The following is a 72,089-nucleotide window of genomic DNA, read 5'->3' on the forward strand; positions in this document are numbered from 1 at the left end:
TTCAATGATACACAAAAGTGAAAGTAATGATGCAAAATGATACACCATGCAAGCAAAACTTCAAAAGGGCTAGAGTGACTACATTAATATCAGAAAATCTACATTTTAGGGTCGAAGAAAATATAGAAAATATAGAAAGATTTATTAATAGGAAAACTGAGATATTTAAAACAGAAGTTTATACACTGTATATAAGAAATATAAAAAATATGTACCAAAGAACAAGTCCCAAAGTATATTAAGCAAAAATTGACAAATTTGAAAAGAGAAATAGACAATTGAACAACTGTTGGAGATTTCATTATTCCCGTCAGTGATTTAGAGAACAACTAGAAAGAAAATCAGTAATAAAGAAGTTTCAAACCATCAATTTATATTAAGTGAAATACTTCACCCAATAACAACAAAATATACATTCTTTTAAAAAGCATACATACATACTATTCTCCAGATTAGACCATATGCCAGATATAAAACAAGCCAAAATACATTTTAAGTGATTTTTTAAAAAATCAACAAATACCAATAAATAATACCAAAGAAACCAAAAATTGGTTCTTTGAAAATATAAGCAAAATTCAAATTTACCTAGACTCTCTAGAATATATATATATCTAGAATATCTATATCTATATATCTATATAGATATATATGTATGGAGAGACAGAGAGAGAGAAAGAGAGATTGAGATTAGAACTGGAATGGAAGTGAATGGAACATCACTACTGATATTGGAGAAATCAAAAGGATTATTAGAGACTAGCAGAAACAATTTTATACCAAAAAGTAGACAACCTCAACTAAATAGACAAATATCTGGAAAAGTCAAAATCCTGCAGTTTATTCAAGAAGTAAAAACATCAACAGACTTACAAGTAAAGACATTGGATTGGTAAATAAAATGTTTCCACAAAAAGCCCAGGCTTTGATGTTTCACTGGTGATTTTTACTCAATATTTAAAGAAGTGACAAAGTCTACATATACTTTTAGCAAAATATAGAAGAAGGAAACAATTATAAAATCATTCTACAAAGTCAGTATTGCACTGACTGTAAAGCCAGACAAATAAAAATAGAGAATGATATACCTAATGAATAAAGATATAAACATCCTCAGTAAATATCATCAAACTAATCCAGAAACATATAAAATCAATCATACACCATCACCAAGTGAATTTATAAAATGGGCAATTTGAATAGACAGTTTATAAAATTTTAGCATTCAGCATGATTCATCATTTGAGTAAAACAAATTAAAACCACAATAAGCATTATTCATAATTGCCAAAACTCTGAGGCAACCAAGATGTCCATCAATAAGTGAATAAACTGGTATATCCAGACATATTATGGAATATTATTATGAAATATTATGCAATATTTAGCACTTAAAAAGTGAGCTATCAAGCTATGAACAGACATGGAAGGATCCTAAATGTATATCATTTAGTGAAATAAGCCAATCTGAGCTAGTTGGTATTCTAGAAAAGAATGTGCCTGTGTGGCTCCAAAACTATGAAGATAGTAAAAAAATAAAATAAAATAAACATTGATAGCTAGGTCTTGGGAGTAAAGAAAGATTAATAGGTAGAGTACAGAGGAGTTTTAAGGCAGTGAAAATATTTTGTATGATAACATAATGATAGACACGGGTCATTACACATTTGTCTAAAGCCACAGAATGTACAATACCAGGAATGGATCATAAATGTAGGTTATGGGCATTGGGTGATAGTGATGTGTCAAAAAAGTTCATTGACTGAAACAAATGTACAACTTTGTTGGGGAATGTTCACCATGGGGAAGGCTGTGCCTAGGGGAGGGGAAGGAGCATATGTGAATGGTCCGTACTTTCTGCTCAATTTTGTGGTAAATTCAAAACTCCCCAGTTTATGAAAAAAAAAAACCATAAAAACACACACACACACAATAAGGTACCATTACACATATATTAGATTGTCTAAAATTTTAAAGTATGACTATTTGAAATGTTGGTGTAGATACGGAGGCACTGGAATTCTCATATGTTGTTGGCAGAAATATTCAATTATACAAATACTTTGGAAAACAGGTTTGGCATTTTCTTAAAAAAAAGTTAAACAAAAACCTACCACTTGACCCAGACATTCCACTTCTAGATATTTACCTAAGAGAAATGAAAACAAGTGTCCAGACAAAGACTTTTCTTGACAAATGACTTTTCTTTCCTGTGACAAATGTCACAGTAGTCTTAATTTTCATAGCCAAATTTTAGAAACAACTCAAATAAATGTTCATCATCCTCAGATGAATGTATAAACAAATCGTGTTATATCACAATAGGATACACTATTCAGTAACAGAGAAGAACAAAATATTATAACACATAATGATATGGATTACACTTAAAGAATTAAGCAGGGAAATAAAGTATGCTCTATATGGTTGCATTTATAGAAAGTTCTAGAAAAAGGAAACTGTGACAGTGTCATTAAAAAGTATCATAAAGTGACAGTGATAAGTGGTTCTAGAATGGGGGTGTGCATGGAGGGGTGAGAGAGAGGTATTACAAAGAGACAGTTTTAGGAATGTTAGAAATATTAATTATATTGATTGTGATAATAGTATGATTTATGCATATACAAAAAGTTATGACATTGTATACTATAAATAAGTGCAGTTTATTGTGTATCAATCCTAAGAAAAGGTATTACAAGGATACTGAAATGATCTATTTTTATGTCATTCAAGAAATCAATCTTTACTGTTTTTATCATCACCAGCTATGTAATATTAGCCTGCTAATGAAATTTAAAACTCATTTTCTGACATCCAGTTCAGCAAGTCAGGCAGTTGAGAAGGTAATCGTGTAATCTCAGGTAAAGAAATGCAGAAATGGGGGAAGGATGGATTCTGCTGTTTCTGTTCAAAACATTTTCAGGAATTCCATCTAATGTAAAAGCAAAAGCTTTCAATTATAGATGGTTGGCTGCTTCAGAGACTTTTACTCTTAAATGCATGCTGAATTCATGGTTTTATTCAATTTTTCCCCTTAAAATTAGGCCTCCATAAAAAATCTTCTTGGCACTTTTGTCAGTTCTATGTGCTATTTACAGAGAAGCTGGTTTCTGTGGGACTTATAATATGTAGAGGTCATCATATTCAGAGAGAAATGGTATGGTAATGATTCTATTCCAGAGAGATATTCTGATAAAGCATAAGCTTAAGCTTTGTAGGCTCTTTCAACCCTGTTAAGAATAGCTAACATTTAGTGAACGCTTAATATGTGCAATATCTTATCTTATTAAATCTCCCCTACAACCTCTTGAGGTCTGTACTATATATATCCTCAATTTATAGATGAGGACGCAGAAGTTTAGAGGTTAAGTAGCTTTCCCAAGGGAGTAAGTGAGAAGCAAAACTTCCAGCTCAGGTGTGTCTAAGTGCAGAACTGAGCTCTATGTCTCTAAACTTTCCATCTTCTTCTTACTCACAGGAAAAAAGCAGTAGACATAGAGGTGAAAATTAATAAATTATTATTACTTTAAGGCTGTATATGTTCTATGTGAAGATCCCATGATCACATGGTTGATTTCATTCGATCAGTTATGTATCCCTGTATACCTACAAGCAAGGTGTGATTTCATAGCTATACACTATCTGAATGATTATATACAATTTTGGAGATAATTAGGCTCTAGTCAAGGTCACCACAACATAGAAAAATTTATCTCTTCATTCACTGCCTTCTCAGTTCTATGACAAAGGATACTTTTATAATTTAAGGATTAAAAAAATAAGCAACTGTCCAAAGAATCAGCTATCATTGTTTTAAAAGGCAGTAAATAATAACCCTCAGAGGCCCACCACCTCTGAATGGCAACTGCAACTTTCTTCATACATACCTGAGAACTTACTGTTCTATCTGTATGCTTCCCTCCTCTCTTGTTTCTATCTCTGTGTGTGGTTCTTCTTTCTTCCTATGTCTCTACTCTACTGGGTCAGAAGTGAGGTGCCTATCTTTAATATAACTCTGCTAGAGGAATTTTCTGGCTACGGAAATTAAATTAACATCTTTGACTTTTCCCCCTCAACTTTCTACTTGCTACCTAATTTACTATTGCTGGTACCTAAGTAGGTCCTGTCCACAGTGGTAGAGGCATCTCAAGGTTTCCCCATGATGCTGACCATCTCCACATCTGGTCTGACCACTGTAAACTCCACTAAGCTCATCTTCTGTTCCACTTCTACCTCACAGACAGGATCCCTGGCCAATCTACTATTATCATTCATTTTGCATAATACAAAGTTTCATGATAGCCTTCATGATATTTCCCTTCCCTGCCTTTTATCTAGTTTTTACTTTCCTCTATTTTCTTGGCCCTCTACATTTCTTATTTACTCTCATTCCCATTTTCCTTGATTCTAAAATATCATTAAGATTTTTTAAACATTTATTTAAAAATGTTATATCCCATTATTTAAAAATTCTGTGAATCTAATTTTTTTTTTTTGTTGTTCAAACCTGTTTTGTGTTCCTTATTCTTTATTGAAAATTAGGTGATTCTGAATTTGTGTTTTTTTCTCTCAAAGTAAAAAAGGACCTCCTAATTAGTTTATAGATTTGTATATGTTAATATAGCATTTATTCATTTGTGTTGGCCATAGTCCAGGAGTTCTAGAATTCCCTAGTTATCTCATACTAATTATTTATTAGGATCAAAGCTGCTCTATTGTAAAATTACTATTTTGTTAGACTTTATATTTCTTTCTATAACAATCTGCAATCATTTCCTCTCTAAACATATTGTAACTGAATTTCCATAGAGATGCACATTATTATATCACATCAAATATGTGAAAGGATGTATTTAAAAAGAATCATGTTGGCATAGTAATTCTCAAGCTATGTATGTGTGTGTGTGTGTATACACTTTCATATTATTTTGTTACCAGACATCAACGTATATTATGCTAATTATGGTACAGTATATATAGCTTGCTTCATAGATTATATGATGATAATATTTATAGTTCTGAAAGTATATATTTCACAAATAATTAAGTATTTTACTAGAATTATCTTCTTTTTACCCCAATGCCAGACAGAACTACTTAAAACCCAAGGTTTAGCTCTTAATAAATAGTTGAATCAAAACAAAGTAGTTAATTTTAGCTCATATTGAATAAAAAGCGTCAGGCTTCTTTAGGCATCCCCTTAGGGATTGAGTTGGTGTTACAGGTTAGATATCAGACTTGGAGAAGGGCTACCACATCTGTAATCTTGATTCCCTGCTCCCAAGTCTGTATGGTTTTAGGTAAGACATTTAGCTTCTCTTAGATTTTATTTCCTCATATCTAGATGAGAGTAATGAAGACAGTATTATAGAACAGCAGTCCTCAGACTTTGGTGTGTAAAAAAGAAAAAAAAAATCCAGTAAAAGTTAACAAAAATATAAGCAAAACGGGAGGCTGGGTGGCTCAGTCGGGTAAGTGTCCAACTTCAGCTCAGATCATGATCTCATGGATCATGAGTTCAAGCCCCACATGAGGCTTTGCACTGACAGCTTGGAGCCTGGAGTCAGCTTCAGATTCTGTGTCTGTGTCTCTGTCTTCCCCCCACCCCTCCTGCTCGAGCTCTGTTTCTCTCTTCAAAAATAAATAAACATTAAAAAAATTTAAAAAAAAAAAAAAGGTAGATTCCTCCAGCCCAATCCTCAGGTTCTCAGATTCTGATTCAGTGATCCTTGTTGAAACATTTCAGGTGACTCTGACAGAAATGAAATTTGGACTTTGAAGAACAGACTCTTATGAAAGTCAATGAATAAATACAATAATTTGGCACATAATTGGCACTAGCAAAGGAATTATACCTCCAGGTTGTAGACTATGTAATTTAAGGAAACATACTAAAGTAATGAATCAAGGGAAGCCTGAGGGTAGAGTACACAATATTTGTTATTGGGGATTAAAAAGAAAAAAATATTTCACCACTTTAAATATGGAGTTACATGAAATAAATATTAAACAAGGCATTAAAAAATTTCCAAAGTATTAATTTCAAAGGTATTATAGTATTTTATATAGACTAAGGCTATTCTGATGACAAATTAGAAGCAATACAACAATGAAGACAACAAAATTTAGGAGTATTAAAGAAATAAAGAAAATCAACTAATAATTAATAATTATGATTGATATAATTAATAATAAACTAGTAACAATTATTAATAATCAACTAATAATTAAGTTATAATTAATAGAGCCATATATACATAAATCATTCAAACTTTGGCTTAATCACATGTAATCAAGCAATTATAACAATAATGGAAAATATGACACAACTATTCTAAAAATTAGTCAGAATTGATACGTAGACATTTCTAAAAATAAATCACTATGAACAAATTATTACAAAGGACAGAAATAAATTTTATTGTTAAAGAGATATAGAGAAAGAACCTTCTTTACTGATAACAAAAGACATGCATAATAATGCAAGTTAAAAAAATATTAATGATTAATTTTACATCTATTAATCTAATGAAAATCATTAGCTTGGTTTGCCAGGCTATGTAGAGGCACATACATGTTAAATGTTGTTAGTGGGTTATAAATCTTCTCAGTTGTGCCCAGGAATGAAGCTGATAGAAGGCAATATAGCTATTAGAAAAAAAAATGGAGTATATTCTTAGAAAAAATATTCTTAAGAAAGAATAACTGGTATATTTATTTAATATGCCTAAAATAACACCATCTTTTTTAGATCACTGATCATAAAGTCTATGCTTTTTCCATACTTAATATTTAAAATATTTGGCAAACACTTTAAAATGTTTTGGAATTATTTCCTTAAATGATGTATAATGATGTGTAAGATATCCCAAAAAAGTGAGCTCTACTGGTAAAACACTACTTTGGACTTCTCAACTAAAAAATACTGATTGGATTGGTAATATTGGACTGTGGGTTTCCTGGCTTGGTTCATCATTCCTGGAATTAAAGTGAGATTTAGAGCTAAGCAATTGATTGCTTCAAGTGATTTATTAATTTTGGTGAAGCAATTAGCTTGTTGATTGTTTTCACTGAATCAATTAATTGTTGGAAAAATTAACCAAGTTATTTAGTTGTTTGCTGAAATTGCTTTAATCATCTCCACTTTCTTCCTTAGTTTTTTCCAGGTAAGAACTGGATCTTAACCACAGAAATCATGTGAGGATATATAAAGTGGAAAATAAAAGGTACTTTTAGTTCAGTTGATATTTTTTGTTACATATATTTAGAACCTCAGATATAATGGACTGAAAATAATAATTACAAACACTTAACAATGTTCATCATAGTTTTGCTATGAAAAAATTTGGTACTTCTTACTTGGCTTCAAAAGGCAGCATGACTTCAAAGAAAAGAGTAACCAAAACTTAGGAAGTATTGTATTATACACCAGAATCTCTAATTATTCCATTCACAATGTGCAATGAAGTTTTATTCATGATAGCAAATAAAAATTTAGCAAGAAATGATCCAATTATTGGTATCTGAGCATGAGTAATCCTATTTTTATGCCACACATTTTATCTAAAAAAATTTTTTTTGAATTGAAGGAGTATGTCTAGAACAAAATCTTCTACAAGGCTATCAGTGGATTAAGTTCTCTTACAATTGTAGTTACTCCTACAACTGTTACTACAATTGTAACATTCATTTTTGTTCTCAACATTAAAATATATAGGGGAGAAATAGAAGTTACCAGAATGAAGGAAAGATCTATCTTCATATATCTCTATTTCTCTGTAAAAAAATTTCCCTTTTAAAGGTGGTTAGACTTTTCAAATGATGTTGGTTCTATTAGCATTTGATAGATGTTGATGTGAAAATTTGGGAGCCAGAGCTATAGTAACAAATTTCCTAAGGCTATTTATGATATGACTCCCATCATGTGAACCCCAAATTATCAGTGCCATCTAATAAACTCAAGAATATCACTGATGCCAAGGTACAAACTGCTCATTTTTTCTTCTTCAATTCTCAAAGGAGAATATTTTAAGATTCAGAAAGTAGAGTTAAGTAGGAATGGAAATAGGAAGTTCTTTATGTCACTAGGTAACATAACTGTTCGTTGGTACAGTGCAGGATTTGGGAGGGAAAATCTTATTAAGTAGATTTTCCCTAAACTACTAAACCATTACCCTTGCCTGAGAGTAATTATGACAACTGTGATATTTAAAAACCTACACAAAGATGGAATCTACCACACTACCCCAATAATACTGGATATATTCTGATAGAATAAATTCTCTGTATTCTCAGGAATTTTATGATTTTTGAGTCAAAATAGGAATCAATAATAGAAAACCTGTATAGCATTGTAACTAGAAAAAAGAACATGGAAATATTAAGTCTTGATCTGCTTAATCAGAACTGTAAATGGAAAAATATAGTGGGGAAATCACTGAAGTCCTTTCATAATATTATTGATCTCTAATGCTTTTTTTTTTTTTCTAATGCTTTCTAAAGAGACTTAGTTCCAGTTTCAAATAAGAATCAACTACTTAGAGCTGGGGGTGGGGGCAGAGGGCAGTGGTGGTAATAGAGAATAGGACTACATTAGTTTCATTTGACAATGAAGAAAGTGGAATTTCAGGTATGCCTTCTCTAGTTAAGTAACTTTCAAAAACTTTAACGTAAAATACCATAAATACCTCTCATGATATATTTGTATTTTATTGGTTTAAATAAATATACTCTTAATAGCTGCTGATATTTTTAATAACATGCATTTCATTAGCACACATTTGAAAAATCATTCCACATGTATGTTACAAATATTTCAGTACACATATGGAATTCAGAGCACTTTGTATTAACTCTAGTGTTCATAGGTTGGAAGTCACTACTTGCAGGTCTTCAGCAAGGAACTATTTTGCCAAACAAAACTAATCTGAAGTGTCCATTTAACACAAGTTGAGGAGGCATTTTTTAAAATTTGTTTCTTAGCACAAATGAAATAAGTTAGAAGACTTTATTAAATAATGAGCAGGTGCTATTATTCAAGGAAGGAGATAAAAGTTTGAAGAGAGGTATGATGCTTTGTATCATGAATGAATGGAAGAGTGAGAGTCTGGGGGATAACTGGAAAGTAGAAGCAGAAATGTGGGAAGGCTAAATACTACTGCATGGGTGTTGGGAGATCTTATGGATTTGAAGCACAAAAGTACAATTTTGGAAGGAATGCCTAAGGTAGGATTTTGAGCTCAACTATTATAGATAATTTTATAAATTATCTACTTACGTTCTTCTGAAGTCTTCAGTGTACTGATTATAGAAACTCTGAGCAGAGGGGGATTTTCTAATATAAATGTTCCGATTTGGCAAGAGCAAAAATAAGGTTTCTCTGGGAACAGTCTATAAATGATATCAGATGTGACTGAGTAGAGGTATTTCCATATTCTACTACTTGGTTCTGAGAGTGGAGGCAGTGGTTGATATTCATAGACAGCATTGTAACTTGTCACTGATAACTCTCATGGATCTTTTTGCTCTTTTATCAAGGGGATGGGTCAAGTGAAAATAAACATTTCAAAGCCTTAGAGATTCCAAATTAAAGTAGAGGGCTTCATCTCTTTGTTGTACAAAAATTCAACATTTTCATGCCAAGAAAGATAAAAAAATAGAATTCAACAGTCAAAACTTACGAATTTTAATTTAAAGGAAAAGCCTCTGTTGCAATATATAATAATGTATAAATTTTACCTGATACAAATAAAAAATGCATGCATTTGCACATAAATCTGTTATTACCTAAATAAGAGTACATCATTTTGCAGATACCCGTTACCATGGGTAGACATGCAACTCTCCTGTTGTAATCTCAATGTTTCAGGAGAAAAAAAAATGTTCTCTAAAAGGGCGAAGAACATTTTTTTTAAATAAGTGTAGTCCTGTATTAGAGTGTTTTAAGTTACAACATTATTTCAAGTGAACTTTTTTTTGTTTTTTTGACATGTTGTCAAGTTAAAAGATAAAAGATAAACAGAAAGGCTTATATTTACCAGGATGATTTCACCTCACTAAGAAATGTGGATAGATTCTAGAGGTAAATATAAACAGGAATAAGCCATGATGAGTGATAATAAAGATTAAAGTACAAGTTTGCCGAATCCTAATCCAAAGTTTTTTTGTTTTGTTTTGTTCCTTTTGTCCAAACTTTATTTTAAGAAAACCTTAAAGTTTTTACTGTGGAACTGAGAGTGTCCCAGGATTTATAATCACTTCAGGAATCAGATTCTTTGTAAACTTCCCAAAGTTATTAATTAGTATAACAGAATATGGTAGTATAACAGAATACTGTGTCAGTAAATAGCTGAGATTTACACAGTGCTTTTTAGCTATCAAAAAAACCCCAACTTTTACATGCATATTAGTTTGTGGTCACCATTATGCAGAGTGTGTTCAAACTGTAAAACCAAATCATTCAGAAAGACTCTCCCATATATTCTAAAGTTATATGTATCATATACAAAGATTTGCTTTTTGAAATATGTTAGATTTTCACTTAAAAACTTCAGTACCTCTAGAAAATATCAATAGCCTTTTTAAATCCTTCACCATAAATAACAATTTCCAAATAGTGAGGCTAACTTGGCCCAACAGAGAGAGCCCAATTGCCATAAGTTTGGCATCACTCTATTGATCACTTGCATGTTCATATATAACTTTTCAAGTACCTATAATGGGCCAACTACAAGGCTAAATATCCAAAATAAAATAGTGAAAACAACACAGTTTGTATTCCAAAAAACTTACATAATAGAGGAACATATAGACAATTAATAGATAACTCAGTACAGTGCAAATGAAAAAGTGCTCTCATATAGATGAGTAAGGGGTACTTAAGGGGGAACACTGAAAGAGCACTGCTAAGGCAAGTTTACAGGGGCATGGAAGTCTTCTCCAAAGGAAAATATATTTGAACTGAGATCTGAAGAATGAATAGGATAAAGCACAAAAAAGAAAAACATTTCCAGAAGTACAAACAGGAGGTGTAAAAGTATGAAGAAAAGAGGGAAGACGTGACTTGTTCTTGAAAAAAATGCAAGTTGTTTACATGAGACCAGGACAGTAATAAGGTAAGAACGCTAGAAAAGTCAACTGCAGAGATGGGATGGGGTCAGGCCATGAGATGACTGGTAGGCAAAATGAAGACCTTGAACTTCACATACATACATACATACATACACACATACATACATAAAAGACATATCACTGAAGGATGCTATTATGCACTGAATTTCAATGTGACTGTTAGTATTTCAATATATAAATTTTTGGAGGGACACCATTCAACCCACAACAGAGGAACATGATCATCCATAACCTGCTTTACTGAAGTATTCTTTTCACTGAATGTTTCAGATTTACATCTTTAAATAAAGTACTGTAAGCCCCTTGTGTACATTTGTACAAATTCTGTACATGCAAAATTCTGCAAAATTCATAGTACAACATTATAAACTTCTCTTTTACTGGAGGTATGTGCTTTTACTTGATAGTTCATATTGCTTTCTGTGCTTAATTGTCGCTGCAAAAAAACTGTAGCACTCTATAACTTATTAAATCTATGAAGCACTTCCATTAAGGAACTTTAATACAGATTGTGGTAAATGTGTGATATAGGTAAAGCTTTCCCTGACTGTTCATTCAATATTTATAATGACCTTTATTCATCTTTTGAACTATCCTTTTTATAATCAGTAAAGAATATGTATGTATTTCATCATCAGCAGAGTTTGACAAAGAACAAGGAAACTAGAATGAGACTCTTACAGGACCCAGCCAGTGAAGTACAAGCTAAATTTAGTTTTCCCTGTGCATAATCAATTTTTAAAACTTTTAGTTATTGTAATTTTGTGACTTAAGTTTATTAATATGGATTGAATTTCATAGGAAAATGTACAATATACAAAGAAAATAATTCACTTACTTATCTCTATTCAAGATAAACACTAAAATGAACACATCTGTTTATTTTCAGTCTTCTAGTCTTCCTACTTCTCATTCTCCTCTTCTTTATGATCATACCCCTACCACATAATTAGCATATTATTTATATCCATTGTTTCCCCCATATACCATTCATCATGAGCGTATACTGATAGCAAATGAATTATAGGAATTAGGGTTTAGCTGAGAGTAACAACAGCAATAGCAACAAAAAAAGGTCTGTCCCATTAAGATTACAATGTTTTCTTAACTGAAAGAAGTTAGTCTGTAATCTATATATGATTTTCCTAGTGTCAGGGACTAGGATCCTTTTATCTTGTTCTCCAGAGAAAGCTTCCATCACCAAGGTTACTTCACAGTCCTAGATGGCTCTGTATCTCTTACCAGTCTGTTTGTTAACATGGGAGTTGTCCTCTAAAAATATGTAAAATTTCACTCACTCTCCTCAATTTAAAAATTAACACCCATGTTCACTTAAAATTCTTGCCTAAATGCCAGCCTAGTGTCAGCATTTTGTAACTTACTTTATAAACAACCATGTCTATGTAGCATGATACTATCCTACACTGGGTGTCAGTAACTACAACTGTAGGAAGATTCTTCCATTAGTAAGTTTGTGCTAGTAACTGTGAAAGAAATATTCAAAAAATTTCCATATGTAGAATACATACTTTTTTAATTATTAGAGTTTGGACACCAGAATCTGTATCCATCTAAAATGTATTTTTACTGAAATATAATGAACAGCTTATAAAGCACAGTTTTTGAAGGACAATGGCAAAATAACTTTATTAAAGCAGAGGGCCTTTCAATTAGTTTGATACAAAGGCTGTCAAACTTTCACTTTCTCAGTGTTGAAGAACACAGCATTACTAAGGCAAAACTTACTGATTTCTGAAATGGCTAAAATCCTTAGCTATATTATTTCTCCAGAGAAAAATAGTAGTTCAAACCAACCATTTCATTTGCTATAAACAATGAATATATCCATGACTAGTCACATAACCAGTACCCATAGAGTAAATGTAGGGAAAAACATGATGAATTGACATTCAACAAAACTGCTCTAAAAGTAGATATTACACATTCAAATATTTTTCTTTCAAGTTTATTTCTAGCACTAATTTATGTGCTAAAAAAATAAAACACCATAATAGCATATCACTACTATTTCTCTGCCTTATTAGACAAGATAAATTGTGTAATCTTCTTTCATAGCACACAGTGAGGTAGAGAGTCATTTAATTACCTGTGAATCAAAGCAATTTAGGTAACTCTTTCTGATCATTATCAAAGAGACTCAAGGAACTAAAATGCTCAATAATCGATAGCAACTCAACCTCAAAACAAAGTTAAGCCCTTGCAATTTTCCTGGAATAGGGCTCACTGTTTGACCAAGTAGGATTCCACTGACTCTAGAATCCCTGAATCTCCTCCCCTCTGACATGGATCATCACTACCCTAGGTACTGCTTTGTGCCTGTTCCTACTCTTAACACGTATCGCTTCTTAAGCTTTAAAAGTACCAGAGTGATTAACTGATATGTGTATACTCAATACCTAGAACTATATTTGACATATTCTGGGCACCAAATATATTATTTATAGAAAATTAAAATTTAAAGGCAAGCGCTGCCCGGGGTGGGGCGGGTACTGGAGCCAGATCCCAAGCCATGCCAACTCGGCCACCACTGCCATGCGCTGGGTCCCAGTGCTGCTGAAGAATGCTGTCCCTGGCAGGAGCCCCCAAGTACATGGAACACTTCAGCAAGTTCTCCCTGTCCCCTGTCGATGAAGCAGTTTCTGGACTTTGGGTCCAGCAATGCCTGTGAGAAAACCATTCACCTTCCTCAGGCAGGGGAAGCCCCTGTGCCTGGCCATCATGAAGAGATCAACCTGCTTCCTGACAGAGTGCTGAGCACACCCTTGGTGAAGCTGGTCCACAGCTGGTATGTCCAGTCTCCTGGACATCATGGAGTTCCTGGACAAGGACCCCAAGGACAATCGTACCTGCACCAGGTCACTGATGCCCTGATCATCCGGAACCGCTGTGACCAGGTGGTGCTCACCATGGAATATTTACAACTTGTTTTCACAGACCTCCCTTTAGAGCATGCATTAGCTATAGGTGTTTCTTCATGACAGGGTGTCAAAAGACAACTCTATATACTGCTTTAGATAGTGTGCAAATTACACCGCATGGGTTCTAGCTGCAAGAAATAATAATAGGTTCTTCCTCCAAACAACTAATACAAAGCCCACCATGTTAACAATGAAAAGCCCTGTAAAAAATAAAACTATGGAGAAAAAGGCTATTCTGTTGTTTTGATAGTCACATAACATTTTAACATACTGTGGTCCTCAACTTAAGACATAGTTTTGCCTTGTTTAACCCAAAATCTCTTGTTTATTTGTTTATTAAAAACAACTTCTTTCTCATGGAGCCACCCTATTGTTTTGCAAGACAGAACAGACACAAACAGAAATAGGAAAATGAAGCAGAAAATGCATGGCTTCAGCACACCTGATTATTTGAATATATTATTTGAAAGATAGTATTTTATTCTCATGTTCTGAGTTCAGACCCACATTTAAGAATCAATTTGTTCACTGAACTATATAGTCCTTTAGAGTCAATTTCTTATAATTATTTTGAAATAGTCTAATTTGGTAATTTTCAAACTGTTAGGAGGTGTCCTGATACCCTTATGATAGTTGTGTAAAATTTTAAGAATTATAAAACCCCTAAGAATATACCCATATGTACAAAAATCTTATTGGGTTGCAAATTTCGAAAGGCTTTATTTAAGGGATATTTTATCATCTACATCTTCATAGAGGGACATAAAGTTCAAAAAGGCCAAATAACTTATCCATGAATATCAGCTGATAAATGGATGAGTGGAAATTCAAACCCAAGACCTTTAAGCCTTTGTCTAATTAATTTTTCCCCAGACCACAGCTGCATCTTGTCTCACATGCCTGAGATTCAACTTTGGTTTTTGTTAGAATTTTTTTTTTTGCAGTGCTTTCTCAAGTTAACCAAATAAAAACAATTTAGATTAACTTTAATAAAAGCTATATACAAAAAATATTTGGTAGAGAAAATGCTTAAGTAATTCAATGTCTTTAGAATTCACTAATTTGAGCTATACAGGTCTCATAGCACTTCGTTTGTAAGGGCATCATTTTGTTTTTTTTCTGGAGAATTTGTGGAATAATATTTCAACCAACACTTGTCTTACAATACTTAGGTAATGGTTCAGGTTGAATAAATGGCACAGATTATTATTGATATGTTAGTGTTGGCCAGTAAAGTTTATCACTGCTGCCACTGAATCAGATAGTATCTAAATACTTCCTTTGATTTTCTCCAGATACCCTTAACTAAGGCCTTCAAAGACAAAGAAAAAACCATATCAATCTTCGATTGTCTATTAGCCTTACATGACTTTTATTTTCACCTTTTCACTGTTTATCTAAGACGACAGAATTAGAATAAATAAGACTTTTGCTAAGAGATCTGGTATACAGAGTCTTCTGGAACGTTTATAGATTAATGTTCTTTTTGTATTGCTATAAGTAAAAAGGCCACAAGATATGGAGTAAAACCATAGTTCTACCACCACATAATGATTCATGAACTTGTGAACATTCTTTAGCTTCAATGCAGCTTTTTTAAAAAATCTGTATGATAAAGATAACAATGCTTATTTAAAAGGGTTGCAGTGAGGAAAGAAATTAATGAAATCATGGTTTTAGTCTTTATATGCAGGTATGGTGGTTGTGACTAGCATTAGACACTAAATAAGATTTAGTTTCCATGAATGTTTTTAAAGCTATCTTCTCTCAAAGTTCTTTGATTATAGGCCACTATAGAAAAAAGTTTTCACCACAATTTTCTTTATAGGTTTGTTGGCTAAATCTCCTGGAACTCACCATACGCTCAAAGTGAGAGGATTTTGGTTACTGCTGTTTCTATATCCAGTGTTATCAGAACAGGCTCAAACAGCGTGGTTATTTTTAGATTAAAAACATACATACAAACTTCACAATGAGAGAAGAATGTGTTTTATGTTGGATTACACTGGGTTGGTGTTTTTGTTTATAATACCCATCATCTGTGTTTGTTTTGAGGTTAGAGTTAGTCCATGCTGCTGATGATACAGTAATTTGATTACTATTTTATTCAGAAATAACTTGAAACAGTATATTCACTGCCATAAGACTGCTCTATGTTCCACCTATTCATCTGTCTCTCCCAACCCTTAAGAAACTACTGATCTTTTTATTCTCGTAACTTTGTCTCTTCCAGAATGTCATAAAGTTGGAATTGTACAGTATGCAGGCTTTTCAGATTGGCTTTTTTCACTAAGTAATATGCATTTAAGGTTCTTTCATGTCTTTTCATGACATCCATTTACTATTAATCAAGAGGTTTCTTTATATTAATAGTGGGTTTCTTATAGATAACAGTCTTTTAGCTGTTCAATTTTTTCAGGATTCTATTACTATATCCTCTAGTTCAGAGATTCTTTCCTCAGCCATGCAGTCTATTAATAAACCCATCAGAACCATTCTTCACTTCTGTTATAGTGTTTTTGATTACCAAAATCTTTTCTCTTTTATTCTCTCCTAGGATTTCCATCTCTCTGCTTCCTTGCCTGTCTGTTCTTGCATGCTGTCTACTTTATCCATTAGAGCCCTTAAAATATGAATCGTGGTTGTTTTAAATTCCTGGTCTGAGAACCCTAACATCCCTGCCATGCCTGATCCTGACGCCTGCTCTATCTCTTCAAATTGTGTTGTTTTGCCTTTTGATATGCCTTATATTTTTTTCTTGATAGCCAGACATTATGTAAAGAACTACTGTAAATAATTGTTATAACTAGACTTTTAGATAGAGAGGTGTGGGGTGAGGGGAGTTTTCTACAGTCCTATGATTAGGTCTCCAGTCCTTTATTTTTTTTTAATATGAAATTTATTGTCAAATTGGTTTCCACACAACACCCAGTGCTCATCCCAACAGGTGCCTTCCTCAATGCCCATCACCCACTTGCCCCTCCCTCCCACCCCCCCATCAACCCTCAGCTTATTCTCAGTTTTTAAGAGTCTCTTATGGTTTGGCTCCGTCCCTCTATAACTTTTTTTTTTTTTCTTTTTTTCCTTCCCCTCCCCCATGGTCTTCTGTTAACTTTCTCAGGATCCACATAAGAGTGAAAACATATGGTCTCCAGTCTTTTAATGAGGCCTGTGCCTCTGGACTGTGAACTCAAGTCTTTCTTCACCTTAACCTTTTTTTGTTTGTTTGTTTGCTTTTGTTTTTCCTCCCCTTAGGCTAGATAGGATGGCTAGAGTAGGCTGAAGTTGGCATTTTTCTTTCCTCTTATTCAGTTAGACTGATAATTCCCCAGCAGGTTAGGTTTTGATTAACTAGTTTCCCTTGAGGGCAGGCCTTGTTAAGAAAAACAAAGCATTCAGATATATGTATCAACATAGTTACTTTTCCCCTCCCCCTGCCAGAAGCTGAAGGAGATTTTCCTCCAATACGTATTGTGGGAAACCAGTTGAGTCTCTGGAGGTAAAACACACAGGTTGTGGGGGTAGAGTGATTGAGTGAGTCCCTGTAGAGTTTTTAACTCTCAGAATTGTCCACACTGAGCCTCCTGTAATTCATCAGTCACAGTTCAGGTTTCTCTCTTCCTGTACTAATTATCAGCTATTTCTACTCACAAGTCTTTTTTGCTGTGCTCTCACTGTGTATTCTTTTCTGTGACTCTCCACTACTGGGGACATTGGTGTGCCCTGTGTCCTCCCTTCTCTTATGAATCTATAATTTGTTGCTTTATGTGTTCAGTTTCTTACTTGTTGGAGTAGAGTGGTGACTTCCAAGTAAGGAATCGGAAATCAGAAGTCAGCCCTTTATAAAATTTTATTCGGGAATAGTTACTGATCTTCTCCAGAGTTCTTAAATGTTTATAAATTTTCATTTCAAGGAATCTACCTTAGGGACTTGATATAAAATGAAGGAAAAAGAAAACATAAAAGAGCTATCATTTTGCTAATTCACCCTTTTACCCTTGTAAGTTTTAAGCGCTACAACATACATACAGGTCTAAGTTCTCAGATACAAAAATAACTGAAGTGAAACCTCTATTGATCGTGAACTCACCAAGTCAGGAACATGGCTTTCCACTCCACTATTCCTTTAAGGAAAAACAATAACCATTCACAAAATTGAGCTGCCTACAATGCCTCACTTCAGTCTTTAGAACTCTCCCTCACATTTCCATACTCTTCACTCTGGCTCCTTACGTACTTGATTTCAAACTCTTGAATCTGTGTATCAAAAGGCAGTTTAGAGTGTGTGTGTGTGTGTGTGTGTGTGTGTGTGTTGGGAGTGGGAGGAAGGGCTGCCTAACATTTGTTTTCTTTTCTTTTGGCAATAAAGGCCAATTTCCTTTGGGGGAACTACAAGACGTTCTTTGACCACAATCAGGTTGAAGGCTGAAATATTAACCTAGGTGCTACGCTTCTTTGTGGTGTTGAAAATGACCCAGTCTACACAGATCAATTGTTCTTTTTCCCTGGAATCCATCCTTAAACATAGAAAGCTAAGTCAGCATTGTGCTGGGATAAAACTGGAAATTAGTTGTTCCTGTGTTTTTTAACCCAGATCTTGGGTGTCCATGACTATTGATCTTTACTCAGCTGGGTTTTCTAGACTGTATTATTTTTGTGAGACCTGCTAAATGCTTTCCATTGATTCCCTTCTGGCTTGAATTACTTACAGTGGATTTCTATTACTTATAAAGAAGTAATTTTAATCAACATGTCCAGATTTAGTGTCCACTCCGCCCTTTTGTTCATTCTTGAGAGTTTTTTTTTTTTCTTGATATCTTCCAAGGAAACCATCACTGCTATTCCAAAGAGATTTAACTTGCCTCCTTCGGATTCTCTAGCCCAGAGCTCCTTCTTGGTCAGCTCCATAACTCCTGGTATAAAATACCTAGCCTGTGCTCTGATTAGTGTCTTATTGGAGATTGGTATTAAGTGTATACTAAAATTTTATAAGAAAAATAATAAAGCTATTCACAAAAGAAAGATATGCATCCTCCAACAAAAAGCTTATCTGAATGTTAGTATCATCTTCTGCTTCATCCCATGACCTTGCATTTAGCATTTAGGCCATACCAACCATTATCTCCAAGCAGACTGCTTCATTCAGAACTCCTTGCACTTACAACAGTATTCCCTCAGGCAGAATATATTTTTTCATTTCTTCTCCCAATCTCTGCTTGTAAACTCCATACCATGTGCCTATCACAAGTGGTCAGTGTGTAACTTTTATGGGATTCTTTATTTTCAAGGCACTGTGCTAGCTTTACATGGATTATCACATTTAAGTCTCATTAAAACACAATAAAGTAGGTACTATAAAGACTATGTTATAGATGAGGGAACAGGCTTTGTAATACCATGCAGTAGGGAAGTAGCAAAAGTTGGATTTTGAGTCAAAGCAGAGGTAGCCTAAGGATTGTGCTCCTAATAACTACCGTAAACAGACTTTCTATGTAGTCAATGGTTATTTATGTGTCTATACTTAAAACACAATTGTGTGTATACTATATGTAATTGTGTATCTACTGGTTTTTGTTAAAGAACTTTGGTTAATAAGAATTTTATTCCTCCAGCAAATCTTATCTGACCTCATTAATATTTTTAATCATTTTCGCTAGTCGGCAAGTGTATCATATTTTTTTTAGTTCTTATTTCATCTGAATTTTATTATACTTAGATCTTTATATTTCTGCCTTTTATATTAAGCTTTAAGCTTCTTAAATTAGAGCAAAAGTTATAGCAGGAAAAGTATGGGATATATAGGAAACAGCATGAGCCCCCAAGACAGGTATGTCAGGACAAAAATCCCAGATTTTAATTTACTACTAGTGTAGCCTTAAAACAAAGGCTTCTCTCTAAGCCTCAGTTTTCTTATTTGTAAAAGGAAGATCACAATATTCACATTTCAGGGTGTTAAGGAGCGTCTTATTCATAGCAGGTACTGAGTAATTACTTATTGAATCAATGTTTTTTAAGGCTTCAATATAAGCTACTAATCCACTTAACTTCCACTTTCTTCTTTAAGATCTTCCAGATCTATCTCCCTTATCCCCTTAGGATCTTTCAAATTATAACATTATGCATTTTTTGCATTGTACAAAGTAATGATAATGTAAAAATTTCTAAACTTTTAATATATAAATCTCAAATGATTACAACAAAAGTAATATATAATGACTACTTGTGAATGAGTTAAAATGAATGAATTAACTTTCAGTGTAAATATAAATATATACAGGACTGCAAAACTCAGTCTCATTATCTTTCAAAATATTTTGGCCTGTGGACCATAGCAATATATGTTTTCTTCCTGGATAATTGTAAACAAAATTTTAATTTTTTTTTGCACTACACTTCTGCACCTTTCCACCTACCTGCCCCTCTTCCACATACAACACTGCTGAATCATCCTGTGTGGTTAAAGTGTGACCGAATGTAATTTAGTAAGGAGAGAGGTGAAGTGACACGAAGCATGAAATTTAAAAATGAATGTCACACCGCTTTTCATATTGAATACTTAGCATTAATTCACATTGCAAGCAATTCGATGCAAATATTTTGTTGCAAAATAGAGAAAAGTAAAAGACTTCCTTATATTCACTGCAGTTGTGGGGGAAGTTTGAAAAATTGCTATTCAAAGTATCAGACACAGGCGCTTAGCTATGTACTGAGATTCAACTTCTGGCAATTTGAATATATATCCCTCACCCAATTATACTCACACTATTAACTTAGGGCACTGGCATATCTGGTACCACATGGATGCACCTATGTGATTCAGACTGATTTCTGATGGAATCTTATAAAGCTACAGTCTGGGTCCTTAGTTCCAACTCTATCTTGTATCCTTCTTCCCCCAGGACAGTCTTTGCTTTTTGCCAGCTCTATTCCGTTTTCTATTTTTTTTTTTTTTTTTAACTTCGGGAGAGAAGAAATCAATCTAAACTGTTTGAAGGTAGGAAAAAAAAAGGATGAAGGAAATAGAAAAGAAGTGTCAATGGGTACTAGAGAATGTTTTTAATATCTTAGTCAGACTGGCAAGGCATTACTAGAGATATTTCCAAGAGATATTTACAAAACTGTTTTTCAACAATTAACATATGTTGTTGGCATGTGAGTTTAGTAAGTCAAAATATAGGCTCACTGTCACGGACTCAACTGTGAAATTATTTCTGAGCTACCTGGCTTATATAATAAATCCTATCTTCCATCCCACATTTTCAAAATAATTTGGTCTCTTATAAGAAAGACTTCACATATCTATTTATACATTATCTCCATCTCAAGTATGGCACTTTATTCTTTTTTTTTTAATGTTTATTCATTTTTGAGAGACAGAGAGAGACAGAGCATGAGTGGGAGAGGGGCAGAGAGAGAAGGAGACACAGAATTCAGAGCAGGCTCCAGGCTCTGAGCTGTCAGCACAGAGCCCAATGCAGGGCTCAAACTCACGACCTGTAAGATCATGACCTGAGCCAAAGTCGGACACTCAACTGACTGAGCCACCCAGGCACCCCTCAAGTATGGCATTTTAAATGCTTGATCACAATTTTGGAGTTATATGAATTATAACTTCAACTCACACTTTAGATAACAAAGCTTATGGGATACATGAATGATAGATCATAAAGAAATTCTGCTAAATTCACATCAATAAAAACCTAGATTGGAAGAATTCTCCTCCTTTGGTCATATAATCTAGACATACCACTTAATGAAAGTACATGAGGTATCAATGGTATGCCTTTGAAGGAATATAGGCAACTGGACATTTAAATTCTTTGCTTGTTAACAGCCAGACTCACTTCCTCAAAGCCATAAATCAAGTCCTCAAATGTCCTTCAGAATGTTGGATGAAAGGAATAAAAGCAATACTTTAGCTCCCATTGCAATCCACAGACAGTAATATGTTGGATTTTTGGCTAGGCAAACTTTTGATTTTGTGGGTTTCAGATCAAACTTAGTGCTTTCTATTTTATGTTTGGCACCATTCAAACCAAAGCTTTGAGGCTTTTACACCTTGTAAAGCATCAGGTAAAGCATCAAAGGATAAAAAAAATTCAGTGCAAACCACTTTGGTACATTCATTTTAAAGGCACATACACCTATGTCAAGTTGTAATGTGAAGCTGCTTATTCCTGACTACCCATGAAAACAGAACTATTTTCTTTCAGAAATATCATTTAATATTTGTCTGCTAAGACCTACACTTAATACAAAGGAATTTACAATGAGAAAATTGAAGTTGACAAGCTCCTATAAAAAACAAAGTGAGCATAACTGACTAAAAACAATTGTCATCCAAATTCTATGCATCTGATTAATTTTTTCTTAGAGTTAATTATAAAATTGATATTAAAATCATATTTTAAAATTGTAAAAAATTACAACTAGGGCTTTCTTTAGGTTTTTTCATTTCACCCAATTTACTCATTAGCAGGGCCCATACATTATAGAAATGTGTATTTTTAATAAATTTGTATTAAAATACTCTTCATTGGGCTCCTTAAAAATGGCTGTATCTGATAGGTAATCTGATTCAACTTACTTTACTACCAAATAAACCACGTTCTCTAGAAAGTTTGCACATGTAAGTACAGCTTTCATTTACTAATCTTTTCTATGAGACACTAAAATATTTTAATCTAACCTGTCTACCTAAAGTACTTATAATCATTTCATTGCAGTTAACTCTATCTTACACAAGCTTTAAGACGAACTAAATTTTCAGACAAAAGTAGAAAAAAAATTCACTGCAAAATATTTGAACTTTGCAGAACAGTTCCACAGTTCTGGGAAATAACTGATATAAATAGAGACAGAATGATTTTAAATAAAATAATTAAATTATATTTAATTACATAACTTTGTTATTTATTTGTCCAAGACAGTATTTCCCTCAAACACTTTTAAGCGGAATACAAAATACATAGGTAGCACACACTTTGTTTCATGATTAGTCAGGTGTGTATTATGTATTGTTTGTTTCAGTGGATAATGGACATACATATACAACATAAAAAGCTAGCCTATTTACCATACTGTAGATAGTGGAAGAAGACACTAGATTACTCGGTCGGAGGCAAAGTATTTTATTATTTAGGGCAAAGAAGTACCTAGAATGTAGTCAGCCTGATGTTCACACTGCTTCCCCACGTCCTGTAAGTTCCAGGATGGTGGCACGGTGCCGATGGTGGATACCTGCCCACAGAGTAGGTTCTGTTAATGGAGAGCTAACTGGGTTTACCACTTTTGTAATAAACCAAAGGATGTCTGATTTTTGTCCCGAGAAAGATGTTCCCTCATCCCTCATGGCTGCTCACTGCAAATACAACCCCAAGAAATGACCCAAATAAAAAGCATCCAGAGATTTCATTTTTTGGAATACCTAGCAATAATTTTAAGGGACCATGGCAGATCACCATTCCAACAGACTATATATGTTTGACATTAAAAAAAAAAATCCTTTTAAAATGATATAGATTTACAAACAAAATAAAACTCACAGAAATGAAAAATACCATTAAGATAAATTCAATGAATACATTAAACAGAAGAGCTGAATAGAGCAGTAGTAAACTAGAAGATCAGAAGAATCTATTCAGAATAAAGCAGAGATAAATTCTGAAAAAGAGGGTAAGATAAAATAATACAATCAAAAGATCAAACATTTAATAGAAGTCAGTAGGAAAGAGAAAATTAGGTAGAGAAAGTATTTAAGAGATAATGGCTGAGGGGCACCTGGGTGGTTAAGCATACAACTTCAGCTCAGGTCTTGACCTCATGGGTTCATGAGTTTAGGGCCCGAGTTGGGCTCTGTGCTGACAGCTCAGAGCCTGGAGCCTGCTTTGGATTCTGTGTGTGTGTGTGTGTGTGTGTGTGTGTGTGTGTCTGCCCCTTCCCTGTGCATGCTCTGTCTCTCTCTGTCTCAAAAATAAACAAACACTAAAATATAAATTAATTAACTAATTAAAAAAAAGAGATAATGGCTGAGAATTTTCCAATATGAACAAAAGACATCATACCCATATTAAAAAAAAAATCCCAAAGAATCCTTGGCAGGCTAAATAAACTGCAATCTATAACTAGGTTCAACATATTTAAACTATTGAAAGAGCCAAAGGGAAAAATTAAAATAAGCCAAAAAGATGGCAAACAGAGAGACTTCTCACAAAGAACATGCAGTAAGTTAACATCTGAATTCCTAGGGTTAATTTGGTCCATTTAACAATCAATAAAAGAAATCCACTCAAGTCAAGATATTTGGTGCTCTATGGACTTGCACAGAATACAGAGATGCTCCCTTGGAGGATTTATATAATGTACTACACAATCTTCTTGACATCCGCTTTCTCTGCGGGTTTTGCTTCTCTTCCTCTTCCTCTTCCCATTCTCGTATTACCCAAAACCAAGAACCTCTAGGCTTTGAAATACAGTCACTGCTAGAGTCAGCTCTCCCATCCACTCCCAAGTTCTAGCTTTCACTCTAATCTGGATAATTAGAGAACATCTTCCCATCAAATAGAGGATATTCCTGAAATGAAATGCTGCTGAAATAAATTCTGGTTATTTTATATTTTTTTCAACTCACAACACACATACAAATTTATGCCGCAATCATTCAGTCAATGTAAAGTTATTCCAAAATTGCATCATTAAGAAAATATGGATGCTATATCTGTGTGTGTGTTTAAATTTCTCTCTTCTTCAAAACAGTAACAATAATACCAACCTAAATAAAGTCTTACTTTTTTCACTTGCAACTTCTTCAAAAATATTCTATTTAGAGATTCTCTATATCTGTGTTCATGGAATTTTCTCCTTTTTTGGCCTGATCTTTGTTTTGTTTCTTCGTGCTTTTTTGGTCATGAAATGAAGTACTGAAACATGAAAGCTTTTATGTCAATTTGGCTTGTGTGTTACCTCATAAAAGAGGCCATATAGGAGATGTGTGATTTTTTTAAAGTTTATTTATATATTTTGGGAGAAAGACAGCATGTGTGCATAAGCACAAACATGGGAAGGACAAAGAGAGGGGAAGAGAGAGCCTGACATGGGGCTCTATCTAATGAACTGTGAAACCATGACTTGAGATTAAATCAAGAGTAGACGCTCAATATACTAAGCCACCCAGGTGCCCCTGAGCTGTGGGGTTTTGAAAATATTGTGTAAGCAGAGTTTCAGCTTTCTCATTATTATAATAGTGATGACTGTTTCACAGGCTCTTTTGAGAATTAAATATTTTATCACATAAATGGCTCACGTTATAGTGTATGTTTATTAAATGTTAGGTACCTCAGTGTATGTCTTTCCTTTACCTTAACTCGTTTCAAAAGTACTTGACAGCTTTACTGATTTCTCCCAGCCCAAGCTTTTAATCTTAGGCTTGACCAAAGCATTCTTTTCTTTTCTAAATGAATAATGCTATCCATGCACATGACTTTTAGCCACTTTATAGTGAAGGTATCTTTATCTTTGTATCCAGCTTTGGTATCTTTTTCCCTCGTGAATTATAAGTCATTTAGAAAGTTTTGCTCATGTACAGCACAGGCAGACCCATGTCATCATCATTTCATCAAGACTCATCTTCCTTATTGCAGTAAATGACTTCACTCCATAGCCACTTTTTTAAAAAAAGTTCTTTTTTAAAGAACTGCAAAAGGTTTACACAATTCCTTCCTCTCCCCCACTTTCCACATAGAATCAGCAACCAAGTCTTGCTAATTCCATCTTCTTTTTTTTTCTTATTTAAAAAAAAAAAATTGGGGCACCTGGGTGGCTCAGTCAGTTAAGCGTCCGACTTCGGCTCAGGTCATGATCTCGCGGTATGTGAGTTTGAGCCCCGCATCGGGCTCTGTGCTGACTGCTCAGAGCCTGGGGCCTGTTTCAGATTCTGTGTCTCCCTCTCTCTCTCTGACCCTCCCCCGTTCATGCTCTGTCTCTCTCTGTCTCAAAAATAAATAAACGTTAAAAAAAATTTTTTTTTAAATTAATGTTTATTTTTGAGAGAGAGAGAGAGCGAGCGAGCAGGGGAGAGTTAGAGAGAGGAGACACAGAATCCGAAGCAGGCTCCAGGCTCTGAGCTGTCAGCACAGACCTGATGCAGGGCTTGAACTCATGAACTGTGAGATCATGACCTGAGCCAAAGTTGGATGCTTAACCGACTGAGCCACTCAGGCGCCCTGCTAATTCCATCTTCCAAATGTTTCTCAAATATGTCTTCTCTCTTATGCTCTTGCATACATAATTTCTCAGCTGCAGTACACCAATCACCTATCTTCATAACACCTGTCTTCAGGATAAGTTCAAGTCACCTTCCATATCATTGCCAAAGCAATCATTCTAAAATCTAAATGCATTCCTCTACCTGGAATATTCATTCCTCATATTATGTTTCTCCTAAATCACTATCAAGTATATGGAAAAACAAAAACGAAAGGAAAACAAAACAAATCTGTAAAAAGCAACTCAAGGATTAACTTCTCAGGAAACAGTGGCCTTATCCTCCAACCATGGATTTGGTGCTGCATCTTGTTAGTATGACAGGAACAGGGATATATTTTTCAGGGACAAATGAACATGCTTATCTTTCTCAGATTGTATTTAATCATATTGTGAGTAGTGGTATAATTTTTTGTATGTCTCACTAGATAAGGAGTTTTCTAATGCCATGTGTAATGAACATTTATGCAGTGATTAGTAATTGCCAGGGAGTGTGCTAAAACTATGCATGAATTACATCATTTAATCCTCATAAAAATCCCTGTGAAGCAGGTAGCATTATTATGAACATTTACAGATGAGGAAACGAAGTCACAGAGGTTAAGTAACTTGCTGAATGTCACTTAGCTAGATGGTAAAGAAGAAAAAATTCAAACTTAGAAAAGGTAGATCAGAGCTGCTTCTCTTAACAATTATACTATACTCTCTCCTTTAGAGATCCAGAGCCACTTCTTTGTTTCTATATTTCCAATGCCTAGTACAATACTAAAACAGTAATTGACATTTTGTAAATATTCACTGGATGATTATTACATAAATGAATGAATGCAAATGAATGAATAAATAAATATTTTAATAGAGTGCTTTTTGCTTTGATATACTAGATTTGCATTAAAAATATTTGGCCAGAGAGCAAGCAACTGTCTGCAGTTAAAATACTAATAAAAAACTGTTTGAGTTGGGGCGCCTGGGTGGCTCAGTCGGTTAGGCGTCCGACTTCGGCTCAGGTCATGATTTCACGGTCCGTGGGTTCAAGCCCCACGTCGGGCTCTGTGCTGACAGCTAGGAGTCTGGAGCCTGCTTCAGATTCTGTGTCTCCCTCTCTCTCTGACCCTACCCCATTTATGCTCTGTCTCTGTCTCAAAAATAAATAAACATTTAAAAAATTTAAAAAAAAAACTGAGTTAAAAATTTTTTAAAAATAAATATATATTTTAAAACTTGGTAGTATCCTTATAGTTTATAAAGGTTTAAATGACTGCTGTGTTTTGAATAAATATTAAGCCTGTTTTATGCTTAGATTCAAAATATAACCATATACAAAATGAATCTGCAAAATTGTCTTTGCTTCCCTCCTCCCACTGACAAATTTAACGATTTTAGAGATGGTGACCATGAGCAGCCTAACAAAATACAATACCATCAGATTCCTCATCTGTAAAATGAGGACAATGAGCTATGGAGTCTCAAAGGTCCCTTCTAGCTCCATCATTTATAATTTTCTGACTTAATTTATATCATATGTTTTACTAGTGCACAACATGTTTTCTTTTAGTTCCAGACTAATTTCTTCCTTTTTCTAAGTCTATAGACTAGTGCTAATTGTCATGCCTAATCTATAGGCCAATTTGTAAGGGAAAAAAATCCATTGGGGACATTGCAAAGAATCCACAATTTGCAGAGGGTAGAGTGAGAGACCTGCTGTGCCTGGATTGAAACAGCTGTTTCAAGAACCTTAAGCATCTGGGGAAGTCATCCAGAGAAAGGCCATCCACTGTGCTTTGATCTCTCCACTGAAGCACTGCCTGCCCATATGCTTGGTGAGAGTCCAGCCTGTTAGACCCATGCCTAGGGCTAGCTTTCCCCCTTGTTTCTGCCCAGGAAATGGCACCAAAGTGTTTCTAAAGTGTAAGTGAAATAAAATTTCATTATGGTAGAGCTTTGTATGAAACTGAGGTTATATGATATTACATTAATTAAGCTGAGTAAGTCAACATTGTGCTTTATAAGTGAATAAAAGAGAAAATAAAAAAGGATAAAAGTGCAATGTTTAAAAACATGTGTGCAGAACTGGATGGTTTTTAAAATGCTTCTCGAATATTTTCTCCTTTAATCCCCATAAGAATCCTCTGAGTATACTCTAGTTACTTCCATTTTACAGATGGAGTAATTGATTTTCAGATAGTTGCTTAGGAGCCCCTAATTAGCAAACATGGGGTCTGGGCTCAAATTAAATCTCCTGTTACAGCTTTCTTATCCTTTCCATCCCTAAGCATTACCCTAAGAGAAAGAGTGATAAGATAGATATACTCCAGGCATATTTAACTTCCTAAAATAAACTGTATTCATATATAGAAGGAAAACATTTTTTTATGGAATGAAATGTAATTTTAATTGGCTGTCATTTAAGAGACAATTTTATAAAGCTTATTTCTCTAAGAATGCAAATTATTTTTGTAATATTCAATTTTATTATCTATCAGTATAAACAATTAAGAATATGATGGGGCACTGAGGATAGATACTAATCAAATATTGCTTGATTCATACAAAAAAGACATTTAAAGTCTTAAATGCAAACATTGCGCCTTAAACCATGCAAAAAGTCAAGGATATCTCTTTGTCAGGACCAACTCATTTTGTATACCAACCTTTGTCCAGAAATCACCAATTGCCTACCTTACCTAGTCTTCTCTTGTTTACTAACAGTACCTCAAATAAGTAAAAACACATTCTCCAGACTTCCTAAGCATATAACCTGAGTTGCACATAGTAGTTGTTGGACGGTTCCAAAGTAAGTTCTTTAAGTGTAAAACACTCACTGGAAAGAGTATTTTGCCTTTGCCCTTTTCTCTTCTTTCTGAATGCAATGTGGGTATGGTACTGGTTGTGGAGCTGCCATTTTGGGGCTACAAAGAGACATGTATGAAACAGGCTGTCTGGTAAGGATGTCTGAGAAGAGAAAGAAGAAACTATTGTAATGGATAATGCAGCCACTGATCCTGTCCCAGCTTGCCTGGCTCTGGGCTTGTTGCACGATACAAATAAACTGATATTTAGCTAACTGCTATTATTTGGGTTCTCAGTTGTATACAGCTGAACATAATACCTGACATATTTACCTTGAACCAATCACTATATCCAGGAAGAATAATGGGAACTGACTGGCTTACGTCCATCTGCTGCCTCTCACCTCACTAATTTCTGTCCATTTATATATATATATTTTTTAAATGAAGTCAATCAGGGCCCACACCACAAAAACCATATAGATGTTATCAAATGGGGAAAAATCCAGTCCTCTGAGAAAGGGACAAAGAAATAATGAATGATGGGTAGTCTCTCACAAATGTCCACTATAATATCCCTGTACCATAATTTCTTTAGTTCTCACTTGGGGATACCTAGACTACTTCTATTTTGTTATTATCATAAGCAACGCCTTATTAAACTCTGTTCTAGATAAGTCACGAGCCTGTGTGTGTGTGTTTGTGTGTGTGTGTGTGTGTGTTTTATTGTTGCTTTTTTTTAATAGATTATAAGGAAGAGAATTACTGGTACAAATCTTATTAAATGTTTTTATAATCCTTGATATATTTTGCTAAGTTGATTTTAATAATGTTTGTTTCAATTTAAACTTCTGCCCCAAGTGTATAAGAATGCTCAAAGTACAGTTACCATCATCATCACCATTTATTTCTATCATCATATACACTTTGCTTAGTTGTGAATAAAAAAATTATTTTATATATTGAATTTATTTTCTTTGATTTAAACAAATATTTCTTAGCTTCTGAATAGTACTTTTATTTGTAAATCATGAAGTAGTTAATAAAAATTTCAAAGTACAAGAAGTATAATTTTAAATAAATGTCAACTAAAATCTCCATGGCAGTGCTTCTCAAACTTGTGTGTATATCAGAATCACCTGAAGGGCTTTTTTCCCCCAGCTTTATTGAAGTATAAATGACAAACTTGTATAGATTTAAGTTACATAATATTATGATTTGATATACATGTACACTGTGGAATGATTACTACAATCAAGTTAATTACCACATCATCACATCAGTTACCATTGTTGTTATGTGTGTGATGAGAACACTTCAGATTTATACTTTCAGCAAATATAAGTATACAATAAAGTATTATTCTGTACATTAGATCCCCAAAACTTACTCATGATAACTGAAAAGTTTTTTTTCCTTTTAACAAACATCTCCCCGTTTCCCCCACCTCCCACTCCCTGACACCCACCATTCTGTTTCTAGGAGTTCAATTTTTTTAGATACCACACATAAATGAGATCATACAGTATGATCTTTCTCTGGCTGGCTAATTTCAGTTAGCATAATGCCCTCTAGGTTCAGCCATATCATCACAAATATACATCTATATATCACATTTTCTTCATCTATTCATTCCTCAATAGACAGTTATGTCATTTCCATATGTTGGCTATTGTGAATAATGCTGGCAATGAACATGGAAGTGCAGATATCTCTTTGAGATACAGATTTCATTTCCTTCAGATAGATACCCAGAAGTGAGATTGTTGGATCATATGGTGATTCTATGTTTATTTTTCATTTTAACTTTATTTCCTTTTTGTGAACATTCAGTTTATGCCCTTAATTAATTTTTCTAAAGATTATATTATCTTTGTCTAAGGATCATCTTTGCCTGTTTCATATATGCTAAATACAATGTTTCTCTTTTTTTTTTTTTTTTTACATTTTTTTAAATTTATTTTTGAGACAGAGAGAGACACAGCATGAGCAGGGGAGGGTCAGAGAGAGAGGGAGACACAGTATACTAAACAGGTTCCAGGCTCTGAGCTGTCAGCCCAGAGCCCGATGCGGGGCTTGAACTCACGGACCGCGAGATCATGACCTGAGCTGAAGTCGGACGTCCAACCGAATGAGCCACCTAGGAGCCCCAATACAATGTTTTTCTACCAGTATTTAAAACTTCTCTTTTAGGGGCACCTGGGTGGCTTAGTCGGTTAAGTGTCCAACTCTTGATTTCAGCTCAGGTCATGATCTCACAGTTGGTGAGACAGAGCCCCAAGTCTAGCACTGCGTGGACAGCATGGAGCCTGTTTGGGATCCAATCTCTTCCTCTCTCTGCCCCTCCTTCCTTCTCAAAATAAGTAAACATAAAAAAAATAATAAAACTTCTTTTAATATTTTGAATTTTAAGATTTCAAATTTTAAAATAACTCAAGCTTATGAAGTAGCTTTTTGTTCCTACATTGCTTTTACATTTAATTATAAATAGATAAGAACTCATTTATATTTTCTTTTTTTAATGTTTATTTTTGAGAGAGAGGGAGGGAGACAGAGGATCTGAAGCAGGCTCTGCACTGACAGCAGAGAGCCCAATGCGGATCTTGAACTCAAGAACTGTGAGCTCAAGACTCTAGCTGAAGTTGGATGCTTAATGGACTGAGCCACCCAGGAGCCCATCATTTATATTTTCTTATACTAAGATACTTTATTAGTTTTCAAAAACAGCGTCTTGTTTTATTGATCATCTGTATGCATAGTTGATTAATCTGATTTCCCTTTTTAATTTTTAAATTTTTAAAAACTTTTACCACTTTCTTTTCTATATTTCCTTTGGGTTGATATGTTTCCAGCATGTTGAGGAAAATGCTTATTAATGTTTAATATTTCCTATTTTCTAAAACAAATTTAAAAGTTCCCTCCAAGTCCCTTCAAGTTCTTATTTAGCTTCATTAAACTTCACACATCATGGTGCTGTTCAATCATGATCAGCTGGTAGCAGTTAATAGAGTATTTTACCCATTCACTCTTCGTAAACCCATTTTTATATTCCAGATCTATAGATGAGAATACCTGTTTAGTAGCGAATTACTAACATTATGCTGTAATCACAAATGTTCCTCCATGCGGAGTTGATATTTTATAATTTAATAACACTTTCTTTACAACCTGGAAACAAATATTTGTAAATATTGTATGTATCTTTGAAAGGAATGAGGGGGAGGGGAGTAACATTAATAAGATGGTGAAATGGAACGCTCCAGACTCTCTCTCCTCCCAAGTACGGATGCAAGGAATAAACGGCTACATGTGTAGGACCAATCTATGAAAAAAATCCAGGAATAGCTGAGAATCTCCTACACACTCAGTGACTGAGAAAATACCCACAGTGAAACAGGTAGGAAAAGCTGAGACACACTGGCATCTTAAACCCCATCCCTGGCACAGCACCATACCATCTAGAAAGCGTCCCCAACTCCCAGCTTTTTCCTGAGCAGTGAAAAGTTGACACCACGCATCCAATGCACCTGTTACCACCTGAGGAACGGACCCCTAACTCGTATTTCTGGGAGCTGACATTCACTAGACCCCTGGGACCACAGACAGCATAGATACCCCTTTAAACCCTTGCAAGACCACGTAGGGCTGCTAGTCCGCAGGGCTCTGCGCACAGCGAGCGAGCCTGCCGTAAAGCCCAGCTCCCAGCTTCCCCCTGGAAGGGGCTAGACTGCACGTCTCAAGTCCCGACTCCTCCGACTGCTGCCGGAGGGTCTGGTTTCCAACTCTCCTACCTTTGGCGGCACACAGTGTCCTCTGGAAGCTTGGCCAGTGACTGGTTGGTGAGACTCCACGACCTCGCCACCCACAGCTCGTTTTCTGTGGTGAGTGGTGGGAGTCGCGGACACGCGAGGTAGGTGGGGCGTGTGGGCACTTCCGGTGACTCCCACCTCAGTCCTCCACTGGTTCTTCCAGGGATAACAAACAAACCCTTTAGCTTCTACCTGGAAGGAATTGGACTACGCTTCCAGTGACCTCACTTTTCCGCAGCTGTCCGAAAGGCTGGGCTTCTCCCTGTGTCTAGGAAGTCCTGCGTCCGGGCCTGTGCTAGTCCCTCTGGTCTCCGGTAAACGAAGCGCGCTTTCAAATGCCTCTGGAGGCCTACTGTGACTCCGGTCCTATCACGCCCCTGCAATAACACCCATCTCCTGGCCTCTCCCTACAAGGAGTTAGACTGCACATCCAGTACCCCACCTTTTCCAGCTGCCTCCCCCAGAGGTCTGGCTCCCACCTGGCTTGTCTCTGGCAGGTAATCACTGGTCTCCAGGGAATTGGAAATGGTGGGTGAGCACTTCCTGCAGCACCCCTCCTGCCCCCTTACTCCAGAGATGGAACCAAGCCTTCCGTTAAGGCACCTGTCTCTGAGAGCTCCTGGGGCCTGCCATTCACTTGTCCCCCGGGAGTGACAGGAGAGCACAACCGCGGTGCGAAGTGGTGTTGAAGGATCCTTTACCTCAAAACTCGGGTTCCTTGTCTCCTGGCTTTGAAGAATAAAGTGGACACAAAATGAACAGCAGACAAACGTTTAGAGTATAATATTGGGAAGAATTGTATGAAAGCTCTCTTCAGAGGGCGGACATTATAAGGTGAATATCCTAGACTATAGGCAAGGGTCCTTGTTTTTATAAGGTTCCGGTCACCCCCTCCCCCCCCCCACCATTATTGGCTTGATAGCCCTAGGTGCTGGGTGGTCCATTCCTAATTGGCTATATTCCATTGTGTGAAGGGTTGCCTATGGTCTTATCATTCCTAGTAAGGTCTCCTACTTCTATTTAATTAGGGCCTTTGTCAATTTCCTGAGGGGACCCTCAGGGGGAGTAGGTGGTGTCTGTTACATTCTCAAGAGAAACCTTGTGCCAGAGGGAATTTGCTGTAGTCAGACACTCAGCATTGTTCCAAATTTTGTGTTTTTCCCCACCCAGGGACCTCAGGTCCTATCATTTCCCTCTCTGCCTATCTTATCTGATCTTTCCCTGAGTGAGTTGCATGTGGTCTGAAAAAGAGTGCAGGCATCTGCCATAGCTCCTTTCCCCAGCTCAATGCAGAGTGAGTGTAAGATAAACTCCAGCTCCCAGGTTCTCCATGAGGAGAGAAGCAACTGGACCACATATCTAGCACCTCAACTTTTCCAGCTGCTTCTGGAGAGGCTGGCATCCATCTTGCCTGTCTCAGGGAACTGAAAGGACTTGGCACACCCTAGTCTCCTGGGGAAGAAAACATAACTGTGTGGGGAGATGGTTAATTAGCTTGACTGTAGTAATCATTTCATTATGTGTGTGTATCTCAAAACACCATGCTGTACACCTTAAATACATATATATATATATATATATATATATATATATATATGGTGTTTAAACATTTTAAGAAGGCAAACAAATGTGTATACTCAACTTGTTGAGCAGTGTTACTTATATATGTATTAGAACAGTTCATAAGTTGTGTTGTTCAAACCTTCCAAAATGTCAACTGTTTTCCCTATCTATCATTTCTCAGGATTTAAAATGTCCTTTATGACTTTAGATGTCTTTTAACTAACAACCTTTTTCTATCATGAATCACATCACATTTGTCAATAATGTCTTTTTATAGGAGAGTGGGGAAGACAGCATTATGTATATTTTTACAATTTCTAATCCCACTCCTTTTTCGAAACTCTGCTGCTCACATGACATCTCATAGATAACATCTTTTATGCTGCCCATTGTTGCAGGAGTTTTTACCTCAATACCCAGAATGTGTTGTCTCACCACTCTGAAGAATGGACACAGATTAAAATGAGCAGCAGGCAGAAGTTTATTAGAGTAGAAGATTAGAGAGTAAGAACAGTATGAAAGCTCTCTTTACAAAGAGGGGATATTCAAAAATGAATACCTGTGACTACAGGCAAGGGACTGTGTTTTGTAGGGTTTTGATCAGGGGCCCTTGTTCCTTCTCAGGTTCTACCCTTGTCTAGGTAACTCTAAATGCTTAGTCATTCCATTTTGGTTGGCTCATTTCCATTGTATGAGGGGTGGTCTGTGAATGGTCACTGTTCCTTGTGGGTCATGTGTTTTATGGTCTACTTATTTTCAGTCGTGTCTTTTGTTTGTCAAATTCCTAGGGGAAACCTGAGGGAGTAGGTGGTGTCTGTTACATTCTTAAGTGGAATTTTATTCCTGAGGGAGTGTGCTCAAGGTCAGATGTTCCCAGAAGAAATGTTTTAAAATGTGTTTTCCTCCACCCAGGGACCTTCAAGCTTTAGCCTCTCACTTTGTGCCTACTGAATCCCATCTTTCCCCATCATACCATAACTCATCCAAACCCTTAATATTTTTAAAGCCCCCAATTCTCAGAAATTGACTTCTGAGACTCTTACAAGAGAATGCTCCCTTGTTGGAAAACTGCTTGTTGATATTAGCAATAGCAAGACACATTTCAATATAGCATATGACTTATGTAAACCTGATTGTATTTATTTTTTATTTTTTTAAATGTTTTTATTTTTGAGACAGAGCATGAGCAGGGGAGGGGCAGAGAGAAAGGGAGACACAGAATCCAAAGCAGGCTTTAGGCTCTGAGCTATCAGCACAGAGCCTGACATGGGGCTTGAACCCACAGACTGTGAGAATCATGACCTGAGCCAAAGTCAGACGCTCAACCAACTGAGCCACCCAGGAGCCCCTATGTAAACCTGATTTTAAAAGCATATCCTGGGGCACCTGGGTGGCTCAGTTGGCTGAGCGGCCGACTTCGGCTCAGGTCATGATCTCACAGCTCTTGAGGTCAAGCCCCGAGACAGGTTCTCTGCTTACAGCTCAGAGCCTGGAGCCTCTTCAGATTCTGTGTCTTCCCCTCTCTCTGCCCCTCCCCAAGTCGTGCCATGTCTCTGTCTCTCAAAAATAAACATTAAAATAAATAAATAAATAAATAAACAAATAAATAAATAAAAGCATATCCTCAGGGCTCCTGGGTGGCTCAGTAGGTTAAACATCCAACCCTGGCTCAGATCATGATCTCATGGTTCCTGCTTTGGAGCCCTGCATTGGTCTGTGTGCTGACACTGAGGAATCTGCTTGGGATTCTCTCTCTCCCTCTCTCTCTTCTCCTGTCTCACTCTCTCTTTAATCTTTCAAAATAAATAAACTTAAAAAATAAAATAAAAGTGTATCCTCATAAACAAATTTAACCTTGATACAATAATTTACAACCCCAATTATTTATCTTAGGTTAACCTTAAATATCTATCATAACATAAGAGATTTTACTTGGTTCCTCCAATTTTTAGATCAATTATATATTTATTTTAATCAGTCAGACTCATGGACTGATTCTCAATGATAAACACATGGGAGACTTAGATTTAAGCCAGCAGGCACTTTAATACTTTCACTATGAGGATTATGCCATTGCTTTTTGAGGGACTGGAACACTGATGTTCATCATTCTTGGCATCCCAGCCTGATATAAATGTGCATTGGACTGAATTCTAATCAGAAGTTTCATGAGGGATAACACACAGTGATTAAGTTATAACTTTTTCTAAGTTTGATGACTGCTTTTTCCCTTTAAATATACTCTAACCATCTTGATTGGATTTGAGGATATTCCACATATTTATAAATTGTCCCTGAGGATGAGATACTTCTAGGATGGCACCTCTCAAATCATACCTCTTGATTTTTTCGTCTTTTCTCTCAGTGCTAATCTTTTATTGAAATTAAAGAGACACATCTTTCAAACTCATTCTCAAAATTTTCACTTGATTAATTTAAGTCTTCTTCCTGTCCTTGAGCTTCTACAAGTAAATCAGAACACTTCAGATTGTTTCTTGACCTACAACTGGCCTTTGATAACATAGAGATTTCACTAAAATAAATGCTTTTGATATGCATTTTTAGTTTATAATCCTTTAAAATATATTGAAGCACTAATTGAATATGAGTTAAATACATTTTATATATATGTTTTCAGTTTTAAATAATAAAAATTATTTTCTTGTATCACATCATTTTCTATTCAACATTCTATAATTCCGTGTTTGTGATTGTATAATTGTAGAGTCCTTAATAACAGCACTGTAAATCTTCAAGATCTTTTAATGTTTTATGTATACTAACTCATCTTCTTCTCATTCTATTTTACAGATGAGGAAATGAGTCAGAGTGAAATCAGATGACTTTCTTAGGTCACAAAACTTAGTAAGAAATGAAGCAAGGATTTAAATCTGAGCAGCCTTGTTTGGAGTCCACTGGGCTTTTTTGGAACTTTTGGTGACATATGATAAGCAACAGTAACTCAAACTACATATTAATACTCACATAAAAGTATGGAAAGCTTGTCATAGGAATATAAGACTCCAAAGAGAAAAAATATAATATTGTCTTGGAAGTAGAATGACAACATACCAAGCAGGGGTAATATTTTTGACAAGGTAAGTGTAAAGTAGGAACTTAACAGTTCTATTCTTTCTACTACTTACTAGTGTAGCTTATTACTCTTTCTCTTTTTTTAACTCCAAAATATTTTTAAAGCTGTCTGTAAGGATGCCACAATTGCTCTTATCATTACATATCTTTTTTCCTGAAAGTTTTAGACAATAATCAAGAAAAACTAAAAAAAGAAACAGATATTTGAAAGAAAAATAAAAATTATCATTAGTATTTATAGAAGTGATTATATATTTTTAAATTTCCAGTATAGTTAACATATTGTGTTATGTTAGTTTCAGGTGTGCAATACAGTGATTCAACAATTCTATACATTATTCAGTGTTCATCATGTTTATCTTAATCCCCATTACCTATTTCACCCATCCCCACTTCCCTCTGGTAGCCATCAGTTTGTTCTCTATAGTTAAGAGTCTGTTTTTTGGTTTGTCTCCTTTTTCTTTGTTCATTTGTTTTGTTTCTTAAATTGCACCTGTGAGGCAAATCTTATGGTATTCATCTTTCTCTGACTGATTTTGCTTAGCATTTGCCTTCTGGATCCATCCACGTTGTTACAAATGGCAATATTTTATTGTTTTTTGTGGCTAAATAATATTCAAATGTATATATATGCCACATCTTCTTTAGTCATTCATCTGTTGATGGACACTTGGGCTGTTTCTTGTCTTGGCTATTGTAAATAATGCTGCATTAAACTGGAGTGCATATATCTTTTCAAATTAACGTTTTCATATTCTTTGGGTAAATACCCAGTGGTGAAATTACTGGATCATATGGTAATTCTATTTTTTTTTAATTTTTTGAGGAACCTCCACATTGTTTTCCACAGTGGCTGTAGCAGTTTGCATTCCTACCAACAATGCACGAGGGTTTCTTTTTCTCCACATCCTTGCCAACACTTGCTGTTTCTTGTGTTTTTTATTTTAGCCATTCTGACAGGTATGAGGTGGTGTCCCATTGTGATTTTGATTTTCATTTCCTTGATGATGAGTGATACTGAGCATTTTTCATGTGTCTGTTGTCCTGTATGTTGAAGATATGTCTATTTGTGTTTTCTCATTTTTTAATTTTTTTAATTATTATTTTTTTATTTTTTAGAGAGAGTGAATGAGTGGAGAGAGGGACAAAGGGAGAGGGAGGCGGAGAGGGAGAAGGAATGGGAGAGGGAGAGGGAGAGAGAAAATATCTTAAGCAGGCTCCGTGCTCAGCATAGATCACGACCTGAGCCGAAACTGAGTTGGATGCTTAACTGACTGAGACACCCAAGTGCTCCTCTTCTGTTCAATTTTTAATTGGCTTTTTTTTGTTTGTTGTATTTTTTCAGTGTTGAGTTTTGTAAGTTCTTTATACATTTTGGATTCTAGCCCTTTATCGAATATATTATTTGGAAATATCTTCTTTCATTCAGTAAATTGTCTTTTATTTTTATTTTTTTGATTGTTTACTGTGCTGTGCATAAGCTTTTTATTTTGATGTAGTTCCAGTAGTTTATTTTTGCCTTAATTTCCCTTGCCTCAGGAGACATATCTAGAAAAATATTGCTACAGCCAATGCCAGACAAATTATTGGCTATCTTCTCTTCTAGGATTCTTATGGTCTCCATTCTCACATTTAGGTCTTTAATCAATTTTGAGTTTATCTTTGTGTATGGTGTGAAAAAGTGGTCCAGTTTCATTTTTTTACATGTGGCTGTCCAGTTTTCCCTATACCATTTATTGAAGAGATAGTCTTTGTCCTGTTGCATATTTTTGTCTTTTTTGTCGAAGATTAATTGACCATAAAATTGTGGGCTTATTTCTGATTATATTCTTAAAAAATATCTCCCAAGAAATTCAATTAAAACATTGTTGGGATTCAAAAACCCATCTCATTTGAAAGTACAATGTGAATAGTTCCATATGACAACACAAAATAAAATTCCTGGTAATAAATGAATAAAATATACTGACTTCAAAGATGTACATTATAAATGTCTCTTGAAAGAAAAATGAAGCAAATAATTGGGTTATATATATAATAATAGGTGGTATTATCTCTATTAATTTATTGAGCACATATTTATTGAGTAATCAGTATACAACAAGTACTCCTGGATAAAATGTATGAGTCAAACATTGCCTTGACAGAACTTACCATGGAGTGGCAGAAGGATTAGTTATATAGCCTATAAAAGTTATTGTGTAATAGAAGACTGTCCCTAGTAAAGAAGTTCATAGAAACTACCCAAGGAAAGAGTATACCTAAAATCTAAAATAAATTGAAGAGACCCCTAGGTGTAGAGGGGGGGAGTAGATAGCTCCTTCAAGGCAGAAGGACCCTTTAGTAAAGACCCTGGTTGGAGCAGAAACATAGCAGTGTTAGGGAAAAACCATGGAGTTAAAGTACATTGAGGGAAAGGAAGCACATTGAAAGGTGAAACTATGACAGTGGGTACATATCAGATGATATCAGTTCTGCTCAGACATGTTAAAGATGTGTTCTTAAGAGCAAATGGAGACCATAGTAACATTTCATGTAAGAAAAAAAGCACAATCTTATTTGTGTTTTGTAAAAATCACCCTGTCTGTAATGAGAGAATAAATTGAAAATGGGATAAGAATTCCCAGTAAGACAAGAAAGGATGAAGACAAAAATGATACCCAGGTTTCTTTCCTTTTTTTTTCCTAATTTTTTTTTAATGTTTATTTTATCTTATTTTTTTTTTGAGAGAGAGAGAGAGACAGAGTCTGAGCAGGGGAGGACAGAGAGAGAGGGAGATACAGAATCTGAAGCAGGCTTCAGGCTCTGAGCTGTCAGCACAGAGCCCAACGTGGGGCTCAAACACATGAGCCTTGGAGCTGTGAGGTCATGACCTGAGCAGAAGTTGGCTGCTCAACCAACTGAGCTACCTAGGCGCCCCAAAAATGATACCCAGGTTTCTGATGGGAGTGGTGTCATTTAGTGAGAGAAATATTGAAAGAACAAAAGGTTTGGGTAAATCAGTAAACAAGGAATTAAAAAAAATTAAATCAAACATCTGTGTATCTCTACCCACCCCCTGTTTCTCTCCCTTCATATGAATTTACTGTGTAAAAAAGAATTGTATAAAGTGAGAGAGAATTATTGAATGACTAGTGATGGTACAAAAGCTAACTGTGGGAAAATTTTTAACTATAATGTAATTTCAAAACATTTAACAAAATTAATGTCAAATATATTAAGTATTTAAAATAATGCTTAAAATTTGATAGGAAAATTACCCAAGCAAAATATAAATTAAATATTCTTGTATTAAGGAATATTCTGGTTATTAAAATAATGATCTCGGCTTCAAACTGACCCTTTTGTACTGTTCTTTGAGGTGGGGCTGGAACTTTGCCAATCACTTTTCTCCTTTGATAAGGGGTTCCTATTAGATTCTTTCAGTAGGAGTAAATAGAGGAAAGCTGTTGTTGGAAGGAGAAGGACCTGCTACTTTTGTTTGCTTCCAGCTTCTGTTGCCATCACCACCACACTCCTCTGTCCTTAAAACAGCAACAGAGAACCGAATCCTGCCGTAGCAGCTGATTCCACTTGTCGGTCTTTCTGTGCTGCGGGAACGCGTGATTTTCTGCTGTGGTATCTCATAGGTAGCCCCAACTTTGCATCACCCCTCCCTAGAGATCTGAGTTCCAGATTCACAGGACTCTTCCTCCAAGTTTCTAAATGCTAACTCTTCCAACCTTACCTCTTTGTTCTCCAGCGAAGAAGGTGGCAATTGCTTCCTTCTGTGATACTTTAGTATTTCCTTCTTGTCTTTCTAGTTCTCTGAGTCATGGTTTCTAATTCTTTATACCAAAAATTCTGTTAAACTCTCTGATGAAGTTTTTATATTGTTACTAGACTGGCTGATACAGAACTACTATTTAACTATGATATCCATTAAAGAAATCTTAAAAGGAATGATTTACAGATTTGTTAATATTAGAAAACCTACCAATATTCTCTGGTAAACTACTGTTTGTTAAGTACTTCTCCAAGTGCTAGGAACACAGGAGTAAAGACAAACTGAATCCTTGACCTTAAGGTACTTACTTGACCATAAAGGTTAGATGTGAGGTAAGGCTTAAACATGTAAGCAAGGTAACTTCAAGTGTTGATAAGTGCTTTGATAAAGATAAAAAATGAATGCTATACTAGAATTATAAATCTGTCTAGGGTAGGGAGTAGAATGGGTATTTGACTTGAAACCTAAAAGATGGTAATAAGCAAACCATGAAAAGATCCATGAAGGAAGAGCTTCCTAAGCACAAGTTAAGCTCTGCAGAGTCCTGAGTGACATGAGCTGGCATTCTTTCTGTTTTTGTAAGAGAAAAAAATGTGTTTGCTCCTACAGGAAAATAAATTAATAAATAAAAGGAGGAGGAGAGTAGAAAGAAATAAAACTGTATAATGAATATAAGCAAATAAATAAAATTAGCCACATTTTTCTGTTATATGAAGCCCACATGGATAAACATAGCACTGGACTAGTGACACTGAACAGTTAAAAACAAGGTTATATTTTCAAAGCTTTGAAGGATGTCAAGTCCAACTTAAGAACCCAGTTGATGGATTTTGGAAATTTTCATTTCCTCTTTACAGCATTTTTCTATGAATGATTGTTTAATGGATATTAATACATCAAAATTGCAGAAACATATTAATGATTATGAAGCTTTAAGACCTAGAAAGTTTTCACATATACTCTCTCATCTATTTATGTGTGACACAAAAAATAACTGGACAAACAAGCATTTCATAATGATTTCCTCATTATTTCTTAAAACTATAGTTATTCTTTCAAACACTCGTTCTCATGCAACAAGTATATATTGAATACCTGTTATATGTCTAGAGCTCTTGCATATGCTGATGATTTTCTTGACTCCATAATAAGGAACCAGTACCATCAATATGTAAAAAATCAGTTGACTGGCATTTTAATGATAAAGCTCCTGTGAGGATTTATTTTTTTCTTTTTTAAATCAATACCTATCCAAGGATTTGAAATCTGTTGGATGAGGTAATACCAGGAATTTCTCATCTAATCCATCTGTCCTCCCTTTTAAAATTGATAGAAGAAAGCATCTTGATTCTGGAAATCATTGCATTAACATACCGCTTTAGCTACTACTATCATGCTCATACTGCAACTCTGAATTACCAAGAGGGTCAATTTCAAACATCTGAAATGACAAATATTCCTATTTCTGGCTGCTCTCTTCTACTTGCCTATTCTGTACCCTATTCTCTGTTCTAGTATACTAATTTTAAAATGTTTCAACCCAGGGGCGCCTGGGTGGCATAGTCGGTTAAGCGTCCGACTTCAGCCAGGTCACGATCTCGCGGTCCGTGAGTTTGAGCCCCGCGTCAGGCTCTGGGTTGATGGCTTGGAGCCTGGAGCCTGTTTCCGATTCTGTGTCTCCCTCTCTTTCTGCCCCTCCCCCGTTCATGTTCTGTCTCTCTCTGTCCCAAATATAAATAAAAAAACGTTGAAAAAAAATAAAAATAAAATAAAATGTTTCAACCCAATGGTATCTTTAATTCACTAACCATGTGTTTGCAGAATAAGGGGTCTATCATGTTTCTTTTCTTAGTTTATAACCTGATCTAATGCTATAATATCATGAATACAACTTCTATTCCAATTTTTTTTTTTTACTCCACCCTTGGTACTTACCTGACAAATCTAAATTTTCCAACTATTTCTGCAATATATCCAAACTGCTGAGTGTAGGGGCTGGAGAAGAAAATGCAATCTCACTGACCGGTCTGTCTTTGAATTGATGGCTACAAACCTCAAGTGAGCCTTCAGATCTTCCATAAATCCTACTGCATTTCTATCAGACATTTTCTCGTTGTCTCTCCAGATCCATTCTTTACACTTCTGAAAATTGTTCTCTTTCTGGGAGACTGATCTATATGGGATCTCTAGGTTTTGCAAAATTTCAGCCTTTAGTGGGAGCAGAAGTGACAGATGGAGAATCATTTATCGTATCTGTATTTGGATCACTCAAAATTATTGGAGTTTCTATTGTCAACCCTCTCTACTAACAAAAACTGAGGCTTAAGAGTATGCGTGCTTCTCAGGGCTTTACACCAGTACCTAGATTCTTTTTACTTTCTGATTTCCTCCCTTTTCAGGGCAAGATTATCCAGTCTTCAGGAAGTAGAAGTATTACTCACATTTCTCAATTATACTTTAAAAAAAAACCTTTTTTTACATTTATTTATTTTTGAGAGACAGAGAGAGACAGAACACAAGTTGGGGAGGGGCAGAGAGAGGATGAGACATAGAATTCAAAGCAGTCTCCAGGCTCTGAACTATCAACATAGAGCCCGACACAGGGCTCGAACTCACAAACTCTGAGATTATGACCTTAGCCGAAGTTGGATGTTTAACCAACTGAGCCATCCAGGCACCCCTCTCAATTACACTTTTAACACTAATGCTATAGCATAAGGCCTTTACATCCCATCCCTAAAAGCTAAGCTTTTAACTTCCTATCAAGACTCTTGTTATTTTGCATTCTACCCTACCTAAATACAACATGTCAAGCTATACGAATGGGAGGAAACATTGGGATAGTATGAAATATTAAGATATATTGAAGAACAGGGTAATATTTCACACACAAAAGTATATATGAAACTGAAGTTTTCAAAATTAGCCCTGAGAACACATTAACACTAAATTGAAGAGGCTTTTCAACTGGTAATGAGTTCCCATTAGTGGAGGTATTAAGGTGAATTAGAACAATCATCTCTCTAGTATATTGTCCAGTAAATTAGTACATTATAAGGAGATTGGAGAAGGTAGCTTTCTAAAAAGGATGAATTTTATGGTTCACTCAGACTCTGAAGTTTTATGCTTCTAGTGATGAAATTCAAAATGTAGAAAGTTCCTTACTCAAGTTCTTTTTCCTAAGATAATCTTGTTTCTTCAATATACTACCATGTGACTATGATGAACTAAAGCATACTCGATTATTTTAGATAACTGCAGTAGATAAAGGTTATTGAGATATTCTGGTAAACATTTTCCCAAACTCAGCAACCTCTTCTATTGTTTCTAGGCTTCATATGACCTTGAGATTTTGGAAGATAATTGGCCAGGAGTGTGTTAGGTGTCCTGTGTGTCTCAAGAAAGAGCTATTTCTTTTGTGGTCCGACCTTAACCCACTATTTTACTCTTTTGCATTTGTGAAACTCTATTGCAGGAGGCACAACAGATTAGACAATGGGAAGTATACAGATATCTCAAGCTCCATATACATGTATTAAAATGCATATAGTTATAAGACTAGGCAGAAAAAAAAGTGCTCTAGTAGAGACAACCATTTCTGCCATGATACTAAGGGAAGACTTCTAGTGAAAAGTGGCATGATGAGTAAAATTTTGAAAGACAGGTAAGAAAATTGAAAATGTTTAGGTAAAAATGGAAGTGGGGGAGGAGTGAAGAGCATTTACCAAATTTTTTTAGATTTATGTATTTATTTTGAGAGGGAGTGGGAGGGCAGAGGCAGAGGGAGAGAGAAAATCCCAAGCAGGCTCTACACTGTCAGTGCAGAGCCCGATATGGGGCTTGAAACCGTGACTGTAAGATCATGACCTAAGCCAAAATCAAGAGTCAGTTGCTTAACCGACTGAGCCACCCAGGTGTCCCAAGCATTTAATGATTTTAAGAGGCTCTTTGTTCTGTAGCCATAGCACAGGATGAGATTAAGTTTTCGAAATGAATAGAGTCTGCTATGTTTAGGTAAAATTATGGTGATACCAGCAGTATTCTAACCAGTGAATTAAGGTTTTATTATGGTTCTCTCCAATCATTGGGGGCCTGTAAGACCAGTTTTTGTTTTGTTTTGTTTTTGTTTTTGTTTTTGTTTTTGTTTTTGTTTTTTGAAAACCAGTGTTATCTTAAAGCTACTGTTTGACATTTGAATTTTGTTTTATTTTACACACAGACTGTCACTTCCAACAACCTCTAACATTTAAAAAAAAAGAAAAAGAAGTTTGTTTTATATTAAATCTTTAATTACATCAAAACCCTGGAATCCCACAAAGCAATTCCATATCTAGTTCTTAATGAAGAAGATACTTTGCCGTTGGTAACTATGTTCTCCTTCTGGCCACAGTGAATGTTTTCCTTGGTACCTAGAAGGACGATTTTTCTTGTTTTCCTAGAGTGTTGTCTAGGTTTAATTGTTATTAGTCATCCCTTTCACTATTGGAATACAAATGAATAATAAATCATATGGCCACAGAAATGATAGTACAAACATATTGAAATTTTTTGTTATGTATATCAAGTTTGTTCAAATTTACTTTAAAAATATAATTATTATTTTTACAATGAAATTTTCTTCACCCATAAAAGGAATTGAATTAAATTTTGCTATATGCTGCAACGTGAATGGACATTTAAAAAATTATGCTTAGGGGCGCCTGGGTGGCGCAGTCGGTTAAGCGTCCGACTTCAGCCGGGTCACGATCTCGCGGTCCGTGAGTTCGAGCCCCGCGTCGGGCTCTGGGCTGATGGCTCAGAGCCTGGAGCCTGTTTCCGATTCTGTGTCTCCCTCTCTCTCTGCCCCTCGCCCGTTCATGCTCTGTCTCTCTCTGTCCCAAAAATAAATAAACGTTGAAAAAAAAAATTCTAAAAAAATAAAAAATTATGCTTAGTGTAATAAGCCAGACACAGAAGGGCAAATATTATACAACTGCACTTATATGAGGTACCCAGAATAGGCACATTCATAGATACAAAAAGTGGAATGGAAGTTATTATGGATTGGGAAAGGAAAAATGGAATTATTGTTTAGTGAGTACAGAATTTTTGTTAGGGATGGTGAGAATTTGGGGGAATAGATAGTGGTGATGGTTATACAACATTGTGAATGTATTTAATGTCATTGAATTACACACTTACAAATAGTTAAAATGATAAATATTATGCTCTGTATGTTTTATTACAATAAAAAAAGAAGGCATGCACTAGCCTAAGGCAGTATTATATCAAGATTTGTTTGATAAACAAGCTGAATTAGGTGAACTGACATGCTTTACCGTCCCAAATTTGGTATGTTTGTAGATACTCTGGAGAACAAGATGAATGCACTGCAATAGCTTTGATCCGGACTCTTCATTTATCCTTTCATTGTGTTTTTTATCCTGCTTCCCTAGTGTCCTTTCCCAGGAGTTACCGTGAGCTCATGAGGGGATATCTCACTTGTAGAATTTCAAACTGAATAAATCATAATAAAACATGTTAAAAATGTAATTATTTAAAATTATATTTTTATCTGGCTCACAGATCAATTAAAAGTAAAGTTTAAACTTTAGCTAAGACCCCATGAAAATACACAAAATACCTAGAGTAGGTTATTATTATTCACTGACTGTTGTGTCAGTCATGGAGTTATCGATAAAACTTCTAACTACAAAACTGATAAGATGTGAAGCACATGTCAAATATAATTAATGAAGCAGTATTAATAACAATACATTTAACATTATAGGACGTTCTTAAATACTTATTGTGAAATGATTTTTATTAAAGTGTAGTTGCAAGTACAACTGTTTAATTTCTAATTATAAGGAATTTGTCACAATGTTTGTGTAGCACTAAGTTTATGGTAACAGATTTGCAGAGATGCTGTGATCTACTTTTAAAAAGTATTAAGTAGAGGGATGTCTAGCTGGCTCAGTCAGAAGAACATACAACTCTTGATCTCAGTGTTGTGAGTTTGAGCTCCACATTAGGTGTAGAGATTAAATAAATAAACTTAAAAAAAAACTGTTAAGTAGAATAACTATGCAGACTGAAGAACACATGGTAAAAGGACTTTATGGAATGTTTGCACCATATGACAACTTCCTATATATAAACTTCACCTTACATTCCTATGATTTTCAAAAATCAAAACAATAAAATTCAAAGGGTTACTATGTGTATTTCAGTAGCTACTAGAGATAATTTTTATTCCAAAATATTAGGTAGCATACCATGTTGAAATACTTATATTTCATTTTATCTGCAATTGTTAATATTATGGAATATTTTTAGTGAAGCATTAAGGCTACAGCCACCTTAGGGCAAATGATGTGGGGATAAATTAGGAGTATTACACAGAATACACAGAATACACAGTATTACACAGAATATCAAATATTCACCAAAGAGGCTGATGATTAAAAGTATCTTCTAGGGCACCTGGGTGGCTCAGTCGTTTAAGCGTCCGACTTTGGCTTAGGTCATGATTTCGCAGTTCATGAGTTTGGGCCCCACATCAGGCTGTGTGCTGACAGCTCACAGAGTTGAGCCTGCTTTGAATTCTGTGTCTCCCTGTCTCTCTGCTTGTCACCAGTTCACACTCTGTTTCTCTCTCTCTCTCAAAAATAAATAAAACATTGAAAAAATTTAAAAAACACCTTCCAAGGATATATATGTATATATTTATCATGTATTATATATTTTATTATTATACATTTAGATTTGGTGTGCTGAGAAATAGTTAATTTTGTTCTTTGACATTAATTTTAATCCTATGGGGTAGAGGTGGTGGTGGAAATAGTTCATAAAGATTCTTGGGCAGACAAAAATGTTAATAGTCAGACATAATAGAATTTGCAGCTATTTTAAGTCAAAATGAGTTATTTAATCCTCCATCTAGTGCAGGTAGAATTAATTCATCACTAACCTCACAACAAATTTCAAGGAAACTAGGTCTGCTGTAACTGTTAAATTGTGATAGAAATTAGGAAATGTTGAAATTTTCTCATCAAGAAACTGTGCATAATGTCATTTAGTGTGTTAGAGTTCCCCATATCTTGTTCAAAAGTGTCTTTTTCTATCTTCATTTTACCATTGTGTGGCTCATTTGAAACAGCCAGCATGTTTGAAGCAGTTTATAACTGTGGCTGAAGAAACTATTCAACACAGCTCGTTAACTAGCAATTTTACCTCAAGACCATCTTGATTGAGTATTTGATTCCTCATGGTTTATTCTTCTGAAAAGAAAATAAATAAGTAAATAGTGAGTGGTATAAATATACTTCTTGAGTGTGGGTGGTTTCTTGATGAGTCAACGAATAATATTAACTCTGTTGGCTAACAATGATTGTTTTGTGCATATTTATGTGTGAATTGCTAAGGTAGCAAGAGCATTCTTTAAACAACAGCACTTTAGATGTTTAATGTTCTATCTTCATTGTTAATTCTTTCTTCCTCTCCTGAAGTTTTCAGAAGGTGAAGATGGTCAACTAATTTGATTTCTGGTCCCTGCTGTATAGTTGGCTCGATATACCTGAGTAAACACCAAAACAATGCTGATTCTTAACAAAAGTGTTCATTCCAGTTGGTTGCAATAAGGTCTGCCTCATCCTATCTTTTTCTCTCTCTTTCTCTCTCTCTCTCTCTCTCTCTCTCTCTCTCTCTCTCTCGCACACACACACACACATGCACACACACAAACACACACACATATACATTCTCCTTTCCTCCCCATTTTCCCTCTTTCCAAAAGGAATCAGATTAAATTTTATTTTTGTTGTTTCTGGTAGTTGTCTCTATAGTTCTAAATAATGTGCTTATATGACCGTAGTTTGATTAATCAACTTTGACAGTGTGTGATGACCCTCATCTTTGAAGAATAAGATGTTAACTCACCCTAACCCTCTTATCCTCCTTTTTAATTTTTTTGCTTATGTTAATGTTCACTTTATAATTCAGTCAGTATAATGTATATCCCCTAACTTGCTTTCTCCATTTCTATAATGGGGACAATAATAAATCATGTTACCAGGCTTGATGATAAGAAGTAACCTGTATGACTTATCTAACCCATGATGAGATATAAAGGTTATTATGTTTTAGTCAAGTTCTGGAATAGTTGAGTATGTAAAATATTGTGTGTATGTATCTTATAATTTTGCCACCTTTTAATTATGTTTCCCCAAGAGCAAACATTAATAAATGAGCAATAGTTATTAGTTATTATATCACCCATTGTTAATAACTCAATCTGACTTCCTGTCTCCTAAGTGCTGAGTAATGGACTGGGTTATGATCAGGCACTGAAACTTCACTATATAGATTGTAGAAGATATAAAGAGGGTTGGATGAGTTATTAGAACCAAGACCTAAGTATGCAATTAAAGTCTAATAAGCAAAATAAAGATAGCACAAAAAAGGGGCCAATAGTAGAAGAAATTAGGCTGAATATAGATAGCAAGGATCATTAGAACCAGGTAAACAAAACACAGCCACCTCAGTGAATCAGAGAGAGTTGATGAGCCAGTATAATTGCCTGGAATAAACCTCGTTACCTGTGGTTGAATTTGTGTATGTGGTATGGAGTAGAACAAATAGGTACTCTGACCTCAAGGAGATTACAATATAATAAAAAAAGATAGAAATAAAAATGCATAAAATATTAAAAATATACAACAATAAGCATTTTTTTAAAAATTGAACTACACAAAATTTTAAGTCTTGATAGTTGTAATGGAAACTGAAAGCACATAATGGATAAAATTTTCAAAATTTAAATGAATATAAGAGACAACTAGATTCCCTTAAAACATTTTAAGTATGTAGTACATTTGAGTCTTTTAGACCACCTTTGTTCAGTATTATGTCTGTTTTTAAATGAAATGAAAAGTTACAGTAAAGGTTTATCTTTAACTCTGTCTCTACTGTATAAAGCTATCTATAAAAATAACTAATCGTTACTAAGGATTCTTTCTACCAGGGAATATTATTACAAGGAGATTGCTTAAGTCTGAATGGTCTATCCAGATTTTATGATATTAATATTTTTATACTGAAATTGTACCATATGAGAAAGAAATGATTTGTTCTAATTAAAAAAAATCAGGTTTGATACTAATGGGTATGTAATAATAATAAAACAAAAACTCTTGGAAAGAGACATTTAATTTACATTTATTTTAATACATCAGGCTGCTTCTATCCAAGGTGGCAAACCAGGTTAAGCGTATTAATAGTTGGACTATTAAGCACATCACTTAATATTGTTCACTAACATTTATTGATTCTTAGAAAAGACTTGCTAGTAAAGCCTCATTCCTGTACTGCTAAGATTAGGTTTATCCTGCATTAATACTTTAGTTTGATCATTTAAATGTCTCTCAAGTTCAAGTTTTACATTTTAATTTATTCTTAGGCCTATGACAATGCAACTAAAACTTTAAGACTTTGCTCACTGCAATGACTTAGCCTTGATTTTATTTAATAAGCCCAGGCAAATTGGCAGCTTTAAATAACACACACACAAAAAACAGTATTTTTCAAGCTTTTTGTACATAACTACATATGATTATCAATGTTATGAACAATGGGATGTGATTGTTCATGGAGGAAGACAATTTCCTTTTATAAATTACAATGCATCTATTTTGTCCAAGTAAGAAACTTCACAATAGTTTTGAATGTTCTTTTATAGCCAGTGGCGGTGGGAGGGAAGTATAAAATGAGTCAATCAAATTAAAAGATGACTAAATTTTTCTTATTTTAATATTATCTCTGGGTTTACCCATGTAAAGGAAAATTACCGAAAAGTTGCAAACCGGGGCTCCTGGGTGGCGCAGTCGGTTAAGCGTCTGACTTCAGCCAGGTCACGATCTCGCGGTCCGGGAGTTCGAGCCCCGCGTCAGGCTCTGGGCTGATGGCTCAGAGCCTGGAGCCTGTTTCCGATTCTGTGTCTCCCTCTCTCTCTGCCCCTCCCCTGTTCATGCTCTGTCTCTCTCTGTCCCCCACCAAACAAAAACAAACAAACAAAAACAAACGTTAAAGTTGCAAACCAAAGTATCAGAAGTTAAAGATGTGTATAATTATTCAAAACTTATCTCTTTTCATAGACTTTGTTTGTATTTGTATATTTTATTTTTATAAGCATGATGGTCTCATTTGATGTCAAGTGGCCATTTAAAGTGTCCCTAAAATATTTTTTTGAGGGGTATGGAATATGAGTTATGATAATAAATAAAATTCAGTTCTCTAAGTAGTCACTGAGTTGTTTCGACTCAGATATATCACCTTTTTGTTATTTTGACATTCTTCAGATATATCCTGTCTCCATTTCTTATGGCTTTTTCTCACATTTCTATAGCTATAGCCTTAGGAATTTATTGAATTTCTTAGAAAGCATTTAATTTAATTTTAATACGAGCTTATATGAATATGCTCCATAAGCAGCCCATTTCTACCTAGTTACTCTTACAAAAAAATAAAATCAAGATGAAATAATATCTGACTTCTCAGACTGAGTTTCTTCAGGGTAACTGCATAGTCAAGATAGCTGACATGAGGTAGGCAGCATGTCTGCAGTAACTGTATTAGGGATAGGACTTAAGCTCCTATTTATTAAATTTATAATAATTAAATAAAAATCATTTTAGTCCATAAAATGGCCAAAAGATGAGAAATTAAAGTTGAAGTAATAATTTAATCAAATGGTTAATGTTTCAGAGAAGGAAAAAAATGCTGAAGAATCATGCATTCTAGAGGAGATATAAAATATTTGAGCAATAATAAATATAACCAGTGAATTTAGCACATTTATTAAGTACACATGTTATATATCCCTATATCTGCAGATTTTGGGGGTTTTTTTTGTTACTAATTTAATATGATAATGACAAAGGTGGTAATGCTTGACCTTAATTTAAGAGTTATGGAGAGAAATTTTGAAGTAGTATATGCAGTAGTCTTTGTTTGTTTGTTTGTTTTGCTTTTTTTTAAGAAGCACCATGACTAAAATAGTGGTAGAAAACCAACTTCTGAGTAGTACATCTATCCAGGAACTATTGCATTTGTAGCTTCAAGAAAGTCCTTTAAATACATTTAAAATGATGATAATAGTGTTTGTAATCCAGCTAACTTGACAATTGTAAAAGTTTGCTAATAAATAATAGTGTAGTAAAAATAAATAAGTAAATAAATAAATAAACAAATAATTGCATAGCATTCTCCCAATACCTAAAATACTATATTTTTGCTTGCATATCATTTACAAAGCTGGAAAAGAGTCCCATATTTTATTTTGAGAGGACAGTAGTGTTCTTGTTCCTCAAATATATTTTCATCATCAATTCTAAATAAATCTATTCAAATAATCTTTATATAACTATTAATTCTCCTATAAGTGGCAAATTTCTGACACATATGCACCTGGGTGTCATCAGTAGACAGTGTTATCAATGATTGCTGAATTTTCCCAGCTTTGGCCACCATTTTCTCTTGAAGTAACCCACAAAAATCCCTTATATATTCCTTTTTCGGCACTTTTTCCTTCCTCTCTTCTTCCTTCTCATACGCTTATTTCTGTGTGTGTGTGTGTGTGTGTGTGTGTGTGTGTGTGTGTGTGTGAGTGTGGTATGTATGTGTGTTTTATTGAAATATGAGTAAGTTTCTGGGGCGTCTGGGTGCCTCAGTCAGTTAAGTGTCTGACTCTTGATTTTGGCTCAGGTCATGTGCTCGCATTTGTGGGTTCAAGCACTGCATTGGGCTCTGTGCTGGCAGCATGGAGCCTGCTTGGGCTTCTCCTTCTTCCTCTCTCTCTGCCCCTCTCCTGCTTGTTCTCTCTCTCTCTCTCTCTCTCTTTTTCACTCTCTCAAAAAAGAAATATTAGTAAGTTCCTGCTACTGTTTAAGGTGTATAGTAATGTGTAAGAGTAAGTCACTGCCTTCATCATGGCAGGATATTGAGATTCTCACAAAGTACACAGATACATACATGATAAATTTGCTGATATCAAGATATATTGTGAATTACATAAAGTAGGGCAAGTCGATAAAGAGTGATTCCAGAGAGGAGTATGGGATTGTGTTTAGGAAATTTTTCATGAATGTGTTTAGAGAAATTTTTTCTCAGAGGATGACATTAGACCTGAATGACAAAAGTAAATGACATGAAGACATTGGTACAGTAGACTGCTTTCTTTTAAGAAAGAGCCCATTGAAAACCCAAAACAAAAAAAAAAAAAAAAAAAAGAAAGAAAAAAGAAAAAAAACAAAACATTTCAATTAGAAGTGCTCTAAGTGAAAGGTAAGCTAGAAGCACAAAGTGTTCATTACAATGATGCAAAGATAGCTAAAAACCAGAAAATCTACTCACATAAATAACCATGTGAATAGGTCAAAAAAGAAAAGTGCATGACCATCTCGGTGTATGACAAAAAGGTATATGACAAAATTTCCTGAGTTTTAACCCTTAGCAAAATAGCAGTGGTTGACCATTTCCTTAATATAACTGAAAAATGGGGAAACAAATGATCAGTCCATAACTTTCTAATGTTTCCTTGGAAACATTATTGAAACACTGCAACAATTAAATATTAGAAGCATTTCTGTTGAAGTCTAGAAGGCTAGAAGGGGAAGAATAAAAGGCCCAGCATCTTTTTTTTTTTTTTTAAGGTTAATCTAGAAGTACTGACCCCTGCAAAGGGAAAGAAGTTCAAAACAAAACAAAAACCAAAACACAACTTGCATTGGATCAAGCAAAATTGTATTGGAGAAAGTGTGGATATTGAGTGGGTAACAAATGAGGTTGATGAAGGAGGCCAATGTCAAATTAGGTAGAAAGGCATTGGCCATTGGTAACAATGGGCAATTAGTCTAAGTGTATTGAAAAGTAAGGGAATACCATTGGGAGTGTCAGAGGACATCTCATGAACCATTCTGATTGTTTGGTATCACAAAGGTTTTCCTAATTGTTTGCCCTTCTCTTCTAATTTGCACACAAGAAACAGCTGGACATTATTTCCCCATCCCGTGTTGCTGTTTTCGTTCATGGAAATGTTTTGTGGATAGTTTCTATCTCTCCTGTTTTTGCACATGTCATAGTGATCTTCTGCCTGTGATCCCAAAACCTTTGCGTGACAGAGCTGCCCCACAACCAGTGTTAGAATTGGCAAAGCTGTAGTCCTTGTCTTCCATTCCATGGTATATTTTTGTCCCCTAGTTCCACAGGTAGTACTCTTTTTTCTTAATTTTTTTTTTAACATTTATTTATTTTTGAGACAGAGAGACAGAGCATGAATGGGGGAGGGGCAGAGAGAGAGGGAGACACAGAATCGGAAGCAGGCTCCAGGCTTTGAGCCATCAGCCCAGAGCCTGACGCGGGGCTCGAACTCATGGACCACGAGATGGTGACCTGAGCTGAAGTCGGACACTTAACCGCCTGAGCCACCCAGGTGCCCCTCCAGGTAGTACTCTTACTGCTGTATCTAACAAGCTTGAAAAAAAGCATAGGATCCTACCTGTACCCCTTTCTCCCATGAGCCAGCATAGTGTCTTTCATTCTTCATTTCTTTGGACATTTTTATTTGCCTCTTGTGTTTAATTTCCTGCATTTATACCTAAACAAAGCAAATACAACTAATGCCACTTACCAGCATATTCACTAATACAAATGCACATCAGTGTCTGGTACCAGGCTCCACCAGGCCAATAACCACTTAGGCCCAGCTGGGACAACAAGACAATTTCTTACAGAGCCATTTATTAAAATAATAATAATAATAATAATAATAATAATAATAATAATAATGTATCCATTAGACCATGTAATAATCTAATTTCTAACCATTAAAGAGAAAAAAACAATTCATATGTATGTTTGATTTTATCAATATGACTATAAGAACATGTTTTTTATTAAAACTCTTCAGATTACAGGACTATGTATTTATTTTGATACTAGTGAAATATGCAAATGTACAAAAAAGAAAATGTTAAAGACTCATAGTCTACCATTCAAAGTGAATGGCTGCTAACATTTTGTAAGCATCCGTATGTATATGAATTTGGTAATTATGTGTTTGTCCCATTTTAGAAGTTGATTTTGTTCCTTTATTTTGAGCATTTTCCCACATCTTACATATCTTTTGATAATTTGATTTTATAGTCAGTATCTTGGTTTAGTGTCATATTTTAGTTCTTTTTATATTATGTTTGCTGCAGGTACAACAGTTTTGTGTTCTTTTATTCTCTGTTGAGGTTTTGCTTAAATAGAATTATAACTTGATAGCATCATCACTGTTAATATTATTTCAAATGAAATTTCTATAATAGTTATTTTTGATATTTGGATGAAGTTTTATTATCTTATTAAAGTCATTATATCTATATTTTATTGGTTACATTGAATATTACTGGTTCTTTTATTATAAAAATTCCATTCTAGGATTTTAGGATTTAAATAATCTTTCAGTTATTTGGAGCATATCATTAAGTACTTGTTTTTTCTAAATAAAATGTAGATGGCATGTGTTATAATTATCTAAGAACAACTTTTAAAAATTATTTTTGTTTTTGCCTTTCTGAGTAAAAGTCAGATAGGTTATACCTAGAAATTTTGTTTTACAATCTGCATTATCTTTTGGCAGTCTTATTTACTTTGAGTTTGAAGTCAGCCAGATATTTTTCTCTTCTCTTAGGTACTAAACTTTTTTTTTTTTTTCCTAGAAGCTCATAGAGAGTATTTTTAAGTCCTTTAAACTTGCAACACTTTTACAAAGGCATATCTGAGTTCTGGTATCTTTTAACTAATGTTGGCCAGTCCTCTAGGAACTCTTTCTATACTAAAATTCAAGTCTTTAATATAGAAAAATATTTAATTCTTAATTTAAAAATTATTACTCTACCATTTTACAGCCTGTCAGCTTTCTTCCCTCCTTCTGTCAGCCTTGCTCCATCTTACTCAGTATTCTTTTTTTCCCTTATTATTTATTTTATTAATCTTATTTTACTTAATATCCAATCTGATGATCTCATCTCCTTTGTGGTTTTTATTTAAGCAGTCATAGGTCATACTCTGTCTTTTCTATTTCCTAATCAGAAAATCATTAGTCTTGAATAAATTTTATTGAAGTGTTTTGAGAACTTGTATAAAACATCTTTTAAAGTTATTTCTTATTATAGCATTGTTTACAATTGTCTTTCAGAGTGGTTTCTTTTAAAATACAGAGTTTTCATAGAGCTCTTGAATTCTTTTTTCCTGTTACTTACTTTATTTTGATCCCCTGATATGCATGTTTGAAATGATATGAATTCTGTTTATATCTTTCAGATCCAGACAAACGAAGAGGAAAAAGATTCGATTTTCTGTAGTTGACTTATCTGCCTCCTATATCCAGTAGCTTTAAGGGTAAAGGTAAGGTGGCTAATGCTCATGTAGTTTGACTGGAAAGTGTCTTCTCTTCTAGGTTTTCCCCCACTGTGTTTGGCATGACTTTCTTACTTTGGTAGATGACTATTTTCACTGTGTGTAAGCATGGTAGTCATCCTTAGAAAACAGATTTAGCAGTGTGTTTACTTTTTGCCTGTTATGGTTGTGTCAGAAAATTATTAACCGGGAACAATTTCAAGTTTAGATTATGCAAAGAGTGTAGCTTCTCGTTTCTGACTTTCTTGGTAGAGTTGCTGATGAATCTATATATTTCTTTTGATTTGTTCCTCTTGATTTGATGTACGAGTGCCTTCTGTCCTCATGCCTCCAAGCAAAGGGATGTTAGTGGAGCTCTGCTATGTTCACTGCTTTATTCCTCAAAGTTACTATTCTTTTCCAGGAAGGGCATCACTGTATGTTCAAGATATTCTAAATCTGATGCTATTCATTCTATATCTAGCAGATAGAAATTCCTTTAATATAGAAAATTGCTCTGTTCATATTTTCTCAGTTTGAAGAACTCATATAACATACATTCAACATTGGAATAGGAATCAAAGAGATTTTTTTTTATTAAAGCTACTTCATGACATTAATAAATGACATTAATAAATGAATGAATGAATGAATCTCTAAAAACCCTACTTTATCTTCTTGGTCCTTATACACATTTGTCATGTTGATCAACAAATACACAGTTTATCTATTAAGGCATAATTAGATTATGTTCTTTAAAGAAAATTATTAAGTACTTATTATTTGCATGGCTTTCTGGTTAATAATACATGTTTCTCTGTGTGGATGGGAAGGGTTGATAGTTAGCATTGCAGTGACAGGTAAGTAAGCTTTCTCTTCCAGGGGTATGAGCCCTAACTGGAGATGTAAAACACACACAAACAACAGCTACCTAAGGCAGAAAATCTAAAATGTCCAAGTAATAAAGACAATAAGTACCTAAGGTACTTGAAGAAGGGAATTTATTTAGAGAAAGCACTGGAATTTTAACTGAGACTTGAAGGAGGGGTTTGGTTTCAGTAAATATGAGTAGCAGTTAATCTAAGTAAGGAGAAAGGAATGGAATTCAGAATGTGAGAGGCGTGCTAGAGAGATTTAATGTATTGCCTTATGGTCTGCTTATTAGGATTGTTCATCATGGTGTCTACGAACTTTTGCATATCTGCAGCTGGAAACTAGTTTGTTATTTTTTTAGGGCAATTTGTATTTTTGAATGGATAACTGTATCTTGAATCATTCTTCTATAATGAGTTTATGGAGAAATCACACAGTTTGAGGAACTTGAATATTTTGAGGGTATCAGCTTACATATATTTTATTAAAATGTTTCTCTTCTCCAACTGTTTTAGGAAAAAAAAAATTGACCAAAAGGAAATAGTAACTCCATCTTAGTGAACTTTTGTTCCCAAAGTTTCACCTAAATTTTTACTGTATAAAAATTGGACAGCAACATAATCGAAGAATCTGAATAACTTTAACAAAAATATTTTTCATGTTTATACTGATAGTTTTTTTCCGAAGCATTGAACTAGTGTATTGAAAAATAAAACATCTTATTACACGAAAGTCCAATGATTTGTAAATACATTGGGCAGCATCAGTTACTGACCCTACTTTCTTAATGTTTAATTTTCTCTACTACCAACAAAGTTGATTTTTCCACTTTAAGTAAAATCGAAGAAGAACATTTTAATAACATAGATTATATTCGGCACTCTATTTTTGCATATTCAGGACATTGTAACATCTTGTAAAGATACAGGGAAAAATTTAGAATCACTGAATTTTATTGACTATCAGAATATTTTCAGTAGTGGATTGAAAGATGTAAAGCCTTACTATGCATATTCTATGACATCAGAACACAATATTTACACTGAATACAGTAATTCTGAAAAAGCTTATTTTCTCTCTCCCACAAATTATGTTTTTATATATGCTTGAGATCATTTTTAGTCTGAAACAAAATGATTGCTCCAAAGGGTCTGCTATTTGTCTTACATGCTTAAAAGTTATTAAATCCTAAAGTAGTATAATATTAAAGGTATTGAATTTAAAGTCAGATAAATGCTTGTCTAAATATGGGCTTAAATGGTGATAAATTTCCATCTTCAACTGATTTTATGATTGTAGTATTGTGTGTGTGTGTGTGTGTGTGTGTGTGTGTGTGTGTGTGTACTTATTTATTTATTTATTTATTTATTTATTTATTTATTTTAATAATCACCTGTTTGTTTAGAGAAGGGACCTTGAATTTTAGTGTATATAATTTTCTTCCTCTGTGAAGATTCAATTGAAATGGCAGAATAACAACAAGAGTAAGACCATAATATGCTGGGCAGCAAAAATAAAAGGATCTAGTAGTAGACCAGAAAGTTTGAGTAAATCTTTATGATAGACAAATACATTTGGATGAACATAATATACAAATTTAAAAAAAATTATAAAACTACTACTGACTGGAAATTAATGTTTATTGAGAATTCAAATGTCAGGCAGTTTGCAGATATGTTATGTTAATTATGTCAAATTTATTTGAACCCTCTGAAGGCGATTCTTATAGTGAAGACGATGAAGGTTAGAAATTTACTCAATATACTCTAAGGTCACACAACTAAGATAAACAGAGTTTAGCTTGAAATCAAAGATATATGTATATATAATATATATAATTTTGTGTATAGATTCTGCACCAGTGTGTTTGTGTGTCTGTGTGTGTGTGTGTACACATACACACTATACATATGTGTACATAAATATGTATGATTCACTAATAGAATATGTTACCATGACTTTCTGTTATAATGGTGAACTTTAGTGTAGTTAAATCAAATTTTCATTTCCTCTTACCCTCTCTTCTCTATATAGTTTGATCACTGGTTTTAATTTAATTAATAATGGGTATTTATATCCTTTCAATTTCATTAATTTAGTGTACTGCAGAGTGAATTAGTATATTATGATCACATTTCCTTTATTACTTGAGTATTATATTCTTTTCTTCATTTTGTCTTACATATCTTGGAATTCACATATCCTTCATGACTATACAAGATATTTTTTTCAAAAATGTGCCTATACAAGATATTTTATTGAGTTTCCTGCTTTTTTTCCAAGAGACTGCAATCCTAAAACCCTGAGTCCTCCTTCTGCTATCTGGTTTGCTCCCCAAGTCTACAAAGCTGCCATGTTTCTATTACTGTGTTGAATCCACTGTTACTAGACTTTCATCTTTCTTGGCATATGTTCATGTCATTTAGAGAACATTAACAATTCCTATAAGAGTATGTGGGAGAAAACTTTTATAACTTCTTATATTTCTTCAGTATCTTAATTATGCCTTTATACTTAATTGATTAGTTGGCTTACACATAATTCTAGGTGGAAAATTATTTTCCCTTCAAATACTGAAATTATTTCTCCATTATTTTAGCCTCCTGAGTTGCCGTTTAGGTCTAGTACCTTTCTGATTGCTAATATATTACATATTTACTTTTTTTTTCCTGAAAACTTTTACCTTTGGTGTTAAAAATTTTATGATGGTGTGCCTAGTTGGGAGTCTTTTTTTAGTAAATGTACTACTCTTGTAGGGCCTGCGGCTTTTACTTTTGTGAAATTTTCCTGTATTAATTCCTTGATAATTTTCCCCTCTCCTTCATTTTCCTTTTTTTAATATTTGAACCTCTTTTAATAGGAAATTGGACTTCCTCGACCAAAACTAATATATTAATTTTTCTCTTTCTTTCTTTGGCTATGTCCTTTTTCTTTTGGTTCTACTCTTAGGAGAACACCTTAAATTTATCTTTTAAACTTTTTAAATGTAGGAATATTGAACAGGATAAAAGGAAAAGTATTAAATATCTCATAAAGTTTTACAACTCCAAGTTTAGAGAAAAATTTCTAAAAGCTTGATAAAAACATAAAAGTAAGAGATAGAGACAGAAAGGGGGAAGTCTTGCTTTATTGTAAGTGTCAATTAATTACTCTCTCTGCTGAATATTAAGCCAACTCCTGCTCTTAGTACCTTACAAGTCTCATCAAAACTTCCCATATTTACTTCAGATTTCTGGTATACATGGTCTCTTTTGGAACATCTATTTTTGTTTACCTTTCAATATTTTCTACTTGGGAAATTCTGTATTTGGGAAATTGATCAATATCTCTGGTCACAGATTTTGTCTATTCCTGTAACTAGAATTGCTATTGATATACTTACTCTTTTTTTATATATTTATTCTCATTACATGTTCTCAGTACTGTCTTGAATTAGAAATATGTTTTGCTATTGCTAGTTGTAAAAATGTGGCAAGTTGATTAATTACTCAGTGTTTTAATTTTCCCATAGAAAAAATCCTGGTGAGACTCAGAAGTCAGAGGAGTTTGGTAAAACCAGAGTTAGGTCAGATCTTAGTTATGAAAGCAGGTATATGAAAATTGTTCCAAGAAAATAACTAAATGAAAAGGAAAAAAAAAACAATAGTCTGACATCTCCAGAGAAACAGAATTAATAGGATATCTATATCTATACCTGTCTTTATATTTTTTCTGTATTTATATTTCTCTGTATTAAATCTCTCTACGTATCATCTATTTATCTATCTAATCATTTTTTATCTATTTTGTCATCTATCAAGGGAAATTTATTTTAAGAAAATGTCTCATGATTTCAGCGGTTGGGAATTTTAAGCTTTGTAGGGCAGACTGACAAATTGGAAACTCACTAAGGAGCTGATGTTGTGGTCTTGAGATAGAATTTCTTCTTCCCTGAAAACCTTGGTTTTGCTCTTAAGGCCATCAATCGATTGGATGAGGCTCATGGTCATTGAAGGTAATTTCCTATATGTAAAAGATGCAGATGTGAACCACATCTATAAAATACCTTTATAGAAACACCTAGATTAGGGCTTGATTAAATAACAGTATTATAGCTTATCCAGGCTGACATATAAAACTCACCATCACATTTCCTCTGACAAGTGTTGTTTTTTTGTTGGGTTTTTTTTTTCTGTCTAATAATGTCAAAGACTAAAGGTCATGCTTCCCAATTTAAGAACCATAACCTGGTTTTAAGAGGAGAGTAAGTTTGGTTATCCAATACCTACCCTATGAAATATTAGCCTAAGTAATGATGGTTATTAAGAATGGGATTTAGGATTGGAGAAGGACATAGAAAATTGAACATTCATTTACTTTCTCCAGCAGTGATTATTCTGATCAGGAGCATTCAGAGTGTTAAGTAGAGGTGAGGCACTGGACCATTTTTAAGTCATTCCTGGAGTTTTTAGCACTTGTATAGAATAGACCCTTCTCTCACTCCCTTAGACTGATCTTTAAAAAAAAAATAGTCAATTTTTAGAAAATTGAAACCAAGTTCTCAGGAAGCTTTAAGGTGACTCTTTCTAAACTGAAAGTGCCCTGAACTTTCCCACACAATATTGTACTGTTTCTAGAGAAATCACATGGGGACGCTCCTTGCTTATTCCATTATCAGTTTATCCACGTGTAAATATTTGGAGGCAAAGTTACTGAACCTTATCAACCCAAAGGATTGTTGTTGTATATAAATAAAACTGGAAGAGAGCACAGGTTGCAGCTTTAGCATTTTATTTTATTTTCACACTGGTAAAAGCTCTTCAATGTAAATAGATATTCTGTTAACACAGAAATTAAGCCACAAAATTTTTGTACAATTTTTAAATAGTATATTAATTTATTTTAATTAGATATTGCTTAAATATAGGTATTTATAATCGTATATTAGGAACAAGTTATTACTGAATAGGTTTTGATTTTAAACTTTTAAATATATAGTATTATAACTAAAGATTCTCATTTTAGCTATAAATTATTCCTTACAATTTATTTTTATACAAATATCCAAAATGCATATTTAATTAAAAATTGGAAAACCAATTGATTCAGTAATTAATTTTTATTCATGATAAATTTATATCAATATGTAGAATTGATTTTCAAATAAAATCATGAATGACATCAAGACTATTGATGTCTTAAAGCTTATTTCCACCAGATCTTGACATTTTATAAATACTGCAAAAGATGTATTCAATCTAAGAATGCATTTTTCTATTTCTTTGCTGAAATGAATGATGTCATTTTTAAACCTAAATGATTAAGTCCCAAGATTAGCTAATTTTCTCAATGGTCAGTTAAAACATAATCAATAAACTTGATGCTCTGCTTCAGCTTGAGGGATATATATATACATTTTTTCTAGGCTAGAAAAAAAATTGCTCTTTCTAACTTCAGTTTTCCCCTTGAGCTCTGTATGGGCAATTGCATTATGCGTGGTCCTGTCATGTGTTTGCCCCCAAAAAGGAGTAGTTTTCCACTCAGTCACACTTGTATGTTTGTAGGAACTGGGGGGGTGGAGGGGAAGAAATATCTGGGGAGGGTTTTATTACTGAAATGCACACCCAGTGTGCACCCTTACACAGTTTTACCTTTGATTTTTATTATCTTAATGCCTGCTATATAGAAAACCACTATGTTTTAATTAAATTTATTTTTTTAATTTATTAAAAAAATTTTTTTCTTTACCTTTTATTTAGAGATGGTGAGGAGAGGGGCAGAGGGAGAGATAGAATCTTAAACAGGCTCCACGATCAGTGCAGAGCCCGGTGCAGGCCTTGATCCCATGAGCCTGGAATCATAACCTGAGCCAAAATTAAGAGTCAGACACTCAACGGACTAAGCCGCCCAGGAGCCCCAAAACCACAATTTTTTTAAATGTCTTTTGTACACAAGCACTGACCTAGGAAATTTACATACATTATCTCTTAAAATTTCAACAAGGAACTTACTTGATAGCTATAAGTTATCTTTACTTTAAAGGGAAGTTTAATGAAGGTCAGTGTGTTTAAGTAGTTTGTCCATGTGTACATATCTATTTGGTAGACTTAAGATGTGTGCCCTGCTATGTCTTCATAATGAATCCTTCCCAACTTCAGTGTTTATCTGCAGTACTATACAGTAAGAATCACTACTCCTAATAATATTCCAGAGGTGGTTTCTCAAACATCTGGGACCTGGTACACCAGTTTATTGGTTAGATAGACCTACTTTTGATGTTTAAAAAAAGAGGGACCATTTATTTTCTTATTTTTGCTTTTTATTAAAATAGAGTTACTTCTGGGAGAGTAGTGGGGTCTTGACTATGGTAGTAGGATATGTTTGCCCACTTGCTTTGCAGCTTTTGTTATATCATAGCTGGCTTAGTTTCAACTCCTCACATTTCTCTATCAGCAATAATTTCTAAGCTAAGGAGAATTCTAAGTTGGTAGTTCAACACCTGAGTCAACAATAATTTTAACGATTGCTAAAGCAAGCTAATCTGTTCATGTTCTAATATTTTTACTTACACCACTCCCTCTCCCCTCATTTACTCCTTTGAGTCTGCCTGTTTTCCTTATTTCTAGCCCTCTTGAATTTCACTTATATTATTTCTGCCAAAGTGTGGTTGACACATATATAGCATATTAGTTTTTATTAACTTTCACTTTTAAAATATATAAGCAGGTAGCATCATTATAAGGTATTGTCTTTTTCTTCATGTTTATTTATTTTTGAGAGAGAGAGAGAGAGGGAGACAGAACATGAGTAGGAGAGGGGCAAAGAGAGAGGGAGCCTGCACCCGAAGCAGGCTCTGGGCTCTGAGCTGTCAGCACAGAGCCCGATGTGGGGCTGGAACTCAATGAACCATGAGATCATAACCTGAGCCAAAGTTGGATGCTTAAGTGACTGAGCCACCCAGGCTTTAAAAATAAATATGTTCTATTTTCATCTTTTTTTATTCTAATATATTAGACTCTTACTCCTTTTAATATCATTTTGTAATAGAAAATTAATTCTCTAATATTTCAAATGTCTCCATATGCTCCCCTGTATTTCTCATAATCCCTTGAAATTAATTTCATGTTTTATGACTAGTTGTAACCAATGGACTTAGAGTATAAACAATGTGTTTTATTTCCAATCTGAGAATATTTAAGAATTGGTGTGCTTTCTCCATCACTGTATTCCCAGGTCACAGCAGTGTCAGAGGGCAGATCGTTCAGATAGTATAGCTGTAAGATGAAGGAACTCCACCAGACCTTCTATCTTATGTAAATAAGCAATAAGTGTTTATAGGATTAAACTAATAATACTTTGGGGCTGACTTGTTACAGTTTCATGGCCTAGCCTATTCTGTATAATACACCAACATAGTCTCCAAATACTTGGCAGTGCCTTCCTCCTTCCAGTAAGATCTTGACTATAAACTCTTTTGTTCATAGATAATTTTAATTATAATGATTTTCTTTGCTAGCTGAATTTTTCTCAAGATGTCTAAATAAACTTGACTCAGAACATAAATTCAAAACAGCACTTTAAAAATAGAAATTAAGTATTTGGATGTATACTTATAGTATTTTCATGACATTATGAATGATTAAGCTACAAAAAACAAAAGCATAGCAAAGCAATGAGAGAGGTAGAATCCCTCTTCCTACAAATACAGATATATTTCATACAGATAGTACATTTCATTGTCCTATCCATCCATCTTCACTTTTTTTCTAAACATATATCCATGACAGAAGAAATATGGTACAGTTTATAAATCAGTGGAGTATAATGAAAAACAGATATTGCTTCTAGACATACTTCATGAAAACTTGTCGCAGCACCTTTCAATTAAGTACTATTATCTCTCTATTTAATTAATCATATAACTGACCTTTTATTACCATATATTGAATATGCTTTGTGAATGTACAACAGATTTAATTCCTTACATCTGTAAGTACATGAGATTCTGAGCCAAACTTAAAGGACACTACATATTCCAAATTCTCCTAGACCTGACCCACCATTGCTCTGCAGAATGCCTAACCTGAGTCCTAAGCATTCCAGGAATCTAGAGGCCATCTTATAATTGTATACTCGAGTGCACTATTGCCAGCAGCCATCAGAAATGACTTATTAGGTATACAAAACCATATTGCCTGGGTATTCTTGCTCAGTAGTCTAATAGTGAGGGTCTGGGCCTTAAGCTCTGCATCTGGGAAATGAGGATGTTAATAGTATCAACCTTATATCATTATTACAAGATTTAAGTGTGTTGAATTTTGGTAAAGTGCTTAGAACGATGCCTGGAATATAGCAAACATTATATCATGTGGGTTTTTTTACTAATAGAAATCTGAATACTTACATTATTTTTTTTTAATATATGAAATTTATTGTCAAATTGGTTTCCATACAACACCCAGTGCTCATCCCAAAAGGTGCCCTCCTCAATACCCATCACCCACCCTCCCCTCCCTCCCACCCCCCATCAACCCTCAGTTTGTTCTCAGTTTTTAACAGTCTCTTATGCTTTGGCTCTCTCCCACTCTAACCTCTTTTTTTTTTTTTTTCCTTCCCCTCCCCCATGGGTTTCTGTTAAGTTTCTTAGGATCCACATAAGAGTGAAACCATATGGTATCTGTCTTTCTCTGTATGGCTTATTTCACGTAGCATCACACTCTCCCGTTCCATCCACGTTGCTACAAAAGGCCATATTTCATTTTTTCTCATTGCCATGTAGTATTCCATTGTGTATATAAACCACAATTTCTTTATCCATTCATCAGTTGATGGACATTTAGGCTCTTTCCATCATTTGGCTATTGTTGAGAGTGCTGCTATAAACATTGGGGTACAAGTGCCCCTATGCATCAGCACTCCTGTATCCCTTGGATAAATTCCTAGCAGTGCTATTGCTGGGTCATAGGGTAGGTCTATTTTTAATTTTCTGAGGAACCTCCACACTGCTTTCCAGAGCGGCTGCACCAATTTGCATTCCCACCAACAGTGCAAGAGGGTTCCAGTTTCTCCACATCCTCTCCAGCATCTATAGTCTCCTGATTTGTTCATTTTGGCCACTCTGACTGGCGTGAGGTGATATCTGAGTGTGGTTTTGATTTGTATTTCCCTGATAAGGAGCGACGTTGAACATCTTTTCATGTGCCTGTTGGCCATCCGGATGTCTTCTTTGGAGAAGTGTCTTGAATACTTACATTATTTATGTGGCAATCGTAGGTATATTGTGCTTCTATCAGTAAGTTAACATATGAATGAAACTCTGACACTCTAAGATTAACAAAAATATGCTTTTAGTCAGAAGCAAAAGGATTTAATTTCCTCAAAACTTCTTTCCCAGCATAAAATCAAAGCACATACTATTCCCAAATGTTTCCACATGGAAGCCACAGCTCCTTATGCTGGAGGGGAACATCTCATGTTCCTGCAGCACCCACTCTCAGCCTAACTTCTTGGCATTTTTCACTAAAGGTGGAGCCTTAGTGTGACCTGTTGTTGTCTGTCTTGCATCCATCACTGGTTTCTTGTCCCCACCACCAATTCTAGCCTGATGTTAGGTACCACAAATCTTGCATGAATTTTTGTTTGGATTTGTTTGTTGTCTGATTCTTGGTAGTCTTGCCAGAACTTACAGTCAAGAACCAGCTTTTTAATTTTGTTTTGTTTTGTTTTGTTCTTTTTACCATGATACCCATCTGTTCTGAGCTCTCCTATTACAGCTCTTTTTTACTATTGTAGATTTCTGGTAACTGACTTTGACCTCAGAATTTTTACTTCCTTTTATGTTTTTGAGAAAAAGAAAAAAAAAAGTAGTGCTCTGAGTGGTATATTTGATTTCATCCATCAGTCATATCTCAATATGGTATTGCTATATAAGAATCTTCCTTTGCTTTCAATTTCTTCTCTGGAAGGGGGTGACCCAAGGAAGCTGCTAATTTTCCTGCACAAGCTCTAGTATATTAGTGCCATTCTTTCTTCTTGATTCATAGTCTTTGTTTGAAAGAAAGTAGAGCTGACCTGGGACTTTGTTTCAAAGCTGTAGTATGTGCAGACTTTGAACATCTGAATAAAATGAATGACAGAAAGAAAGAATAAATGAATGTATAAATTAACATTATTAATTTATATTTCTCTGTAGAGTGATTTGATGTATTTACAGAGATAACTGTATGATAGCATAATTTGGAAGTAGGTGGAAATTCAGCACATGAAACCAAAGCATATAAATGGAAGCCTATAAAGTCTCTAATGCATTGAATACCTATAAATGTGAAGGTGAGCATGGGTGCAATTTTATTTTTTACCTGCCAATAATAAGATGAAAATGCCATTGCTTGCATGGGTCATGACATCCATAAAAACAAAACCAATGAATACAGGAAGCCTAACAAAGATAAGAAATATATTTTCTTGAGGGAACATACGTACATATTCACAAATACATGCTTTCACACACATGCCAGCACTCAGACTTGTATAACTATATCCTTATGTATCAAGTAGGTAAGCCTTATAAATATCTACTAAAAATCTTTGTAATTTTGAGCTCCTTATAACTATCTTATAACCACAGAAGATTTCAAAGCATAGAGAGACATGAAATCTGACAAGACCATGAAGTCCAAAACATTAGAATGTCAAGTTTGTATTGCTGAGGATTGTGGATGCACAGCATTTAAACTGAACCTTCTCCAGACCATTTAAGGATTGTGAGCCACAGCTGAAACACAATGAGACCAAAGTCTCTGCTCCCATCTTCTTATCATCAACCAGAACCTTAGGTTTCCTTCCATACCTCTTGGCTGCACTTTCCAGCCACAGGACTCACTCTTTTACAAGGCATTTTCTGAACCAGGAGGAATTGTTGCCACTCTGGGAAACAAATTGAGAATATAGCAGGAAATTTACTTTATTTGGTCTATCACAATTTAATCTTCAGCTCTAATAGTTTATTTGCTAATCCTACTTGACTAAATTCTTGCAGAGGTCTTTAATCTGTAATGATATTTATATCAATGCCCGCAAGCAGTGCTATAGTTAATGGTCTGTTGTCATTTCCATTATAAACTCCCTATTGAACGAATAACAGGAGAACCAAGAACCTGTGACTTTCCTAGCTGAGGGCACATTTCAATGCTCTTCTAAATTACAGTATTAGCCAGAGCACTTTTGTCAGGCAGTATTTTCAGGCAATTTAAGAAATGGCATTTAAAGAGAAAAAAGAAATCCAAATCCTACTCACTATCTTAACAACCAAATAAATATCTATAGGTAAAATGTGTTCTGTTTTTGTAGTTTCTTAATCATGTTAAACATATATGTGCAAATAATAAACAGTTTTACCTCTTCATTACATTACTGAGAGATTGTCTTTAGCACCTGGCTTCAATTAAATACAAAATAAACTAATAAACATCAGGAACTTTTTATGTTTTACTCAGATTTTTAAACAGTCTACTACTATATCTGGAGGCATGAATGAAACGTATTACTAACATTTTATGAAAGACATAATTTCTAACATACACATTGGAAAGGGGTGATAATTATAATTGTAATGTGGCTGAAATGGGCAAATATAACCATAATATTCTTTTCACTGAATAAATTATACAGCTGAGTGTTTCATTACAGTCATGCCTTGCTTAATGGAGCAGAATATAGAACCAATCGTTCTAGTCTCTTCTTCACTAAGCTGCTATGGTTTCTGTGGAATGATAGGCTCTTAAGAGAATAGCCTTCCCTTAATAGAATTGGGATATTCCACAATGAACAAACAAAAAGAAAAAAATACAAATTCAGAAAATACAGTGTTAACATTTTTTTAAATTTAAAATACATGGCAGAAAGAAATGTGTCCTATCAATTGCACCATTAATTCTAAAATGTAAAAAGAGAAAAAAAATGGGACATATGGAGTAAGGACAATATATGTTTAATTTCTAAAGGTGAATTTCTTTCATTACACAATTCTAGGTTATGACAGAGGACAGGTTGCTGGGATCCTGGTTCATTGCAACAACTGTCCTGTATAGACTTCCCTTTCTATCTTTGCTTCCCCTAGTCAATGTGTCTGTGAAGACCCCAAAGGGAAATAGAGACAGAACTTCACTTATCCATGGCTCTCTGAAACAAAATGCAAACCTTCTGTGAGTGAGTCAATTGAGAATAATTTGTTTTATGATATTTTATTTTACTCTTAAACAAAGGCACTTAAAATCACACCCATTTTTTTGTCATACATTTTTGAAATTTATTTTTTGCCTTCCTGTTTGTGTAAAGAGAACACATTGAAGACCATTTAAACTGTCATTGATGATTCAGTCAGAATTTAAATTATTGTCTTGTGATCTAATACAGCAATGCCCCCAGGGCATATTGAGTAAATGTAAGGCTGTTTGCCATTATGCTAAATGACCTTACACTATGCTGTGTTTGTAGTTCTTATGTTTTGGTTTTGTGGATATTTTTCATATTTTTCTGTTATGCCTGGCTGTATGCTGGCAAATTTTACTACTCTCATTGAAACTGTTAGTTATATTTCCATTTAATTTAATTTAATTCACTTTAGTTTTAAGTTACTTTATTTTTTTAAGCTTATTTTATTTTGCTTTTATTCTACTGGTGACTCAGAAAAGGCTATTAGGAATTCATGTAAAACAAGCTTCCACAGCTGTGAATGAGAATCTGAGTGATTTAGAACTTGAGCATTATTTCACATATTGTATGACCTAAGTTATGATTGTTCAAAAGTTTTCTTGTTCTTTACTCAATATACTTTGTGTATCTACAAAACATATTTGGAAAGTTATTGGATGAAAGGTGAGTTGTTATGATACAGAGGACTAATTTCAAAGAATATTTATTTAAAATGTTAATAGGACTTTATGAAGATACCTTCAGTAATCCCATTACATAAAACCACAAGTAGGTGTTTTGGGGTTTTGCATGCATTTTTAGAAGACAGTAGATATCTACCAAAGCTCCCTTAGTCCCTGCATTAAAAAAATTATTATTATTATTTAGATGCAAAAAAATCTAGGGAAATCTAATATTTAATCAAATACCTAGTATAAATATGTAAGTCTCTTATTTTTTTTCATGAGGGGATTGCACTGACAATTGTTGAATATTGAAACCACATGCAAGTCCAATTATAATAATGCTAGCTTACATGAATTGAGGGCGTACTGTATATCCAGCACTGTTCGAAATCTTTGTCATGTAACAACTCTTTTAAGTCTCACAACAAAACCTAGGATGTGGCTACTGGTTTTTTTGTTTTTTGTTTTTGTTTGTTTGTTGTTTTGTTTTTAAGGTAAGGAAACCAAAACATGAGTAAATAACAAAACTTCCCATGATCCCACAGGTAATAAATGCGGAATCAGAATTCCAGCCCAGGTGGTCCAGAAACATAGCTTCTTACCCATTATGTGCCTTCGTAGAAGAGATAATAATAAAACATCCCTCCAGTCTAGCATTCAGTAGAAAAAGTAAGCTATTATGACTATGTAGAAACAGAAAAATATAGAAAAGTACCAAATAAAAAGCTGTACATTTTGTGATCACATGTCTTTTAAAATATGGTTTGTAAAATGATTGCTAAAAAGCATAGAGAAAATGACAGAATTATGTGTTTTTTTCCATTTCTTATCTATGTATACACTTTTATATATGATGTTTGCTTTTTTTATAATTCTAAGAACATTTAACATAAGAACTACCCTCTTAAATTTTTAAGTGTATACTATGGTATTATTAACTATAGGTACAACATTGTAAAGATCTCTACAACTTAATCATCTTGAATAAATGAAATGTTGTACACATTGAATAACAACTCCCCATTTCCCCTTGCCCCCAAATACTATCCTATTCTATGCTTCTATGTGTTTGACCATTTTAGATTCCTATGTAAATGGAATCATGCAGTATCTGACCCCCTGTTTCTAGCTTATATATTTTTTAATGAATATATATTGGTTTATAATGAAAGTATATATTTAGATATATTTAAAATATATAGCAAATTTAAGAAAAAAATGACAAAATAGTTAAATAAGCAAAAAAGGACAAATACTGATGATATCAAGGACAAACAATTGGGTTTTTGGCAGTGTGATTAATGCATAAGAGACATACACAAACATTTGTGATATACATCAAGGAGGTCCATTCCCTGTTAGCCCTTCATAGATTCAGAAGCCCAGTGGGAAGTGAGTTGGAGAAAATAAAAGCTATACACTAAAGGACTCTTTGAAAAGGAGTTTCAAGTGCCTCCTTATCCAGAGTGCTTCCAAAAAGGAAGAAAATGAGATCTGAGAAAAGTTTTGCAATGTAACTCTGAGATTAGTATTCTCAGTAACTCTGGGAGGGGCTACCTCACCCTGGCCTGAGTCACAATGGTGAGGAG

At 34.5% G+C, this 72,089-nt stretch overlaps 1 long non-coding RNA gene and 1 pseudogene across 1 annotated transcript; both read left to right on the forward strand.

Moving 5' to 3' along the window:
• Positions 1-13,683: 13,683 nt before the first annotated feature.
• Positions 13,684-14,129, forward strand: LOC121030069 (pyruvate dehydrogenase (acetyl-transferring) kinase isozyme 2, mitochondrial-like; annotated as a pseudogene).
• Positions 14,130-25,865: 11,736 nt separating this feature from the next.
• Positions 25,866-36,025, forward strand: LOC121029166 (uncharacterized). The gene is made up of 3 exons (XR_005789624.1): positions 25,866-25,895; positions 30,183-30,184; positions 35,900-36,025. It is a non-coding gene; the product is annotated as an uncharacterized LOC121029166 (long non-coding RNA).
• Positions 36,026-72,089: the final 36,064 nt, after the last annotated feature.

This window comes from Herpailurus yagouaroundi, unplaced genomic scaffold, assembly GCF_014898765.1.
Source record: "Herpailurus yagouaroundi ecotype Mexico unplaced genomic scaffold, PumYag 139, whole genome shotgun sequence".
Lineage (NCBI taxonomy): Eukaryota > Metazoa > Chordata > Mammalia > Carnivora > Felidae > Herpailurus > Herpailurus yagouaroundi.